General features: G+C 48.8%; 1 protein-coding gene across 1 annotated transcript; it reads left to right on the forward strand.

Annotated features, from left to right (window-relative positions):
• The first annotated feature begins 19,405 nt into the window (after window positions 1-19,405).
• Window positions 19,406-56,963, forward strand: LOC111761949 (anthrax toxin receptor-like). Its single transcript, XM_058299543.1, has 13 exons — window positions 19,406-19,596; window positions 38,755-38,826; window positions 39,528-39,599; window positions 40,781-40,862; window positions 40,969-41,002; window positions 50,256-50,335; window positions 50,413-50,481; window positions 50,796-50,876; window positions 51,560-51,620; window positions 52,956-53,054; window positions 54,647-54,716; window positions 55,604-55,682; window positions 56,757-56,963. Exons 1-13 carry the CDS (start codon window positions 19,406-19,408, stop codon window positions 56,961-56,963), a joined length of 1,197 nt encoding a protein of 398 aa, XP_058155526.1.
• Window positions 56,964-71,357: the final 14,394 nt, after the last annotated feature.

A 71,357-nucleotide genomic window follows, 5' to 3' on the forward strand; every position in this document is an offset into this window, starting at 1 on the left:
CTGAGCAGAACTGAGGGCGTGGCTCACTTCACAGAACAGAGGAGGGAAAACACATACCTGGAAAAATGAAATCACATCTCAATAAGTTATCTTCCAGCATGACCGGCTAAATTAAGATGTTGAAAGTTGCCACAATGAGCCAATGAGGCTAGAATAAGACATTTTGATTTCAGATGAATTTTAGTGATCCATTTTAGCCAAGAACTGGCTTTCTTTCCATCTTTATGTGGGAGAGAAATAAAACACCACGAGGCCAGGATTCCAGATTTTGACTACTTGCCAATTCCAGAACCTTCGGGCCGGGGTTCTGACCACTAGACGACTATCCCACAGGTTGGTGAAGGTGCGAGGAGCCCCCTGCTTGGGGGTGGGCCCTTGGCGCCTGTGCCGTGTCCTGGGAGAAGGGGCAGCGGCTGGCTCCCGGCACCGGCAGATGGCAGGCTGGGGGAGGCTGGACATGAGGCCTTTAGGGAGAGGCGGCTGTGGACTGCTGGGGGAGGGCATGGACCCCAACTCTGTTCTGCCCCAGCCTTCAGCAGGTCCGGCTGCACTGGGGGCTTCTGAGGTCACGCAGAGCACCCTGCTCCCCCGGGCGCAGGAGACCCAGCTTAGGGGTGAGGCATCAGCAAGGCCCTTCCCAGGGCGCCCGGGACCTCCCAGGCCTTGGAAATGGCGGCGCCCCCGGGGGCGGCAGGCCCCCTGCAGGCTGCTTCTCCAGGAGGGGAGGTGATGGGTGATTCGTGTAATTTTGGTTCAGTTTTTAGGATGCAGGCTGGAGGGCCTAAAGACCATGCAGCAAGATGCGAAATCCCTAGAGGAACCCTTTCCTTGAAAACCTCCTTCTCCGATGGATGTTTGAGCTGCCGCAGCTCTGAGCAGAGAGGACTGGAAATGCCCAGACAGGGGTAGGGCAGGTAGGAGGAGCAGGGATGAGGCGATGCTAGCCTTCTGCTCCTCACGTTTCACCCGGCAGGCCGCCGCGGGCCTCGCCCCGCTGCCCCGGCTGCCTGGAGGAGGCGCTGCCTTCAGGGCCGTGGCCAGGGGCTCCCACCAGGGCAGCCCAGGCGGGGGGCGCGTGGGCGGTGCAGCCCAGGAGGGGGGCGCGCGGGCGGGGCAGATTTCCACCAGGAGCTTGCGGGGCCGCGCGCCTCCCCTCGGCCACTCCGCTCGGGCCTGAGGCCGCATGGGCAGCGGGGACCTCACCACAGCTGACCGGGCCGCCCTGGGCCCGGGCCCGCGGGAGGTGGCCGCAGGGGTGCACCCAGCAGGAGGGGAGCAGGGATGGGGGCCCGCGGGCTCCTCCCGCAGTGCACCCGGGCGAGGTGGGGGGCAGGTGCCGGGGCCTCAAGGCCTTTCTGGGTGCTGCGCTCCCCAGCTCTCCAGGCCCCTTGCCTCGGGGCCGGGCTGAGCCCCCAGGCCCTGAAGGTGAGGTGCTCTGGCCTTCTCTCCTCACACTGTCCAGCAGAGAAGTGGCCTGTTCCTCATGGAGACTCCCTGGACACGGCTCAGCGCCCATCCCCAGCCACAGCCCTACCGCACCCGGCTCCTGGGTGGTCGTCACCATCTGGTCACCCTGCCCCTGCCCGCAGTGTCCTGGTGCAGCGCCCAGCTCTCCTGTCCCACCTGCCCCTGGGTCCTCTCTGCAGCCCCCCTGATCCTCCCCTTCCCTGGGGATGGCCTCTGGGGGAAAGTCCCTCATTCCCCAGACCCCTCCTCCTTCCTGCGGTCCCAGGATGGACCCCCGAGGGCCCTGCCCAGACAGCCAGCCAAGGCCCTGCCAGGGTGAGGCCCGAGCACTCGGGGCCTTTCCAGTCCCTTTGTCTTCCTGTGCTCCCACCAATGCCCCAGCAGGGCCTCCTGGGACCCCTGTCCCTGCCCACCTGGACAGGGAGGCCTCAGGCTCCTGCAGTCCCCCTGAGCCTCACTCCCCACAGCCCCCCAGAGGGCCAGGCAAACCCCCCTCATCTTCGCCCTTCCTGGGAACTGGGCCCTGCCTTCCCTCAGGCTGTCTGAGCTGAGCCATCCCCTGTCCTGTGTGCCCAGCAGGGGTTAGGGATGGAAGGGGACACGCCCAGGACAGTGTCCACCCCTGAGGACTGGGAGAAGGTGGGGCTGACAATGTGGAGAGAGGAATGGGGTGCCTGAGGATAGGGAAGAGCTGAGAAGTCAGGAGGGGACAGAGGCCAGGGAGGAGGTGTGAGGTCAGGAGGTGTCAGGCATGATTCAGCAGGGGTCAAAAAGGGCTCAGGGAGGGGCCAGATGGAGCTGGGGGCTTCCCCAAGCACGTGGCCTCTGAGCCTGGGAGCACGTGGGTGTTTGGCAGGTGGAGAAGGTTGGTGAGAAGCATGGCAAATGCAGCGCAGTGTGGGCGGTGGCTGTGATTGAATCCAGCATGTCAAAAGGGTGGGGTACTCCAGGGGAGGGCAGCCTGGGCAGTGGGGACACCCTGGGGGTCTGCAACCCCCCAGGACTGCATATGACCCAACAGTAATAGAATGTGAGCCACGTATGCAAGCTGCTACAGCATTTAAGTTTTCTATTATTAAAAGTAACAGATACTACTTTTAATAATGTTTTATTTAACCCACTGTGTCCAAAATATGTTCCCTTCAAAATGCAGTCTTAGTTTCCTACGCTGCTCAAAGCAAATTTCAAGAAGTGGCTCATAGTTTGAACAATGGGATTTTTTGCTTCATGGTTTTGAAGCCAAGATGATGTCCAACCCAAGGCTCATCAGGGCGAAGCTTTCTTCCCCAAGACCAGCTGCCCGTGATCCTTGGCACCTCTGTCACATGGCAAGGCACATGGTGGCACCCATCTCTTCTGGGTTTCATTGATTTCAGCTTCTTGCTCCCTCTCTGAACTCCAGTAATAGGATTAAGGACTATCCTGAGGAAGCTGGGCCACACCTCAACTGCAGTAGCCTCATCAAAGAGCCCTATTACACTGGGTCCACACCCACGGGGTCAGATTTAAGAACATGTTTACTGGTGTACAGACAGCTGCAAACCACCACACAGTCAATATAAAAGTGAATGGGGTGTTTATATTGTTTTGTTCATACCAAACCTTCCTACCCAGTGTATTCTTCACACTCACAGTTCAGTTTGGGCCAGCCATGTGCTCAGGAGCCACACGTGGCTCGAGGCTCCCATATTGGATGGCTCAGGTGTAGGACCCCATACTCAAGAGACCTGAGTCTATTTGTAATTCCTGTTTTGAATATCTCTCTGAATCAAAAACTAATCTCATCCTCATTTTATCTGCATTTTGCAATATTATTGAACTTATCTCCTGAAAGTGACATCTAAATGCTTATGGAACCATAAATGACAGGGAATGGAGAGCATGCATGTGGTTCTGGTCATAGGCATACCCAGTGTGTCCCTCCAGCCTCCTCTTACTGATGGGAGCATGGGTTCCTTAATTGTGCATGCTGGCAAGGGAAAGTCCAGGGTTCATACATCAGTCTACTCAGCCAGACCCTCCCACAGGGCAACAATGGCCCCATCTACTAGAAAGAAGGACACTATGCTCTAAAAAGAGACATAACCTACTCAGTGAAGGAAGAGAAGTTTAAAAGCATTGCAGCTCAAGAATTAGGTGTATATTTAAAAATTGGTCTGATTACCTGTTTTTAATACCACCTCTGGTATTTCTGAGGAAATATTCTGTTAAACAAAGCATGACAATTCTAGATCCTTTGAAAGCATGCATATCACCCCCCAATATTATGATAAATTGGTTAATGATTTAAAAGGCAGTTTAACTCTTCAATCCAAAAAAATAAGTCTCCCAAACCAAGTTCCTCATATATAACTATGATTTCTTCTGACATTCTTTGCTCTAGAGTGAAAAAATTCTTTTTTAAAACACACTACGATGCTCCTCTATAATATCATATTTTTGTTCACTTCTGCATGATTTATCAACTCCCAAATTCTTTTGAATATCAACTGTAGAGTCAGATCCATGAAATATGCCAAATTATTAAAGATAATAATAAACTTTTAAAAAAGTAATTATTTATAAGAACCCAAAACTTGAGGTGGTGACATCAGCAAAATGGAATAAGATGTTTCTGGTGAATGGCTCTTCTTAGAATAGTGGAAACCTGGCAGACTCTGTCAGAAACAACTTTCCCAGAATTCTGGAAATTGACTGGCAATAGACAACTTTTCACTAAACAATGAATCAGGAAAAAGAAAACCTAAAATTGGTTGGAAAGCTGCAGAACACCTTCACTTGTGAGCCCCTTCCCAGCTGTTGGCTTGGCCCAGCGTCTGAGGCTTGATGGTTTGGCAGCCTGCATATCTTGAAGTGCTGGTCCCTGATGCCTGGTCTCTCACCCAAACACACACATTATATGTCTTTGTACATCAGCTCCAATCTGCTTCTTCGAAGACTGACTTAAAGCACGTGTTTGTTTTGCCTAACATGGAATTTGCCAAGGATGGAGAAACAGTGCAGAAAGGAGGAGCAGAGCAGGGGAACGGAGCTGAGATGACTGCAGTGCCTGGGGTGAAAGACTGTAATTGATACAAACAGCACAACCCAGGGCCCAAAGAGGAGAACCAGAGAAGAGAAACTCCTTTTGTAGAGAGAAAACAGTTGCACATACTGAAAAATTCTTGAAAGGTCCCAAACATGCCAGGGCAAGATGCATGCTTAGAAACCCTGAGAAGAATCTAACTTTTCACCATAAGATGATCTGTAGATTCAGTATAAACTGGGCTGGATATTGAAGAAGAATCTCAACACACAGCCAATATACCCTAAAATCTGGTAGAATTCCAGAGTCAAGAGGCCAAAGGAATTAAAAGCCCAGACTTTGACAAAAGATCATAAAGCATACAAAGAAACAGAAGAGATGGTCCATTGAGAGGAACAAAGTAAAACAACAGAAGAAGCACAGATACTGGACAAGTAATCAGGGATTAAGTCAACTGTCACAAATAAGTTCAATGAGCTAAAGGAAATTATGGACATAGAACTAAAGGAAATTGCAAAGGTGATGCATGACCAAAAGGGGCAATTAGAACATTTTAAAGAGAGAGAACAGAAAGTCTAGAGTTGAAAAGTACAATAAGCAGAAATATAAAATATACTAGATTTGAACAGGTAGAAGGAAGATTTGGTGATCTTGAAAATAAGCTAGTTGAAATTATTCAGTCTGAAGAGGAGAAAGAAAACAGAATTTAAAAAGTGAGTAGAGCCAAAGAGATCTGAAGGAAATCATGAATTGTACCAACATATTTGCTATGGGAATTCCATTAGAAGAGAAAAGGAAAGGGGCAGAAGGAACATTTGAAGAAATAATGACTGAAGCAGTTTGGTATTGTTTATGAATTCCAAAATAGATATTTGACTGTGTTTGTAAACTGTTCTGTTCTTCTAGCTGTATTAGATTGTATTAAATTCAGGGGTTTCACTTTTACTTGAGTAAACTATGATTGGCACAGAAGAGAGTTTGAATTTTGATGCTGGAGCCCTAGTAAGTAAATACATGGAGAAGAAGAGCACAGAGAAAAAGTATGCAGAGGAAGAGAGACAGCTCTTTAGACATGGCAGAGGCCCCAGGAAGAGAGATGAGCCTCTATAGCTGACCTTGTGAAAAGAACTGAGCAGCTGAACCCAGAAAGAATCAGCCCTGAGGAGAGAGACATTTATCCCAACCTACAGCTGAGATTGGAAGAAGCTGGGACCACGGAGCCTGAAGAGGATGAAGGAAGGCTGAACCCTCATAGACATCACCTGCCATATTGCTTCAGCATGCGGCCAGTTGCTTTGGTTGGAAAGTACTTCTCATGGTACCTTGAGTTGGGCACTTTAGGGCTTGGTAACTTAAAGCTTCTTCCCCAAATAAATACCCTTTATCAAAGCTAACATAGTTCTGGTACTTTGCATCAGCACCCCTTTTGCTGACTAATACAATAACCAAAAGCTTCTCAAATTTGATGAAAGACATGAATATACACATCCAAGTGGACCAATAAATTCCAAATAGGGTAAACTTAAAGAGATCCGCACAGAGACCCATTATTATTATACTGTCCAAGGGCAAAGAGAAAGAGAAAATCCAGAAAGTAGCAAGAGAGGTGTGACTCATCACATACATGGGAATCCTCAATAAGATTTAGCACCTAATTCCCATCAGAAATGAGGGGAAAGAGCAAGCAGGATTTGAAGTGCTGAAAGAAAAAAATAAAGCCCCAAAATGTATATCCAGCTAAACTGACCTTTAAAAATGAGTCTTACTGTAAGACATTCCCAGATAAACAAAAGCTGAGGAAGTTCAAAAACTACTAAATCTGCTCTGCAAAAATCTTAAAAGGAGGTCTTCACGTTGAAAGGAAAGGTAGGCAGTAGCTTGAAGACTTAGGAATAAACGAAGTTCTCCAATAAAGGTTCTCCAGCAAAGGTAACAACATGGGTAATTATAAATGCCTGGATTACTACACTCTTGCTATGTAACTCTACGTTTTTTTCTCACATATTCTAAACTACAAAGGCATAAAAATAATCCTATTTCAGGTTACTGGAAATACATAATATAAAGAGCTAATTTGTGAAAAGAACTAAAAAGAGGGAACAGAGGGGTATAGAAGCAGAGATTGCATATGGTTTTGAAGTTTTTATCAGTTCAAACTACATTGTTATATTCTTAGGATGGTAAATATAAAACTCATAGTAACCACTAAGAAAATATTTTTTAAATATACAAAAAAGGTAATGTGAAGAGAATTTCAACACAAAAGCAGTTTCAATACAAAAGATCAACTATACACAAAAGAGGAAGCAGGGAAATGAGGGAAAAAAAAGGTATAAGATGTACAAGAAAAAAATGACAAAATGGCTTTACTACATCCTGCATTATCAGCCATTACTTTGAATGCAAATGGATTAAACTCTCCAGTCAACAAACAGAGATTAGCAGAATGGATACAAGAGCAAGATAGAACTATATGTTGTTTAGAAGAAATACACCTTAAATTTCAAAGATACAAATAAGTTGAACATAAAAGGATGAAAAAAAAATCCATGTATATAGTAACCAAGAGAGTTAGGGTGGCTATACTAAAATCAGAAAATAAACTTTGTGAAAGTTTGGGGTATGAACCCCAGGGGAAAAAGGATGTCTTAATCTTAATCTCATTCATGTGGGAGAACCCTTTTTAAGTAGTACCATTTGAAGATGTTATTTTTAGTTAAAGAATGGCCCAACTGAATCAGAAAGGGTCTTAACCCTTTTACTGGAGGCCTATTAAAAAAAAAAGGCCCCAGGGAGGAGCAGGAAGTTAGAAGTCAGTGGAACCCAGAAGAGAAAGGAGAGAAAATCACCATATGATGGCAAAGTCAAAGAACCCAGGAATTACCATCCAGCCTGGACAATACCAACCCAAGGGAGAAGCAGTCCTCTTAGTCTTTGAACCAATGGGCCAATGAATTCCTGTTGTTATGCCAACCTATTTTATGGCTTTTGTCATAACAGCCAGAAAATTAAGATGGACTCTAAATCAAAATCTGTTACAAGAGACAAAAAAGGGACACTATATATTAATAAGAGGGTCAATGCAACAAGAAGATATAACAAATATAAGCATATGAACACCTAATAATAGAGCCCCAATACATAAAGTAAACATTGGTGAAAATGAAAGGAGAAGTAGACAGTACTACATAATAGTTGGAGATATCGATGCACCACTTTCATAAGTGGATAGAACATCTAGACTGAAAATCAATAAGGTAACAGAGGACTTGAATAATACCATAAGCCAATTAGACCTATATGACATATAGAAAACAATCCACCCAATTACAGCCTAATACACATTCTACTCTGTACATGGATCATTCTCCAGGACAGAATGTATATTAGGGCATAAGACCAGTGTCAAATTTTAAAACATTGAAATCATACATAGTATCTTCTCCAACCACAGAAGAATGAAATTAGAAATCAAAAACAGAAGGAAAACTGAAAAAACTCATAAATATGTGGAAATTACACAATATATTCTTAAATAACCAATGGGTCAAAGAAAAATTTACAAGGGGAATAAGAAAATTTTTAGAGATTAATGAATGTTAAGGAAGACACAACATACCAAATCTATGGGAAGCAACAAAGGCAGTGCTTAGAATGAAGTTTATAGCTATAAACGTCAACATTTTAGAAGAGATCATCCATAAACTAACTACACATCTTGAGGAACTAGAAAAGAGTAAGGTAAACCTAAAGTTACCAGAAGGCAGGAAGTAATAAAGATCAGAGCAGAGATAGAGAATAGAAACACAATCAAGAAAATCAACACCAAAAGTTAGCTCTTTGAAAATATATATTTTTTAAATTGACAAAATCTTTAGCTGCTCTCACAAAGAAAAAAGAGAGATGATGCAAATAAATTCAGAAATGAAAGTGAGGACATTCTAATAATCTTACAGAAATTAAGAGTATAAGAGAATACTTATGAGCAATCATATGCCAATAAATCGGATAACCTAGAAGAAATAGACAAATTCTTAGAAATGTAACCTTACCTAAACTAACTACTCTTGCTTCTCTCTGGATTCAGGGTTCCTCTCTTCCTGGGGCTCAAGCTTAAGGCTTTGGCTTCAAACTCCAGCATCAAAAACCCCTAACTCTCTCCTTTGCCATGCCTTTTATCTGTGAGACCCCACCCACCAAAGGGTGGGGACTCAATGCCCTACTGGCAAGAGAGGATTACATGACTACACAATCAAGCAAACCTCTGAATCCAATATAATCTAATATGCTCAGAGGAAAAGATCAGTTTACAAACATAATCCAAAATTTCTTTTTGGAATTTATCAATAATATCAAACTGCTACAACATCTTTCCAACAAGACTACATTTTCAAAGATGCAATAAAAATGCCTTGATATAGAATACTTTTACCTTATTCCTCAAAAATGAATCAGCTTTGTTTTTCTAGGCTTCTTAATGTGTCTAAGAAAATCTTTGATATTATAAGATGAACTATTTTCACCCTGGTCCATAGTGTATACAAAAACATTAATTTCGAATGCCACAATTATTGCTAAAAAACGTGTAATGGCTCACTCAACAGTGATTATGCCACTTAATTTCTGAACGTCAGCTGCTCTGAGAAGTATATATGTATTTTAGTCATTTATAGTTAATCCCTTGTGTCAACTCTCACCCAAAGTGTTTCAAGGGCAAAGCTCGGCCTCCCTATTGTCCTCCCAGAGCCAGCGCTCCACCAGGCGCTGCCCCTCCACAGGAGGAGGGCGTGGGTGGGCTTGTCCCCATGGAAGGCTGAGCTCCTGCCAGGTGGGCGCTCTGTGCCCTTACAAAGGCAAGATGCCGAGAAGAGTTTTGATCAACGCGTTGTCTCAAACAAGCTATTTCCTGCAGCTCCCCCTGAAAACTCCAGAGATTTATGATTTGACCGTGTGTGTATTTTCCCACGACAGGCAATGAACAGATTTTTGGCTATCAAATGGCGCAAGCTTTACCCCAGCGCCCCGCACAAGCCGTGGCTGAGCATAATGGAGCGGCTGCCACGGGTGGACAGACCGACGGATGGAGGGCGGGGGAGTGAATGAAAGAACTGCAGCCGAGCTGTCAGCCTAGGAGAAAAAAAAACCAATCGCAGAATCTCGTGTGTGGAGAAGACAGGAAACAGACGATGAAGACAGACAGACAAGAAGACGTGGAGGCGGGAGGAGACGGGAAGATGGGAGTGAGCCCAGGGCCGGGCGGAGCGGGCCCCCGGGCCCCGCGCCCCTTGCCCCAGGCGGCAGGAGGGCGCTCCCCACCTGGGCTCTCCGGGCGCGGGGCCGGCGGTGCGGGCGGGCGCGCGCGTCCGTGGCCTTGACTCCGCCCCTCCCGCCCTCCCCCCCGCCGCGGCGAACTCAGCGCCGGAGCCGGGGACCGCCAGGTCCCGCCTTCCCGGGCTGCTCCGCCTCCGGGGCGGGGTCTCCGGGCGGGAAGGAACAAATGAATTAAATAAATACGAAAATATAATAGTAATAACAGAGGCAAAATTTGTTTGAAAAGTATCCTAACACAAAAATAGTCTTGTAAAATTGAAAACAGTGTTTCTCATCCTTTTTTTTCATTATAGCCCCCTCATAAGAAACATTTTTTCACTTTTTCCTAGTTAATCCCATGACGTTTTTTATGTTCTGTTTTGTTTTTAAAGACGCACCAGGGATTGAACCCTGGACTTGGTACTTGGGAAACAGGTGCTCACTACTGAGCTACACTGCTCCCTTCTCATGAAATGTTAATACCACAGATGTGCTCTTTACCTCTTTTTTTTTTTTTTAATTTTTTTATTTTTTATTGACTTTGTAATAATATTACATTAAAAATATATATGTGAGGCCCCATTCAACCCCACCCCCCCACCCCCCCTCTCCCCCCCCCAACAACACTCGTTCCCATCATCATGACACATCCATTGGATTTGGTAAGTACATCTTTGGGCACCTCTGCACCTCATATACATTGGTTCACATCATGGCCCATACTCTCCTCTATTCCATCAAGTGGGCCCTGTGAGGATTTACAATGTCCGGTGATTACCTCTGAAGCACCATCCAGGGCAGCTCCATGTCCCGAAAACGCCTCCACCTCTCATCTCTTCCTGCCTTTCCCCATACCCTTTGTCCATTATGTCCACTTTTCCCAATCCAATGCCACCTCTTCTATGTGGACATTGGATTGGTTGTGTCCATTGCACCTCTATGTCAAGAGGAGGCTCAGATTCCACCTGGATGCTGGATGCAATCCTCCCATTTTCAGTTGTAATCACTCTAGGCTCCATGGTGTGGTGGTTGTCCTTCTTCAACTCCATCTTAGCTGAGTGTGGTAAGTCCAATAAATCAGATTGTAGGTGCTGGAGTCTGTTGAGGCTCAGGATCTGGCTATCACATTGTCAGTCCAGAGATTCAAATCCCCTAAATATATCTTAAACCCCAACATTAACTGCACCTCCAGCACATTAGCATGAAAGTCTTATGAAGGGAGATCCCATCTGAGTCCAGATTCATCACACATAAACACCATTTCCAAAGAGGGGCCATCTGCCCTGGTAGTTAACCCCATCGGCCATGACCATAACTCCCATGGGTCTCTTTAGCCCTCAAAGGAACCAATATCTGGGGGTTGTATCTGCTTTATCTGTCTCTCTGACTCTGCTCAGTTGTGCATGAGGGCAAACCTTCTGCCAGCCTCCAGACTCTTTTTTAGAAACTCGTAGCCATATAAACTCATTTCTCCTTTCCATTTCCCCCTTACTTTAGGTCAAACAGCATTTTAAAGTCATGGTATTTTATGTAGACATGGATATTCTGCTGATCCGCATTGAACCTTCCGTATAAGGTCATTTTCCAGTTGCATCATCAGTTGGTAGTTGATAGTGGTCCCTCGTTGCCAGGGAGGCTCATCCCCAGGTGTCATGTCCCGCGCTGGGGGGAAGGCATTGCATTTACATGCTGAGTTTGGCTTCGAGACTGGCCACATTTGAGTAACATGAAGGCTGACAGAAGGAAATTCCCAGGCACAAAGTTGCTCTAGGCCTTGTTCTTATTTTGGGTTTATCAGCTCACAAGCATAGTCATTAGCATCTGGGGCTCACTGTTGAACCCTCACTCCCTCCCGGTCCCCACCACTGTACCTGGGAGACTGTCGCTGCTCCCCTAGGGACCACGACAGAGCACCACTGGCCAGGAACCCAGTACCCCCCCTACTGTGGTTTTTAATTGTTGCCACTATGAGTATATCCAAACATTACCATGCACCCTGGACATATGTTCTGTACGGCTCCCTGTCAGTCATATATCACCTGTCATTGGTATCCCATACCAGTATCCCTCCATTGCCATTGTTGAAACACTCTGTGATCCAGAACTCCCCGAAATTTGAAGCCCAATATAATGTCATGGTCCCTTACTAGGTAATGGCATATAGCGATGAGTTTAAAGGATAGATAAAAAACTTGGATAAAGTTAGATAAAGAACTTAGATAAAGAATGTTGACTTGAAAAAATTCCACATCCTATTTTTTTTTCTTTTTTTCCCCCCCCCTAATTATTCAGCTTTTCTTCACAGGAGTCCTAGACCACAGCAATGTATATATATAATATACAGCACTCCCACACATCCACCAGAAAACCTTTTCCCTTCCACAGTGATACTCTTACGCCCTATTCATATCATATTTACTTAAAGTGATGTACAGAGTCTGAGACATTAGCTTTCTAACAAGGTGACATCTGTGCTTACATTATGGTGCATACTTTAGGATACACAGTTCTTTACATTTTTAGTTATCCTATGTTTTACATTATGGTTTACATTATCAGTCTGTCATCTCCTATATGTTATGGTGTAATATTACATGTTTTATATCCATCTTTGTGTACTCTCGAGAAACTCCTCTCTTACCCCCCATTTACTTTGGTTCCACACATTTAACGTCCATTTTCCCTTCCACCTTGGTGCCCTCAGTGATAGCCAACCTCCGTTTCCTGAGGAGCCACTTCCAGAGATAGATGGAATAGTGTTCAGGGCCTAACTTGCTGAACTGCCCCAATGCCCTGGGAGCCACCCTTTCTCTTGTGCTCTTTACCTCTTATGTGCTGTATGTGCATCTGCGCTTCACCCGAAGAATGAAGAAGAATCCCCCCTCTCCCAAAAACTAATGTTTGCCCCTTTTGACGGATACTGTCCTTGTTGAGAATGTATACATTTAGAGAAGGCATAATTAAGCAATAATAGGAATAAGGTATAACTATAAATAGAGCAGAAATACTTTAAAAAGTCAAACATTCTGAACGACTTTACATCAACATGTGAATTAATAATCAAATTCCCAAGTACATAACCTGAGCCAGCTTTTAAAGGAAATGGAAACAATAAGGCTGGAGCTGCTAAATAAACTGCATTTATTTAGATCTAAATAATCTTCTCACAGAGAAAACACTAGGCTCAGATGATATCATACCAAATATTCACGCAGATTATGTTGGTCATGTACAAAATGTTTTCAAGGAGAAAGAAAGAAAATACACTCCTAGGTGCACTGAATGAGAATAGTACTACCAAAATATCAAGGTCAGTTAAGGATGGCACAAAAATAGATTACAGGTCAGCTTCCCTCATGCATGATTATAGATGAAAAAAATTCTAAACTATTAGCAAACTCGGTCCATCAGAATTAAGAAAAAAATCATCACAAAGCTTATTTCAAAAATTTAAAATTAGTTAACATTAAAAATGGATTAATGTAATTGTCCATATTAATAGAGTACTGGAGAAAAATATGGTCACAAAATGTGAATAACAGTATTTAGATAAAATTCAACACTCACTCATGATACGTGGCAAACTTAGAAGATCCGGGTAAAGGATTTCTGCCAAAAGCCTTCTTCAGCATTGTTGCTAGTAACATATTAGAAGCCCACTACCTGAAATCAAGCCTGCCTCTATCATAGCATCTATTCAAAAACTCATTGAGGACAAGGCAGCACACTCATTCATCTTTCCTTTCATCTTACACAGACACCCAAGCGATACATCAGGCAATTGTTACAAGTAAGAAGAGAGTATGCAAGGTGGCTGGATTTGTCATTAAATAATACAAAGTATGTCATGACAGCAATAAACAGTTGCAAAACAATAAAAAACTACTCTAACAAAAGCAGCAAAATATAGGGTATTTGGGGGAGATGCTTGAAAAATGCTAGTTAAGGCCCAATGAATGAGACGTCCAATCAATAGGCCAAAATATTAAAATATGACAATTCTGTTGGCATGAAGGATGTCGGCCAGGAGACTCCTATAAGTGTGTTAGAGTTCACCAATTCTAAAATACTGTTTCTCTAAGATACTCTTTTATTTTAAAGACCTCTACAAAGATGAAAAAACCATATGTTACACATAATGAAACTTATACCTCTTAGAATTAACTAAGGCTTTTTAAATGTTTTTTTAAATCAATTTGTATTCCCTTCCCCCCATTCCCCAGCCTCCCACAAGATGGCTCCCTCATCTGTCCGCTCATTGTCTGTCTGTCCCCTTTAACTGATGACCAAACCCAGGACCTCCCTCGTAGGAGAAGCTCACTCCCTTAAATAAGAATTTTATCGTATATCACTCTTGCACATACCAAAACTACTTTGGTTAAGGTATTTCTACATGTTTTTACATGCGCAGGTTGACATTTTTGAAGTTCTTGCAATGCAGAGTTGTCTGTGCCCCGTGTTGCGCAGTGGACTCTCCAGGCCACTGAAAGCACTGGGGAGGCAGCAGCTTTAAAACCTGGTGGAAGTGCCTGGGCGTCCTCCATGGAGAGGCGGGTCCTGTGTCCCCCCGGCTGACCCCGGCAGGCTCCTGACTTGGGCCAGCAGAATCCAGGGAAGTGACACATCTGACGGGTGAGGTGACGTCACAAAGGCCAAACCCTTTCTGCCTTGTTCCTGGAGGCAGAGCTCCTGGAGGCCTGAGCACCTCATAGGCGTCCAGTCCCCCAAAACCTCGGGGCTGGGGGGAGCCAGGTCAGCTGGCAGGCCCTGGGCGGGGTGTCCCTCACAGTCCCAGCTGAGCCCACATCCTGGCCTTCCCCACCCAGGTCCCAGCCCTGGAGGGGAGAAGCCCTGGGATGACCAGTCCCCGCCCCTCGGGTGCTGGCAGCTGCTGGGGTCTTGGTGTCTGAGCCGTGGGGTGTGGAGCTGGGAGCAGCTGTCCCGCGTGACCCTAGAACCTGTGAGCATGACCCAAGGGCTGCAGCTGCGTGTCCTGAAGGCTGGGGGTCTGTCCCTCAGCCCTGACCCCGGAGCACCCTCATTCCACATGCCTGGGGCCTCCTGCACAGCCCCCTCCTCAGCCCAGACCCTGCCACCACAGGGCGGCTTCAAGGCCAAGCCGAGTGACCTTGAGCACTCTGACCTCCCAGGCCACAGGCCTCCTCATGCCCCGTGAAGTCCCTGTCCCCCACTCCAGGGTCCTGGCTTCTGGTGACACTCTGCACTTTGTGGACCCCTGGAACCTCTGGCACCCTAAATCAACATCCTACTCTGATCGACCTTGGCTCCGGGGGCTTATTTTTAACCAACCTCCCCCCAGCATGACACCTTCTCCCAGGGGCTCCAGGCACCCTCTGCCTGCCCCTCCCCCCCAGCAGCTGGGATCCTAGGCCCTCCCTTCAACAACACGCTCGCACCCAGAGCCCCTGCACGCCGGCTTCGCACTCCCTCCCTCAGCAAACACTTCAGCCCTGGACGAACCCCATGTCCCCCCAGGAAGCCACGTGGAGGAGAAAGACCCCAAAGGACCAGTGGCCCCGCGGGGTGGCCCCACCACCGCCTCCATGAAGCCCAGCGCCACTGGCATCTGACTCCACGGTGTGGGGACGGCTGGTCCCAGGGCCCGAGGCTCCTGGTCTGATAAGGGCTGAGCGTGGAGCTCCCCTCCTCCACGCACAGGGCACTTCCCCGCCCCCACAGCCAGAGGAGGCCGTGGTCGCAGTGCTAAGCCCGTGCCCCTGTCACTGCACCCCCAGCCCAGAGCCAGCTCCAGGCACCAGTGGACTCAGAAGGACCCTGGGCTCAGGGATTCAGACACTGCACTAACCACCTGGAAATTTTTACTTTCCTCTTGAACTTGTGTTTTGTGGTGACATCTGATGGGACAAGGAGCATAAGTTGGGGCTTGGAGGCTTGGCTCTCAGGCTGGTTCCTAATTCTGCCAGACAGGGCCTGCCATCCCCAGGTCCCCAGCCCCATCTGGTCTCCCACTCATTTCTCCCACACAGTGACAGCTGCCACCATCCATCCCCAAGTGGACTGGGCATGGGGCAGGGTGACATGCTGTACTGGGCATGGGGGGCGCAGCCCCAGACCTGGCTGGCAGACCACTCTGTGTCTGCAAAGCAAGTCGGTGGGGGAGCCTCTCTCACCCCGATTCTGATGCTGAGCATATCCTGGCCACCGTGTGGGAGGGGTGGGCAGCCGCGGGCAAAGGAGAGCCTGGCTGACTTCCCTGCACCTTCCACCAGGGCACGGCACGACGGAGGGTGGAGGGAGAAGGGAAACTCAGGAGCTGGTGGGCTGCACAGGAGGTACAGTCTCAGGGCAGCAGGGCCTCTAAGGAGCCCACTCCCCCAGGGAGTATCCCCAAGCCTGAGGGAACACACATTAAGTAACAACAGAAAAAAAAAACCAAAAACACCACACCTTGACAGGCCACTCCCTTCTGCACAGGGCCCAGGAGCTAGGCTGTCAGCTCCGCCCTGGCACCAACCACAGGGCCTCGTAAGTGTCCACCGAATAAAAGAAGGACCATAGTGTCCTTTGCAACACACAGTGCAGAACCGGCCCTGCCTGCAGATGGCCTCTGGGGACACTGAGCCATACTCCAGGGGCTGCGTGCTGCACCCAGGGATGGCTGGGGATGGCCTGGGGATTAAGGCAGGGGCAAGCTGCTCCCACTCCCTTGCTGCCGCGCAGACCCAAGTGGGCTCTGCTATGCCCACTGCTCGGTCTAAAGCCAGTCCCCACGCTGCACCCCCACCCATGCCTTGTGCTGAAGGCCTGAAGGTGCCTCCTGAGGGGTCCTTGGGCAGCACTCTGTGAGGCTGTGTGCTAACCAGGCCTCTCCTGTCCACTCCCAGAAGCGCCCTTCCCAGCTCTGACCCTCAGACCTCAGCACCAGGCTCTGGGCTGAGCAGGACCCCTCCACCCCTGGAAAAGCAGGCCTGGGGCTTCTTGCCTGGAAACCTTTGTCTACGTCAGTCCTGGCCCTGAAATGCCTAGTTATGTGACCTTGGCATTGTCCTTAACATCTCTGAGCCTCAGTTTCCTCCCCTTTGAGATGGGAGTTAGAATACCTTCATATACCTGATGATTAGAAACCATATGTCCAGTCTGTGGGGGTCTCCACCTGTCACCGGGGATGGCACATGCCACCTGGAAATGTCAAGACCTGGATGATTCCAAAGAGGGAAGGACTGGGTAGCCTGGGAGTCTTCTCTCCATTTAATACCCCCACCTCCAATGCCATCTATTCCTAAGTTCTTAGGGCTTCCCTACAGGATTCCATTCAGGGGTCCCACAGGGGCCACGGGGCTCTGAAGAGGTGCCCTCCCCGACGGGACCACTGAGAGGAAGACGGTGTTCGGGTCAGGCAGGTGAGAGGCCAGGGGCAGCACTTGGGGGTCCCGGATGGGGCGGCACCAGGCCTTCCTGCTGCAACCCGCTGCATTCGCTTCCCTTTCTCTGGCTAAAGATGCGTTGGTGGCATCTGCCTCCAACAGGGCCCAAACTTCTTGGAGCCAGTGACAATAAGAACAACATCCCCAGAGCTGAGCGTGTGACTCTGTGCCTTAGAAAATCTGGGCTCCAAAGTTCAGGCCCTGCTCCCAGTTTAGATTCTTCCTCCACTGCTGACCGGAGGCATGTGCCATGGCTTTAATGAGAGAGATTGGGGGGTGGGGGTGACAACTCAGGCAGCGAAACAGTCCTGGCCTCTTCAACCCACCTTCCAATATCTCAGGGACACCCCCTGGAGATGCCAGAGGCAACCAGGACCACGGAAAAGACAGGGGCCATGTGGAAAATGAAACGGCCCCATCATCCAGGTAAGTAAAGCCCAGGCTACGTGACCCCAGAGGCAGGGAGGCCCCAAGGGGACTGGGGAGCACCACAGCCAAGCCCAAGCTTCCCCTGGCCCCTCAAGGCCCTTGCCCTCCTGGACAAGGGATGAGCCCACCCCCCGCCGCCCAGCTGCCACAGGGGCTCCTCCTGTCCCCTCTGCGTACAGGGCTCGTCAGTGGTCTGCGCCCCGGGGCTGCCCGGTGCCACGTGCAAAGCCCACCTGCAGCCCTTCTCCTCTCCCCCATGCCTTCCCGTGAGAGTGTCCATGGCTTGCTCGCATCGCCACAGCTTCTCTGTCCTCTCACCCAACACCCGCCATGTTGCATCACCCCGAGGACGGGGTCTGGCTCGCACCCCTTTCCTCCAGTCTGCTTTTCCCGGTATCCGGTCCCTGGGATGTGGCGCATAGTAGGAGCTCCTAAAGGGCTAAGTGGCAGGTGAGGCCAATGGCAGCTGGGCCTCTGGGACCCTGTGTCTTGCGGGTTTCTCATGAAGCAGGGGCCAGCTGGGGGCTGCACAAGGTGGGCAGGGGTCCGCGGAGGCCTGTGACCAGCAGCCCCTTGCAGAGGCTGTCGCCGTGGTCACACATGCCCCCGCCCCCCAAGCCTATGGGAGTGGGAGGTCTGCCAACTCTGCTGTGGGCCTGCATCTGGGGGAGCGGGAGGGGTCCTGGGAGCCCCTGTCTGTCCTGAGGGGCTCTTTCCCAGGGCACAAGGGCCATTTCTCCTGGAGAGAAAGCCCTGCTGGGGCTGGTGCAGACTGAGCCCCAGGAACGGTGGAGACCCAACCCCACCACCGCTCAGCTCCCTTCCAAGGTGTCCCTGGACAGGGCTGGGGGGCACCCAGCAGCAGCCCAGAGCCAGTGGGTAGGAGGGTCCTCAGCAGCCTCCCACGATCCCCACCCCACCCTGCCCGGTCGCCTTTCCTTCCCCAGGCCCGAGAAGGTCGCCCTTGACGCTGCCCTGAGCCCACCCTGAAATGCCCACAGCGCCTCAGCCTGCACCCTGCAAACTGCAGGCCCCAGGCCAAGAGCCGGATGATTCCTGAAGAACGCCCTCCCTCGGAGCCCGTGGCTGGCCCCGCCTCCTCCACTGCCTGCTGCAGGCCCTCGGCGCCGACCCCTCCTGCAGGGCCTCGGTTTCCCTCTGGAGCTGGTCAGGGGAGGACCGCCTCCTGCGAGCACCCTCTGGGTTCCACTTGCAGCCCCCGCAGAACTGAGAGTAACTGCGGACCACAGAGATGCCTGAGCCCAGCCTCTGCCTCCAGGCTCTGCTCCCAGACCGGGGTGGGGAGAGCGGGCGGGGGGCGAGGGGGTACCAGGTACTCACCTGCAAACACCCAGAACCCAGTAACACGCAATCAATAAAAAACGCAGCGATTTTGAGGGTCCTAGTGGCCCTCTGTGAGGGTCTGGGGGAAAAGAGGGCCTGTTTTCCCCCCACCCCCTCCCAGCCCGCAAAGATCCTGTGACTCCCCCTTGCTATTGTGAACTGCCCCGCAGAGCTGCAGGTCACAAAGTGGCCACGTCAACCTCACGGCTGTCATAATAACAGGGCCCCAGGGCGGGGGAAGGGGGTGAGCAGGCAGGTGCGGCCGGTGCCCAGAGCCAGCCACTGCCCCTCTTGGCGCGCTGCGCGGGTGCGTGGCGAGGACGTGCGGGCCTAGGCCAAAGGCGCGGGCAGGGGCCGTTCTGCATGGGCGGAGGCGGAGGCGGCGCCTGGCAGCGGCCCTGGTGCCTCCGGGGAGCCCAGTGAGATGGGGAGCCGTGCCCCCCGGGCGTCCGCGCCCGCCCTCTTCTGGCTGCTGCTGCTGCTCCTGCCGCCGCAGCTGCTGAGCTCGGGACACAGACCCCGCCGCGTTCGGGGCGGGAGGAGCGCTTTGCTCGAAACTGGAGAGCAAAAGGAAAGCTGCAATTCTGAGTTTGACCTCTACTTCATCCTGGACATGTAAGTGGGTGGCGCCGGGAGCAGGGTCCCCGGGAGCCGGGGGCGGGCGGTGGGCGGAGCAGGACCCAGCTTTGCAGCAGGTGCCCCGTGGCCCTTCTCTCGCCTGGCTCCGGGGGGTGCTGCGTGCCGTGCTTCCATCAGGCACGACCAGAGAAGGCCCTGGGAACTCCTCGGTTCTGGAGGCAGAAGGATGCTCCAGGCTTTTGTGTCCAAACACTTTTCCTTTTCAGTGGAACAAAGCCACCGTCGTGTTTCTGGAAGGCGTCCGTCCCTCCATCAGGTGGACTGGTCCTTGTCCTACTTCGCCTTAAGCAGGCAGCAAGGGCAGGTGATGGCTAGGAGCTCCCTCCTCACTCACCAGTTGGTAGAAGCTCCCAGTGGAGGCTGTTTTGTTTTGGGCTTTGCAGGTCCCAAAGAAGCTGCCCTGTGGCTTCTTGGGGCATTTTAAGTGTCACTAGTGCTTGGAAAGTCTTCTGCTTTGCTTCTTCTGGTGGCTTTGCTTCCTTCTTCAGTCACTTTCAGGAGCAGCTGGCGTGTCTGCTTGTGGCCTTGACCCCTGGGCTGTGGCTCACGTGCCTCCTGGCCACTGTGGAGTTGTCCATGACTGCACTGTTGGACAAAGAAGGAAAGGGAGGTGCAGGGTCAGCCTTGGAGAGATTGTCTTGCTTCTACCTTAAGTTCCTCCTGTTGGGTTGACTGTGAACATTGCGTTCATTGACTAGTAACAGAAGTGCAAGCAATGGTAATTCTGCTGGAGCACTTACAGTTTCACCACCCTGGAATGGAGAGGAGCAAAGGGGGGTGTCCATCCAAGTCTGGGTAGGAGGGGTGAGGCCCCAGGGGTGAGTGAGGGACCCAGGAGCAAGTGATGGAGGCAGATCTTGGAAGAGAATCCCTTCCTCTGCCCAGTGGGGGGACTTCTGACACACCCTGGACCGGTCTCGCCTGGTTGATGGCCCCTTGGAGAGTGGATCAGGGTTGGAGGACAGCTGGGTCTGGAGGGGATGACAGCCTCTCTAGTTCAGTCTTTCCGGAAAGGGCAGTGAGGCCAGAGGGCCCCCGCTGCTGGGCAGCCATCCCACTGCTCTTCCAGGCTCTGCTGTTTGGCCCAGTGGGGGCACAGCCCAGCCTGGGATGGAGGAGGAGCTTGGCACCGGTGGGGTGTGAAATCACATTAACTGAGCACTTACTACATGCTAAGCAACGTACTGGACACTTTAGTCCCCGACAACTGAGGGAGTGCGTTCAATTGCCCTCTTTTAGGATGAACAACTGAGGCTTGGAGGGGCTAAGTGGGTTGGTCGAGGCCAGCTAAACCTAGTTTGCAATAATTCATCAGAAAGTGGAGGATCTTCTCCTATCCTGTCTCCCAAGAAGATGGGGGACTAGAAAGGAGTAAGAATGGATGGCTGAGCGACATTGTCCCCACCGCCCTCTCCACACATGACTACTTTGTTCTTTTGGGCTTTTTTTTTTTTTTAATTCTTATTCATTCTACATCCACTGAACAACCCCCACCCCTTCCCATCCCCTGGTATCCTCCAATCTGCTTTCTCTCTCTACGAATTTGCTATTTGAGGTTTCTCATGTCAGTGTCGTCATATACACTTGTTCTTATGTTCCCTGCTTCTGCCACTCAGTCTAATATGAGTTTTCAAGGTTCATCCATGTTGCAGCAGGTCTCAGAGTGCCATTCTTATTTATGGCTGAAGAATGTTCCATTGTGTGTATGTACCACATTTTGTTTATAAATTCATATGTTGATGGATGCTTGAGTTGTTTCCACCTTTTAGATATTGTGCTGCTGTGAGCAGTTATACAGGGGTCTGGAGGAGGCCCTGTTTTCATTTTTTAAAAAATTAAATACCGAGGTGTGGAATTGATAGACTGCATGGTCCTTCTATATTTAAGTTGTTGGGGAACCACCACACTGCTTTCCACAGTGGCTATACCCTTTTAATTTCCATCAACAGTGTACTAGAGTCTAATTCCTCCATAGCCTCTCCAACACTTATTTTCCTTAGTAAAAAAATAGCCATCCTTGTTAGTATGAAGTTTTTCTTCTGGTTTTAATTTATATTTCCTACATTGCTTATAATTTTCTTTCCTTGTGATGTTTTTATCAGGCTTTGCTATCAGGGTCATGCTGTCTTCATAGAATGAATTAGGAAGTTTCCCCTCCTCTTGAATTTTTTGGAAGAGTTATAGAAGAATTGATATTAATTCTTCAAATATTTGGCAGAATTCACCAGTAATGCCATCTGCTGGTGGACTTTTCCTTGGAGGAAATTTTTTGATTATTGACTTAGTGTCTGTATTTGTCATAGATTTGTTGAGGTTTTTATTTCTTCTTGGGTCAGTTTAGGTCATTTGTGAGTTTGCAGGAATTTTTCCAAATCTAAATTATATTATTTGTTGGTGTACAATGGTTCATAGCATTCCCTTATAATCCTTTTTATTTCTGTAAGTTCAGTAGTGATAAGACCATTTTTGTTATTTGTTCCTTTTCTCTTTTTTTATTTGTTAGCCTAGTTCACCAACTTTTAATTTTGTTGATTCCCTCAGATGTTTTTCTTTTCTCTCCAATCTAATCTTAATTATTGCTTTCCTTCTGCTAACTTCAGAGTTAATTCGCTATCTTTGCAGTTCTTAAAGATGTGGAGTCAATTTGTTGATGTGCGATCTTTTTCTTTTTTATATAAGGCATTCATAGCTATAGATTTTCCTCTGAGGATTACCTTCATTGTATCATGTAAGTTTTGGCATGTTGGGTTTTTGTTTTCAATCATTCTGAGAATTTATAAGAGAGAGTCTATGTTAGGACACAAGAAAGCCTCAATACATTTCAAAAGATTGAAATCAGACTAATACTAGGTAAATTCTCTCTGAACAATGCAATGAAGCTAGCTCAAAATCAATTAACAGAAGGAAAATCGAACAATTTACAAAATATGTGAAAAAAGCAATGTTGAGCATCCAATAGTTTAAAGATGATTCAAAAGTTAAATTAAAAAACTCTCAATATGAATGAAAACATAAACCCAATATGCCAAAACTTACGTGATACAATGAAGGCAATCCTAAGAGGAAAATTTGTAGCTATGAGTGCCCATGTGCACTTGAGAAAGATGTGTGTTTTGCTGTTGTTGAGTGAAGTGTTCTACATATGCTTGTTAGATGGAGGTGGTTTATGGAGTTGAGTCCTCTATTTCCATGGTGATATTCTGCCTCAATCTTCTACTCAGTACTGTAAGTGGTTATTGAAATTTCCTACTATTATTCTAGAGGTATCTATCTCTCTCCTTAATTCTGTCAATGTTTGCTTCATGTATTTGGGGGCCCTGTTAGGAGCATATATGTTTATAATTGTTACATCTTCTTATCGAATTGATGCTTTTATCAATAAATAATGTCCTTATTTCTCTCTTATAAAAGTTTTTTGAGTTAATGTTTATTTTATCTTATTTTAGTATAGCTACCTTGGCTCTCTCTGGTTATAATTTGTAATTTGTAGGTTATTTTTTCCCCCTTCTTTTCACTTTCAACCTATATGGTTCTTTAGATCTAAAATGTGTCTCTTGGTGCGCGCGCCCCCACGCGCCAAGCGACACTTACGTCCACCTGCCTCCCCACAGGGCTCCGAGGAGGGGCGTCTTTCGCGCCCGCTGCGCCGCGCAGGCGCGCCCCGCCGCGCGCGTCCCGTCTCCTGGCGACCGCCTCTCTCCACTTTTTCCTTGTCCGCTGTGCCTTAACAGAGCGCGCATGCGCACGGCAGTCCCTCGTCGCGCCTTCCCTCGGCTCTGAAACGCCTGCAGCGCGGTGCGCCCCTGTCCTCCGCGGTCGCGCGCGGTTCTGGACTCGCCTTTAGTCAGGCGGTTCCTCCCCGGCGCTGCTCGTTGGCGCTCGGAGGTTGGCGCGCTCTCCTGCGTTTGGGGGGAGCCCCCCAAGTCTCTGGGTCAGAGCCAGCCTGTCCTGATGAAATAGACACTAGTGTTTTACAGCAGTTCTCGGATGGTCTTGATAGGGTATAAGCCTAGGCATTTCAAAAGAAAACTCACACTTTGAAGAGACACAATTCCTTGTATTTCCAGCAATCACGTTGAAGAAACGTTTCTCCTACCTACAAAAGTACCTGAAAGCCACGTTGATATTTGTTCACCTGTCCCAATGGGATTTTCTCTTAGTAAATCTGCCCTCAGGTATCTGCTATGCGGATCGATTCAAAAGTGGACGATCACTTCATGCGAGGAACTGAGGAAAGCAGGTTGGAACCAGTGACTCGGTTATTTCAAAACACCAAGAAGATAAGATTAGAAGACACAAACCAAGGAGACTTTACAAGGAGTAAAGAGACTGGCATGGGATCTCTTTCAGCAAAAGCTTGGAGTTCAATGACATATGTTAAAGAAAGTGATGGAATAGAAATGACATGTGGAATGAACTTATCTGAACACATTACAAAGAAGCCAAAATTGCTTTTGATTAAGAGAGGCTATTGAATGAAAACTCAACCTCATTAGGAAAACTTAATCAAATGATGGAAAACTACTGCTTACATTTCACTATGTATGAATCAATTTAGCTTTTTTTTTTTTTTGAGGCTGCATATTCATAAGACAGTTGCTTTAGGGAGAACGAGCCTTCCAAAATTCAAAACATATTTCTCTGTTATATTCTCTCCTTCTAAAAACCGGTGTTTACTAACAATATTTAAATGGCACCAAAACATACAATGTACTTATAATGCATTTCTTTAACAACTGATAGAAAAAACAGTTCCTAGACAGTTTGATAGCAGTATTTCACACTATTTCTGGGGTACCAGTTTTGCATATTTCCAGTTTGGGAGTTTGCACTAGGGCACTCTAACTGCATTTTTGCATTTCTGTTCTGCAAAAGATCAGTGCAGATAAATTTGTAAATGACTGGTAAATTACGTTATCTTCATAAGCATCTTGTATTTTAAATCTTCCTTTAAAAATGTTTTTTCCCCACATTGAATCCATTTGAGTTAGAAAATAATTGTCCCCAGGTATAATAGTTTATCCTTCAGTTGCTATCATTTTATAACACCAATAATTGCTATCCTTATTAAAATATCTAATAGTGTGAAATAGCAGTATTATCTCCAGCAATGTTAGATGAAATTAAAACTATTTAGGACAAAATAAAAAATAAAAAATAAATAAAATGTGTCTCTTGTAAACAGCATACACTTGGATCTTGCTTATTGATTCATTTTGCAAATCTGCCTATCTATCGGAGTATTTAATACATTAACACAAGGTAATAACTGAAAAGACAAGACTTACTTTGGACATTTTGCTCTTTGCTTTTTGCATATCATATACCTTTTATATCCTGCCTTTCCTCCATTATTTCCATCCTTTTCATTTTTAAGTTCTATTGCAATGAGCCATTTGGAATGACCTCTCATAAACCTTTCTGTAGCTATTTTTCGTATTTTTGCCTTTGGTTGCCATGGGGATTGTATCTGATATCCTAAGTTTATTACAATTTAGTTTGTATTGATATCAACTTAACTTCAATAGCTAGATATACTCTGTTCCTATATACTCCACTTCCCTCTTTCCATTTGATGTTATTTTGTGAGAATTATGTTTTTAAACAGTATCCTCAATGTATAATGTATTATCCTAAATATTTGTGGTTGTTTTATGCACTTGGGTTTAAGCTATATAAAAAATAAAAGACATTATTTCAAATGAAAAAAGTGGAAAATAATATTAGCGTTTACATTAACTCACGTAGGTATCTATAATGGAGGCCTTTATTTCTTTTTATAGCTTGCAATTAATGTCTTATATTCCCTCCCCTCAATATGTAAGACTCCTTTTAACATTTATTAAAAGGCAGGTCTATTGGTAATGGACTCCCTCAGATGTGATTTATCTGAGATATCTTCATTTCTCCCTGATTTTTGAAAGACTGTTTTTCTATTTATCATATTATTGGTTGGCAATATTTTTCTTTTAGCACTTTGAATATGTCATCCCACTAACTACTGGTTTCCATGGTTTCTAAGAAGAAGCCACAACTTAATCTCACTAAGGATCCCTTGTGCATGCTCTATCACTTCTTTCTTGCTATTTTTTTAATTATCTTTTTTTAAAAGATACATAGATCACACAAAATATTACATTAAAAAATATAAGAGGTTCCCATATACCCCAATCCCCCACCCCCATCCCTACTCCTCCCACATCAACAACCTCTTTCATCAGTGTGGCACATTCATTGCATTTGATGGATACATTTTGGAACACTGCTACACATAATGGATTATAGTTTACATTGTAGTTTACTGTCTCTCCCAGTCCATTCAGTGGGTTATGGCAGAATATATCATTTCCTACATCTGTCTGTGCAATATCATTCAGGGCAACTCGAAGTCCTGAAAATGCCCCTGTATCACACCTCTTCTTCCATCTCCCTGCCCTCAGCAACTCCTGTGGCCACTGTCTCCACATCAATGATACAGTTTCTTCCATTGCTAGAGTCACAATAATTCTATAGTAGAATACCAGTAAGTCCACTCTAATCCATATTTTATTCCTCCATCCTGAGGACCCTGGGATGGCAATGTCCACTCCACCTCTCAATCAAGAGGGGGCTTAGGTAGTACATGGCTGATGGATGGGATTCTCCTGCTTGCAGTTGTATACTCTCTCGGTTCTCTGGTGTGGTGGTTGACCATACTCACCTCCCTGTTAGCTGACCTGGTTAGTCCAATGAATGAGAAAGTAGGTTTTGCCACTCTGCTGAGGCTCAGGGCCCAGCTGGCACATGAACCATCCAGAGATTCAAGTCTCCTGAGCATACACCAACCCCAGGGCCAACCACAAGTTCAGTAAAAGTGACAGAAGAGGCATGTGTAGAGAGGTCACATCTGAGTCCAACTCCATCACACTCTGGAGCACAAATTCCAAAGTACGGCCCACTGGCAAGGCACTGGACTCAAGCCATCTGCCACAATCGTAGGATCTGGGTGTCTCAGTAGCCCTCAGGAGCACCACTACTTGGGATTGTATCTACTTTAGCTGTCACTGAGATCCTGCTGAGATGTTCATAAAACAACCCCTCTAAAGTCCTCCTGACTCATTTTGAAGTCTCTTAGCCATATAAACACAATCTGAAGGAGTGCTGAGTTCCCATTCCAGGGAACTCTGTCCCACTCCCCAATGGAGAAGCAGCAATCTCTTGCTATTTTTAATATACTCTTTTTGTCTTTGGGCTTTGATGATTTCACTCTAATGTGTCTTGGTGTATATCTCTTCGAGTTTTTCCTGTTTGGAGATCATTGAGCTTCTTAGACTTGTATATTCGTATCTCTCATCAGATATGGGGAGCTGTCAGTCATTTCTCTAATCTTTTCCCCCATTCTCACACTCTTCTCTCTCTGGGACTCCAATGATGAGTCTATTTTCTCCATTGACGTGTCCCACAGGTTGCTCAGGCTCTTTTCATTTTTTCTTTCATCTTTATGCTCTTCAGACAGGATAATTTCAGTTGTCTTATCTTCAAGTTTACTGATCCTTTCTTCTGCATGCATCAATTGGCTGTTGAAGCACTGTCTTGAATTGTTCAATTGAATTAATGTACTTTTATGCTTCAGAATTTCTATTTGGTGCCTCTTTAGAGTTACTATCTCATTATTGAAATGATCACTTTGTTCATATATTGTTTCCCTGAAATCCTTTCATTCTTTCTTGATGATTTCCTTTACTTCATTGATCTGTTTAACTGAGTTATCTATAATCTTTGATTAGTATTTCCAGTAACTGGACTTCCTCTGTTATATTTTTTGTTGAATTCTCTTTTCCTGTGACTGGGTCATACTTTCCTGTCTCCTTGTTTTTTAATTTTTCTTGATAACTGGACATTCTGAGTATTATATTGTGGTCATTCTAGAAACCTAGTTCTTCCACTCCTCAGTCTGCCAGACCAAGAAAAAGAAAAGAAAAGGAGGGGAAAAAAGGAATGGAAAGAGAGAAAAAGAAAAAGAAAAAGAAAAAAAACTACAAAGAAACAAAACAACCCTGTGATGGTTAGGCTAATGTGTCAAGTCGGCTACGTAATGGTGCCCAGTTGTTTGGTCAAGCAAGCACTGGGCTAATTGTAATACAAAGACATTTCATCGACCTTGATCATCAGTAGTTCATTGCATAGATAGATGATTACTACTACAATCAATAAAGGAGATTGAGGTCAGCAATGAGTGATGTCTTATCCAATCAGTTGAAGGCCTTAAAAGGGAAGTGATTTCAGCATTCAGAGAGAGCATTCCCAGCTCTACTTTGGACAGCCACCATCTCCTGGGAACTCACAAGGAGCTTCATTGGAGTCCCTGATTTGCAGCCTGCCCTGCAGAATTTGGGCTTTTGAATCCCCACGGTCATGTGAGAGAATTTTATAAAATTTCATACACTATTTACAGATATCTCCTGTCCATTCTATTTCCCTAGAGAACACTGACTAATACAGCTTGGTGCCAGGAGTGGTTCTTGAGGAACAGAATCTTAAAAATGGGATTTCTAAAGTAGTTCTGGGAGTTTTGCAATTGGCTCTCTACTCTGATTGGATTCAAGGACAATAATGACTCCCTTTCCAATAATCAAGAGGCCACTGACAGTCCATGGCAAGAGTTGGCAATAGAGATATACAAAATATCACCACTGGATTCAGCTATTTCCATGCTTAGAAGAGGCAAGGATCTGGATGAGAGTGTTTTCAACACCGTAACAGAGTTTTGTGGAGTCAAAAGGTACAATGATGTTGGTTGGTCATTCCTAAATACTCTGTATACAGTTACAGAAAAAAAAAAAAAGGAATGATTAAAGCTTCAAATTTGCAACATGATTTGAAAGTTTCTATGCTCTGAAAGAAAACCTTATTTCATGCAGCCACAGACTTGAGATCTCTGAAAACCAGACCCAGAGTCTCATCGTACAAGTGCTGAGTTACAATGGAAACTAAATCTCAACCTCGCAGGGTGTCTGAGGGCAATGATTGGAAAAGAGTGGAATCCTGAGGATTGAGTTGGAGACATATGGGTTGATAATTATGGTAACAGTGGGGACACTGAAACCCTAAATTCTGCTGAGACTTTGCCAGATATATCTGTAATGGTCTGCCCTGTGAAGACCACTAAGTGTCAAGCTTGTATTAGACAGCCTCTAGCCTGTCCCAGGAAGTCCAGACCTCTTCCCAGCCCTGAGGCAAACCAACCAAATTCCAGCCTGCACTACCCAACCTCCACCCTGCCCTGAAGAGTCTGCCATCCAACCCCTGCCTGAAGAAATTAATCCTGTATCACCAGACAAAAATGAAAATGAATGTCCTGAAGTCAACAGCTTGCAAGACATTTCTAATCCTTCTTCTTATCCCCCCCACCACACCTCTTCTCTTCAAGACCTATTAAAAGACTAAAATCAAAACAAGTCTCCAAAGGCAAAGTACAAAGTGTGACCCATGAGGAAGTACACTATACTCTAAAAGAACTACCTGAGTTTTCCAATTCATATAGACAGAAATCGGGGGAATATGTGTGGGAATGGATATTAAGGATATGGGATAATGGTAGAATGAATATAAAGTTGGATCAGGCTGAATATATTGATATGGGTCCACTAAGCAGAAATTCTGGATTCAATACTGTAGCTTGAGGGGTTCGGAGGGGATCCAACAGTTTATTTGGGTGGTTGGATGAAACATGGACCAAAAGATGGCCTAGGATGTCTAAGGTCAAGATGTCTGATTTACCCTGGTATACTGTAGAAGAGAGAATTCAGAGGCTTCGAGAGATTGGAATGCTAGAATGGATTACCATTTAAGACCTGTCCACCCAGGAAAGTCCAGGACACACCTTTAACCAGGACTGTGAGGAATAAATTTGTAAGAATAATTCATCTTCCCTGAAGAACTCTGTGGCTGCTTTTCTCTTTAACCCAGATATTACTGTGGGAATTGCTGTCATGGAACTAGCATCCTTCGACATTATGGGGATGATTGGATCTCTGCCTGGTGAAAGCCAAGAATCAGCAGTTAATCACCAAAGGCAAGATGGGTGTGTCTACCACAATGAAAGGCAGACTCAAAGCAGCAATCAAAAGAGTCTGAGTCACATAGAGCTGTGGTGTTGGCTAATAGAACATGAAGTATACCTAGAAGTGAAACACATGGGCAGTCTACAAAATTCCTACTTGATCTGTATAAGCAGAAGAGTTCTAGGCCGAGTGAACAAAACCTTAACTTGAACTGCAGATGCAGAGAATCATGGCCCCTAAATCAATTCCCAGACTTTACAGACACAGAGTCCCTTGAGTGAGGAAAAGACCAGGTGCCCTTGGGGAAGGTACACTGGATCTCTGACTTGTGGAATAAGGGCTATTATGATAGAAAAGGCCAAGTGGAATCCACTAGAACTGTCCCTATCTAGCAAAACAGTAAATCAAAAAGCAACACCAGATTCCTGGAGGGATTATAGAGATTGGTGCCACCAGCAAGTATCTGAAGGATTCAGGGGTGGTGATTTCCACCACCTCACCATTCAACACTCCTATTTGGCCTGTGAAGAAAACAGATGGATCTTGGAGGATAACAGTAGATTACCATAAACTTAACCAGGTGGTGACTCCAATTGCAGCCACTGTCCCAGATATGATATCATTGTTTGAGCAAATCAACACATCACCTGGAATCTGATATGCAGCTATTGATCTGGCAAATGCTTTTTTCTCAATTGTCATTAGTAAGGACCACCAGAAACAGTCTCCTTGCAGCTGTCAAGGTCACTAATATACCTTCACTGTCCTGCTCAGGGGTATATCAACTCTCTAGCCCTATGTCATAATATTGTACGTGCGGACCTTGATCATCTCTCCCTCCCACAAGACATCACACTGGTCTATTATATTAATGATATCATGTTGATTGGATCTACTGAGCAGGAAGTAGCAATGAGTCTAGACTTATTGGTAAAGCACTAGCGTGACAGAGGATAGGAGATAAATCCAACAAAAATACAGGGCCCTCCATCTTGGTGAAATTTCTAGGTGTTCAGTGGCGTGGGGCTTGTCAAGATATCCCTTCTAAAGTGAAGGATAAGCTGCTGCATCTTGCCCCTCCTATGACCAAAAAAGAGGCACAATGCTTATTTGATCACTTTTGGATTTTGGAGACAACACATTCCTCTCACCCATTTACCAAGTGGCCAGAAAGGCTGCTAGTTCTGAGTAGGAACCAGAATAAGAGGAGCCTCTGTGACAGGTCCAGGCTGCTGTGCAAGCTGCATGGCCACTTGGGCCATAAGATCCAGCACATCCAATGGTGCTAGAAGTGACAGTGGCAAATATACATGCTGTCTGGAGCCTTTGGCAGGCCCCTATAAGAGAATCACCATGCATCCACTTAGGATTTTGGAGTTACAGATAACTACTTTCCTTTTCAGAAACAACTTTTGGCCTGCTACTGGACTTTAGTAGAGGCTGAATGCTGAATCATAGGCCACCAAGTTTCCATGAGAACTGATTTGCCTATCATGAGCTGGATATTGTCTGATGCATCAAACCATAAAGTTAGACATACACAACAGCACTCCATCATAAAGTGGAAGTAGTATATACAAGATAGGGCTCTAGCAGTTCCTGAAGACACAAGTAAGTTATATGAGGAAGTGGCCCAAATGCCCACAGTCACTCTTTCCATGTTACCTTCTCTTTCTCAGCCCACAACAGTGGATTCTTGGGGAGTTCCTTACAATCAGTTGACTGAGGAAGAGAAAACTCAGGCCTGGTTTACAGATGATTCTGCACAATAGGCAGGTGCCACCCAAAAAGCTGCAGTACTGCAGTCCCTTTCTGAGATGTCCCTGAAGGACCACAGTGAGGGTAAATCTTCCCAGTGGGCAGAACTTGGAGCAGTGCACCTGGTTGTTCATTTTGCTTGGAAGAAGAAATGACTGAAGGTGACTTTATACACTGATTCATGGACTGTTGCCAATGGTTTGGCTGGATAGTCAGAAATTTGAAAGGAATATGATTGGAAAATTGGTGACAAAGAGATCTGGAGAAGAGGTTTGTAGATTGATCTTTCTGAATAGGCAAAAAAAAAACAAAAACAAAAACAAACCAACATGAAAATATTTGTGTCCCATATGAATGCTTAACAGAGGGTGTCTTCAGCAAAGGAAGATTTTAATAATCAAGTGGTTAAAATTACCTGATCTGTGCCTAGCACCCAGCCTCTTTCCCCAGCCACTTTTGTCATTGCCCAATGGACTCATGAACAAGGTGGCCATGGTGGTAGGGATGGAGGTTATGTATGGGCTCAACTACATGGACTTCCTCTCACCAAGGCTGACTTGGCTACAGCCACTGCCGAGTGCTCAATCTGCCAGCAGCAGAGACCCACACTCAGCCCCTGATATGGCACTATTCCCTGAGGAGATAGGCCTGCTACCTGGTGGCAAGTTGATTATATTGGAGCCCTTCCATCATGGAAGGAGCAGTGATTTGTTCTAACTGGAATAGATACATACTCCAGATATGGCTTTGCTTTCCCTGAACATAATGCTTCCCAAACTACCATCCATGGATTTACTGAATGTCTTATCCACTGTCATGGCATCCCATACAGCATTGCTTCTGATCAAGGAACCCACTTTGCAGCAAATGATGTGGGGGGAATGGACACGTGCTCATGGGATTCACTGGTTTTACCATGGTCCCCATGATCCTGCAGCAGCTGAATTGATAGAACAGTGGAATGACCTTTTGAAGACTCAATCACAGCATCAACTAGGTGGCAATACCTTGCAGGGCTGGGGCAATGTTCTCCAGGAGGCTGTTTATTCTCTGATCACTTTATGGTGCTGTTTCTCCCACAGCCAGGATTCATGGGTCGGGGAATCAAGTGGTGACAGTGGGAGTGGCACTGCCCACTATTAATCCTAGTGATGCACTAGGAAAATTTTTTTGCTTCCTGTCCCTGCAACCTTAATCTTTGCTGGTCTACAGGTCTTAGTTCCAAAAGGAGGAGCGCTTCCACCAGGGAACACAATAATATTTCCACTTAACTGAAAGTTGAGACTGCCACCTAGCCACTTTGGGTTCCTCTGAATCAACAGGCAAAGACGGGAATTACTGTACTGGCTGGGTTGGTTGATCCTGACTATCAAGGGGAAACAGGACTGCACCTAAATAATGGAGGCAGGGTAGACTGCCTGGAAGGGCCTTTAGCATGTCTCTTAGTACTACCATACACTGTGATTAAAGTCAATGGAAAACTGCAACAACGCAATCCAAGCAGGGCTAAAATAGTTCAGAACCTTCAGGAATAAAAGTTCGGGTGATCCCATCAGGAAAAGAACCACAGCCAGTTGAAGTGCTTGCTGAGGGTGAAGGGAACATGGAATGGGTAGTGGAAGAAGGTAGTGAGAAATATGAACTTCAACCATGTGGCCAATTACAGAAATGAGGACTATAATGGTCATGAATCTTTCTTCCTTGTTCTGTTATGAATATGATTGTATATGTACATAAAATGAATATGTAAAAGGTTCTCTTTCCTGACCTTTTCCCTCATCATTTGGCATAAGTTATGTTAGTTTCTTGTTATAATATTTAAGGATGTCAAGTTTAAGAGTGAATATTACCCAAGGACTTGCACCTTATTCTGGAGGGAATTAGTATGTTTCTGGTTGTACACAGGGCAATTGAATATTGTTGGTGGAACTATATATGTCTGCCATTGTTTTTATTTAGAGACTTAAGTATGGTTTAAGGTAATGTGTTTGGCTGCCAGGTTAACAAGTGGTGGACTGTGATGGTTAGGCTAATGTGTCAACTCAGCCAGGTAATGATGCCCAGTTGTTTGGTCAAGCAAGCACTGGGCTAATTGTAGTACAATGACATTTCATGGACTCTAATGATCAATAACGTGATTGCATAGATGGCTGATTACATCTACAATCAATAAAGGAGATTGCTGTCAGCCATGAGTAACAATCTTCCCCAGACAGTGGAAGGTCTTAAAAGGGGAAATGATTTAAGTATTCAGAGAGAGAATTCCCAGCTCTACTTTGGACAGCCACCATCTCCTGGGAACTCATCAAGGAGTTTCATTGGAGCCCCTGGTTTTAACCTGCCCTGCAGAATTTGGACTTCTGCATTCTCACAGTTGCATGGGAGAATTTTATAAAATCTCTTTCTATTTACATGTCTCTCCTGTCAGTTCTGTTTTCCTACAGACCACTGACTAATACAAGCCCCCCTCCTAATTAATCTACTCCTTCTCCAAGTCTCTCAGTAGATACCAGTAGGAAACTGGAACCTGCTGTTGCATGAGCTGAAACTAAGCTAATCTGCTTGTTCTTCAGGAATCCACAAGACAAAGAAACAAAAAAGAGAAAGGAACCAATATAAAATAAAGGGGCCCTGTCTCTGTTCATCTCAGTAGATGCTGTTGGAAGACCAGAATCACTACCGGAGAGAGGGCTGAAAATGAGGCTAGCAAGTCCCTTGGAGATACACCAGACCAAGAAACAGAGAGAGAGAGAAAATGAGAGAGAGGAGAGAGGAGAGAGGAGAGAGGAGAGAGAGAGAAGTAACCAGCCAAAAGAAAAGGAAGGAGAAAAAAGTGCACTGGCTCTTTATGACCTGATAGATGCTGGTGAGAGGTTAGAAGCTGGTTCTTTTAAGGTGACAAAAACCAAACCTGGCATATGTGCTGGTCTCTCAAGGATCCCTAGATCAACCTCAAGCACAAACCCGAGCTGTGGAGGATGAGGTTTCCTCTGCCCACTATGGCCACAGCCAGCTGCTCCTGGAATCCTGGCTTTGTTTTTATAGACACCACCATTTCTGCTAGCAGTGTGTCCGCTGAGGAATGGAGGCTGGTTGGAACTTGCATTTATAAAAGCTGAACTCAGAGTAGGCTTTCCCTTCATCTTTAACACCTGTGGTTATTCTAAGTGTCCAATCTGGTTCCAGGGTTACCATCTAGTTAATTCTATTCTCTTTTTCAAGCTTACTCATTTTACTGGTGGAGAGAGAAATCAGTAAACTATTCTACTTTTTTGCCCCTAATGACTCATCCTTGACTTCTTAAGGGGGGAGAGGCAGCATAAGATTCCCTAGCTACCCTTGGAAGGCAGAGGAAGAGGAGAAGCAACTCAAGTCCCTTGTGCCCCAAGATCAGGCCTCAGGATTGAGGCTGCTCTACAGGCCCCCCCCCCCCCATTGTTAGTCCTCTTATTTGCCATTCCAGCTGACCAGGACAGACTGCTACTGAATTCTGCAAATGGAGGGCATGCTGAGGTTGGCCAAGAACAGCCCTTGCATAGGGATATCACAAGCCCCAAGCTTGTTTGTAGCCAAAGAGGGTCAGAGGAGGCTTATGCAGACCACGGTAGACTCCTTAGCCCATGGGCCCTGTGCTCATCCAGGTGGACATGAAAGATGGGATGCCAACTGGATGAAGAAGTGCTTGGAGGGCAATCATCCTCCTTTTTGTGGCTGCCTGGATGAGCATGTGGCCAGGGGTGCTATCCACTACTCCAGGAAAGAGGGATTATGACCACTTAGAAGGCAGCCCCAGCACTGGAGATGGAGAGACCTGGCTGACTGGCCCCATGGCATTCAGCAAGTTGCTTCATCTCTCTGCATCACAGAGTCCCCATCAGTAAATACCTGCCTTGCCAGATTGTTCCAAGGATGAAGGTGGTTTGTAGGTAGTTTACCTAGCATGGTGACTGATGCAATATTGGAGGGTGAATATGGAGCAAACTGCCAGGGAGGCAGAGACACAGACTTTGGGAAACGGGAGGGTCCCCTGAACCAGCCATGACTCCTGGGCTCAGTCTTCCTCCCACATGCCACCAGGAGGCAGGATGTGGGGTTTAGAGTGCCCCTGCTGGAAATTGGACCTGGACTCAGGTCAGGCACACCCAAAGTGCTCTGGGACCTTTTGCCCATGGATTACACAAGTCAGTTCATTTGTTAATTCCTTGACTCACAAATTATTGCTGAACATCTCTTTCAATATAATTCAGTATAACATCTCATCAGTCAATAACTGATTTAGGTAGCAAGGAGAAGGCAGTGTCAAAACCAGAAAAAGTCCCTGTCCTCATCGAGCTTTAATTTTATTGGGAGAAAATAGAAATAAATATATACTAAATACATGAGAAAAATAAACAGTGTGCTAGAGGAAGATATGAGGGGAAAACCAGGAAGACATGGGGGGGGGGGAATGCATTCTCAACCAAGAGCTGAGGTGTTCCTCAAGTGCCTAGTGATCTTTGTCTACCCATTGTCATCTAAGAATGTGGCATTAAAATAAGATTGTGGCTCTGTGTGCCAGGAGCCCTTCATAATTTGTGTATTCCATGCTGGACTTTCTCAGGACTTTGGGTTTCCTGTGATACATTCTATGGGCAATGAGTACTTGCTTTCTTCACTGTTCTAGAGCCTAGACACTCCTTCCAAATCATCTCAAACTGGAAACTAGACAAGGTGTGGTGAGCTGTAGACTACTGCTTCTCATATACTTTTTCTAATTATTCTTCTTTAGGAGGTCCTTTTCACACAGGGCAAAAAGAGAAGAGGAATAAAGAGAAGTTAAGTGAACAGTGTTAACATTAGCTAGGAAAAGGAATGGTGTTATACATGGTACTAGGGACTGCCAAGGGTAAAATCTATGTTGTGGGTGGGTTTTCAGAAACTAGTTCTTTGCTATTTCTCAGATACTGGGGTAAGATCCAGAGTGTTTGTGCCTCCTGCAACGGGCAGGACAGGTGCTTTGTGACTGGAGATGGGTTCTTATCCAGGAAGTATAGCAAATGAACTGACCTGCCTGAGCCACACCTTTCTCATCTGCAAAATGAGAGTATTGCTTGGATCCTGGGGTTGGTTTGGAATTGGAAATTGTGCATGTAAAGTGCCTGGGACATAAGCACTAGTGACATTAGTGGCAGTCCTGATAGAATTAGAATAATATGTCCTTAGTTTCCTCATTGACTGCTGGCAGTTTTAGATACAGCCTAGAGGAGGCAGTAAAGAGGGTGGGGAGGAGACAGTTGCTCTTGGGTGTATGGCAACACATATAAACAGGACATTGAGAATTGTTTTAGTTTCCTCATTGCCAAATCAAATACCATACAATAGGTTGGCTTAAACAATGAATGTTTATTGGCTAATGATTTTGGGGCTGAGAGAAGTCCAAGTCAAGATGATGCTTTCTTCCCAAAGGCTGGTGTTTTGGGACTGGCTGCTTATATCTTAGATCCTGAGCTCCTCTGTCATGATGCAATGCACATGGCAGCCTCTCCTGTCTCCTGCTTCTCTTCTAGGCTCTGTTGACTTCCACCTTCTGGCTGCTCCCTTTATGGCTTTTTCTCTGTGCCCTTACCTATAAAGTCTTCAGTAATAAGATTAGGACCTATACTGGACCACATCCTACCTGAAGCAACCTCATCAAAAGGCACTGTTTGCAAGGGTTCAAACCCAGAGGAACAGATTTAGTTTAAGGAGATTTCAATCTCTGGACTGGCTATGTGCCAGCTGGGCCCTGAGCCTCAGCAGAGTTGCAGCTCCTACCCTCTGGTTTGTTGGACTTGCACAGGTCAGCTAACAGGGAGGGGAAGATGGTCAACCACCACACCAGGGAACTGAGAGTGCCTACAACTCTGAGCAGGAGAATCACATCCATCACCACTGTGGGATCTATGCCCCCCTCGATATAGAGGTGGAGTGAACATCACCATCCCAGGGTCCACAGGATGGAGGAATAAAATATGGATTAGAGAGAACTTACTGGTATTCTACTATAGAATTACTGTGACTAGTAATAGAAGAAACTGTAGCATTGATCTGAAGAAAGTGGCCACGGTATTTACTGAGGACAGGGAGAGGGAAGAGGAGATGAGATGTGGGGGCATTTTGGGGACTTGGAGTTGTCCTAAGTGATATCTCAGGGACAGATGCTGGACATTATATATACTGCCATAACCCAAGGAATGTTTTTATGGGACACATAGCGCCAAACCACCAGAAGGGTGCATGTGTTCATGGGTATGGTGTTTGCTGGAGGAGAGAGGAGGGGCCTCCAGATGGTTGGGCCCTCTGATGGGTGGCTTAGGAGAGACTTGAGCAGTCACAGATCCAGAGAGAGAGCCCAGAGGGGCACAGGAAGCCTGGGACCACCCCATCTCCATGGCACTATGCAGGTCGACAGATTTGTGGGCTTGCAAAGACCTTGAACCCTGAATAGAAACACAGATGTGAGCAGCTTCCTACCTGGCCAAAAACTTCCTTCAACCTCCTCACTCTCCTTCCAGGCAGTGAATATAACCTGGAGAAGCTTCTCCATTTGCTCAGTGGGAGAAAGAGTCTGAAAGTGGGGGCAGGAGTGGCCTGTGGCTTTGCCTGCTGGGCAGCACCTGAGGCAGCAAGGCAGTTGTCTGGGTCTCCTCCTGCTCACCCCCTGGCATTGACAGCTGGAGAACTTCTGTGCCAGGAGTGCCTGCACTGTGCAGGTGGCTAAGAAAGAAGGGAGAGAAGAAGGTCCAATCTGCCCCCCTCCCTTCTGCAACAAGGGTTCCAGAGTGAATGTCTTCTGTAAGGGGGAGGTCGGGGAGAGTCTGAAACCCAAGAATGTGAGTGTCCAGGGCAGCACGTCCGCATCAACCGTGCCGTGACCTGCTGAGCTGGGCTGTGTCCTCCAAGGGACTTTGGATGGGACTGATGCAAAAAAGCAGACACTGGGAATGGCCATTGCCAAGTAGGGGTGGACCCAGGAGAGGAGGACCTTCAGAATCCACTGGGGCTTTGCTGGCCAATCCATCGCCCCCATTCCTGGGCCTCTCGGCCCCACCTAGGGTCCACCCCTCCTTTGGCCTGGGACTGACTTGGGGAAGGCCCAGGTCCAAGAAGCTCCGCTGACCTGGACAAATGGACCAGGGGTCACCCCCTGCCCTGCTCACCAGATGCGCCTTGGTGCCTGAGGGCCGCTGCTCTCCAAGGCTGTGCCAGGGAGGGAAGAGAGTGTTAGAGAAGCTGCTGGACTTGGGGGACACATAGACACTCTGCTTGCCCAACCAGTGCACCTCGTCCCCTGACCTTGCCTTTTTGTTTTCAGGTCGGGCAGTGTGAACAACAACTGGCTGGACATTTACTACTGGGTGGAAGATTTAGTGAAAAAGTTCCAGAAGTACGGCTTCTCCGAGCTGCGGGCCCCTTGGGCTGTGGGAGCTCGGCCCCGGCCAGGCAGAGCACACATCCCTTGGAGCCTCCAGGGGCCTGCACATCCCTCGGGTGGGAGCCCCGAGCCCAGGGCTCTGAACCAGAGCAGAGGACAGATGGACAGATGCAGATGCCAGTGGATGTCCCCTGTGGTGGCCAAGGGGTGGTGCCAAGGGCGGGGGAGCTCAGTAAATCCATCCACAGCCAGGACAGGGAGGTGGTCACCAGCTCCCCAGAGGGGCTGATTGGTGGAGGAGGGAGGAGGGGAGATGGGGGAGGGGAAGGAGGGACAGAGCTGCAAGAATATCACAGTAGAAGGGAGACGCCTTAGGGACGTGAGTGCAGGTCTTGATGTCACTTTCAAGTGTGTGCAGGTGTGTGCAGGTGTGTGCAGGTGTGTGCAGGTGTGCACAGGTGTGTGCAGTTGTGCGCATGCATCTTCTGGGGTGTTGGGCTCTAGGGGTGGGCAGAATGCCATCCTGGCACCTGCTCTTGCGTGAAGCCTCCAAGTCCTTCACTGAATGAAGCTGTGGGCACTGCCTGGTGGGGAGTGGGCCCAGACGTGAGACGCGGTGGGGAGGGGGCAGCTGGCTGGGGGCCTGGCCTGGCTGCCTGGGTGTGCAGCTTCCAGCTGTGAGCCACCTCTCACGAGTGGGCACTTCCTCACAGCCCAAAGCTGAGGATATCCTTCATCTTGTACTCCGATCACGGCACTACCCTCTTGCCACTCACAGCAGACAGGTAAGTGGCACCTTGCCTTCTCCAGGCAGAGGCAGGAAGAGTGGGGCTGGCGGAGCACCTGGTGGGCTGCAGGGCTCAGGGCCCTTGGGGATGCCAGTGCCTGGAGCCCCAGCTGGGCTGAGTGGGGAGCCAAAAGACTGGGGATCATGTGGGCCTGGGGGTGGCGTGCAGAGAGCCGTGCTGGGAGGCTGGCACTGCCTCTCTGGGGAGAGGGGTTGTGTGTGTATAACAGGAATGGGGGGCTGGGGAGTGCAGGAGATGTGAGCGTACAGGGGGGACACGTCCAGGGAGCCCCGAGTCCTCAAGCAGCAGCCCTGGGGGCGCGTGGCCTGCAGCAGAGCTGGGGCAGCCTGGACTGATGCTCCCACAGGACTGAGGAGGGGTGGGGCAGAGGGGTGGGGTGGGGCCTGAAGGGTCCCTGGGCCTGGGAGCAGAGGGAGCCCGACCCCTTTGGGGGGTGTGGGGAGCGTGTGGCCACGGGCACCAGGTGCAGGGTCCTGGAGGATCTGCTGTGGGGGCAGAGGCCAGAGCACCGGGGCTGAGCAGCCCCCGCTAGGCTGTCAGGACAGTGAGATGGGGAGGGGGAGGGGGTCCTAGGGGAAGAGGCACCTGCAGGAGGAGGGGCTTGCCCAGAGAGGCGGAGCCTGCACACCAGCCTCCAGGGGTCCCAGCCCCACCTCCTAGACTGGGTGGGCCTGTGAGGCCGCCCCCACTGCCCCCCCACCACAGCCCACGCTCCTCCCAGCTTTCAGCCTCTCTCCCCCAGCAGCCCAGGAACCCTCTCTGGCCTGTTGGCTACTTCCTCTAGCGCCTACACAGGCAGCTCGTGGGGCTGAGCCCCCCAGGGGGTTGCGGAATGGGAGGGGGAGGGCGGCCTAGAAGCAGGATGAGCTTTCCCAAACTAAACCTCCCATGGGCCGCCTGCCGGGGTCCCACAGGAGTTCGTGAAAACACCAGTCCCTCATGAGGCTGACTTGCAGCTGCACGTGCAGGGACGGTCAAAGGCAAGACCCCCTGGGACTGGGGGCCGTGGGCCAGGGACAAGCTCTGAGCAAGCCAGGTTGAGCCCATGGGGACAGCGGGGCCCTGTCTGCGTGAGATGCACCGTGTCCTTGCACGTCCACGCAGAGCGACTGTGGGAGGCCACGCCCACCTCCACTGCCTTTTCTGTTTTGTTTCAGGAAAAAAATCCAGGAAGGTCTTAAGGAACTTAAAGCTGTAGTACCTGTAGGAGCTACGTACATGGATAAAGGATTTGAAATGGTACAGACTGCTAGAGCTCAGAGAATTTTTCCAGATTGATTAAGTTTTCGGACTATTCCTTGGATCATCTAATGCCTCTCTCCCAATGTTCCTTCATTTATTGCAGGCAAATGACCAAATTGCAAAAGCCACCGCTGGAGGTAAGCCCCCTCCTGCCCTTCGTGGTCTCAGGGGTCAAGGGCAAGGCCAGGCTTGGGCATCAGCGCATTCCAGGTCCTGATCCCTCCCCCACGTTCTAGCTCTGAGCTGAAGGAAGTTCCTCACGGTCTCCGAGTTACAGATTCCTCCTCTGGACAAGGAGGCTAAGTTACTACCCATTTTGCCTTTATAAGAACTAAGGTGCCTGCCTGCACCTTTGGTCTTGAGAGGCTGCAGGTGCATCCAGGTGAGGCCACTTCCCTCTCTGACCTGCATTTGGGAAAAGAAAAGGAAGCAGCCAATGTTCCCGCACAGACGTAGGGTTTGGTTTACAGAACGTCTTCTCGATTGCCACCCTTTGCTGCCCACTGTGGCCTCTGAGCTGCACTGTGGCTTTCGGCTCTTCTTCCTTCCACCCTGTGCCTCCCTCCCTGATGGTGCTGGGTGCTGTCCTCAGACCAGGACTGACGTCCTTCCAGGTGTTACTGGATTTTATTTAGGTTCTTTGACTATGCTGCAGAAACAAATTTCAAGAACATGTCAGGGGAGTTAGGCTAGTAATTTATTCAGGTAGGGAGGAAGGAGAAGTGGGAGATAAATAACAGATTAGGGGTTCCAGGTAGAGAGGAAGGGGCTGAAAAGTGATAAAGAGAGCTAATTTACAAGCTACACTTCCCCATTATAGATTATAAATGCCCAGGTTTACTTGTGTGGCCACATGGCAGAGGGAAAATGGTGAGATCAGTGCCCAGAGGGCAGGAACAGGTCCAGGGGCAAGAGGAGAGTAGAGAGTGAGAACATGCATTCAGGCCCCATGCCTGGCTTTTTGAACTATTAATTATTCTGCCCCTTTGCTAATGGCAGGGGAGGGGTTCCAGCTGTTTGCTCTTTTGACTGATTACCTTGCCCATCAATTACTCCGTGAGCGCCCAATGACAAAGTCCTTGGAGAATATCCGGGGCTTCTCCTGCCTTCCAGAAGAAGTCTTTGTTCTGAGAGGCAGAATCTTGGGGAGGGTCCTCCAGCAGCCGTCTTGGGGGTTACTGATGTCCACGTGGGCTTCTTGCCAGGTTCCAGACCCATCTATTGATTCCCTATCTTACGAGCCTGCTTCATACCCCCCTCAGTGAGTTTATACTGTCAATCTTAAAGGGGTGCTGAAGGGAGATGATCATTTTTCTGTAGCTACATTCTACTGGTTAGGGGCAGTAGGCTCTACCTGACAAGTGTAAAACTCCCTTGCTCTTCTATCTCAGTTGGAGGAAGATGGATCTGGCATCCTGTATGAAGCTGGATGAAATCCTCATATGGCTAACAAGATATTGATTCTGGAAGAAATAAACTTAATTAGAATTTTTAGAATATATGGTCCTACTGAGAGAACACTGGACCACAGAAGTAGAAAAGGCCAGGTGTCTGTAAAGGCTGCACTTCTCTGACAGCAGTGGGTTTTATTTTGCAGCTTTTGAATACTGTTTAGGACTGTTTTAGAGTAATTAACATAGAGATGACTTTCTTCCTTAAGGAAAGGACATACTATTCCCGTGCTGTAGTTAGCATGTCAAGTGCCCTGCGATTTTGCATCACCACAGCAGCAAGAGTCTGCTTGCTGTTTTGGAGCTTCTAAGGCACAGCTGGTTTCATTTATGATGTTAGGTAGCTCTAGGGAGTAACTAAAACAGATAATGGGGTTTGGTATAGATTGCCAACCCCAGTTTTCAATGGAGGTGGTTATGCCTAAAGCAGCCAAGAGGGAGATGAGAAGAGACATTGCCTTTTTCAAATGAAAACAGACAAGGGTTTTCTTAAGGTGATGGGTTAGAGACCCAGATGATACTTAGCTTTGTCTCTTGAAGAGGTATTTTAGGCCATCCAATGGCTGGCACTCGTATGACCCGTCAGGTGCTTCTGGTGAGTCAGTACATCCTTGGACCCCTGGCTTCAATCGGGATAAGTGTACCCAGCTGGCAATGCCTTTAACTTTAACAGTGGTGGGAGTGATTAAAACCACAAGCTAAGGTCCTCTCCAGTTAGGCTTTAATTGAGAGTGAGGCCTGTTTTCTTGCCAGGTTTTGATCAGAACCTGGTCTCCAGGTTTACTTTGGGTAAAGATAATTCATGGGTAGGAAGAATTTTGTTTCCAAGCTCCTGGATGACTTTTGATTTTTCCCTAGGTTGATAAAATATTTTGTGAGCTCTTGAATTTCTGGATCTAGTACCAGGTCCTGGGTAAGGAAAGGCTGCCCATAGACCATCTCAGAGGGGCTCAGCTGAAGTGGGTCTTTGGGAGCTAAACATAGCCTTAGGAAGGCCATGAGCAGACTGGTGACCCAAGGTGATGCAGCTTCCTGGCAGAGTTTAGCTAGAATCTGTTTTAAGGTGCAGTTAACTCTGCCTTCCCTGAGTATTGGGGCCTCCAGGAACCACGGAGATGATATTTAATTCTGAGGGCAGCTGATAGGCTTTGGGTTAGTTTACTAGTAAAGCCCATTATCACTTTGGAGGGACTTAGGAAGTCCAAACCTGGAACTATTTCCTTATGAGAGCTTTAGGCACCTCATTTGCTGTTTCTCTTCTAGTGGGAAAAGCTTCCACCCACCCAGTAAAAATATCTACCACTACTAAGAGGTACTTAAGCCCTGCAAGATGGCATGTGGGAGAAGTCTATCTGCCAGTCCTCTCCAGGGTATGATCCCTGCACCTGGACAGGGAGGTTTAAGGGGGGAGGATGGTGAAGCCTCCCATTGTCTGAGTTATTAACTGCACACAGGGAGCAACTCCCGGTAACTTCTTTGACTGTCTTCACCAGGCCCTGTCCTTCGAAAACCTGTTTGGCTAAGCTGGTTAGGGCTTCCCTCCCCAGACGAGTGGCTTGGTGAAGTCCATGAAGGACTTTCCACTGCACTGCTCCTGGCAGGTAGACTTGAGTATCCTTACCAAGCCACCCATCAGCCTCCAGGGTGAAGCCCAGGCTAGCTGCCCTGGACAGTGCATTACTGTTATTTCTTGAGGTAACACTATGGCTTCCAATAAATCTAGGATTTCTTGCCTGTGCTTAATAGGTGACCCACTGTTAGTAAGCAAGCTTCATTCTCACCATATAGTAGAGTGAGCATGAAGGACAAGGAAAGCATACTTAGAGTCTGTAAATATTAGCCTGTTTCCCAGCTACTAGCTTTAAACTTTGGGTAAGGGCAATCAACTCTACTTTCTGGGCTAAATTTCCAGGGGGGAGAGATTTGGCTTCTATGGTTTCAAATTGAGAAACCGCTGCATAGCCTGCCCTTTTAATTCCTTCTTTAATAAAACTGCTTCCATCTGTGAACCATTCAATGTCTGGGTTCACAAGAGGCGCATCTTTTAAATCTGGCCTGCTTGCGTAGTTTTGGTTAAGAGTTTCAAGGCAGGAGTGGAGAAGGGGCCCCTCAGGATCTGACTTTGGCCGTCTACTGGTAGTAGGGTGGCTGGGTTGAGAGTCTGATCTGTTCTTATCTGCACCTTAGGGGTCTCTAGTAATCGAGCCTGGTATTTAATTAACCAAGTACCTGTAAGCCACTTGTGGCTCCTGGTCTCAAACATGTCCTTCACCTGGTGTGGGGTGAAGACTGTGAGAGGTTGTCCCTAAGTTAGTTTGGTGGCTTTCTTAATTAAAAGGGCTGTTGCCCCCATTGCTCTTAGACAAGGTGGCCATCCCTGTGCTGTACTGTCCAGCAGTTTGGAGAAATAAACTACTGGTGGAGAAATTCCACCCAGTTTCTGGACTAACACTCCTAGACCCATCCCCTTCTCAGTTATGTATAGAAAGAAAGGCTTCCTTAGGTTAGGAATTCTAGGGCTGGAGGGCCAATTAAGGCTTGTGTTAGGACACGGAAGGCAGCTTCCTGGCTTGTTCCCCACCCTCAGTGTTGGTTATCAGCCTCTGTAATAGCACTGTGAGTGGCTGGGCTATCTCCCCAAACTTAGGTGTCCCCAGTCTACAGTAGCCAGCCGTTCTAGGAAAGTCCTCAGCTGCTTCTTTGCTTGAGGTGGGGGAGTAGTAGTGATGGCTTGAACTCTTTCTGGGGAGAGAGACCTTTCCCCTGGGGCAAGGAGGAATCCTAAATAGGAGACTTTCTGCTGAGAGATGTGTGCCTTGGATGCTGACCTCCTATAGCCTCTATCAGCTAGGAAATGAAGGACCGAAAAGGTGTTGACATCGGAAACTTCCTTCATTGGACTGCAAAGCAATAGGTCATCCACGTATTGTAAAAGGACACTGCGGCCAGTGGAGATCAGCTAGGTCCTGAGCTAAGCATTCTCAAAAATATGGGGGCTGTCTTGGAACCCTTGAGGCAACACAGGCCATGTAAGCTGGCCTGGGGGCCTAGAGTTGGACTCCTGCCATTCAAAGGCAGAAAGGAATTGGGAGTCCAGGGGGAGAGGAATGCAGAAAAAGGCATCTTTCAAGTCTAGATAAACCAAGACTAGTCTTGTCTAGTCTTGGTTTAAATAGCACTGTACAGCGGCTGGGCTACTGTACACCAGTCGCAGTTTCTGGGACCTGATTTAGTAGAGTGTAATGGTTGGGTACAACTGGATGAATGGGTATTACAAAGCTATTGACTGTTCGGCTTTTTCACAGGAAGAATCAGCATGTTGCTGGGAGATTGGCAGGGAATTACTAGGCCATTCCCCAAGAACAATTTAACCGTGGGCTGGAGGCCTTTAACAGCCTCCTCCTTGAGGGGGTACTGCTTTCTATGAGGGTATGGCTGGTTAGTATCATAAGAAATGGAAACTAGGGGAACTGGAAGAACCCTTCTGGGTATCCCAGTTTCCCAGACAATAGAATTTACTCTTGATTGCCTGGGGAATAACTGCTGATGAGACACCTGATTTTGATGAGGGAACCCTGGCTAAACACAGTTCCACATTCTTCCTTTGAGCCCTGGGCTGTAGGCACCTTAGAGGTTCCATTGATCCCTCCTAGTTGAATGCAGGGTCCCAGGGTACAAAGCAAATCCTGCCCCAGTAAGGGGTTGGGACATTTAGGGACAATTAAAAATTGATGGCTTATGATTAGGTTTCCTATTTGGCAGAGAAGAGGCTCAGTGAAAGATCTCATTTTAGTTTTACTGTCAACACCCACTACCGCATAGGTTCTGGGGGAGGGAGGTTTGGAGTGACAGGTCAGAACTGAATAGGTGGCTCCTGTATCAATTAAAAAATTAATTTCTTTTCCTGCCATGTCGAAGGTCACCTGGGGCTCCTCTAGTTCGACGTTCCATGGAGTCATCCAAGGAGCTGCTCTTTGCCCTGGGCCCCCTCAGTCCTCCATGTGGGGAGGGGGGCTGGTGCCACTAGGCCCCGGGCTGGGCTCCACCTCCCCTTCAGGATTCGGTGCTCTCCTGAGTCCAATGCCTGTTTTCCCAGACTGGGGCAGGGACTGGGGGCTCCTTACGTAGTTCAGGGCAGCTTTTCTTCCAGTGTCTTCCACAGTTGAAGCAGGATCTCAACAGTCTGGAGCCTGAGCTGGGGTGACCCTGGGATGGTCGGCTGCTCTTTATGGTAACTGCAAGTAGCTGAGCCTCCTGCCTGTCCCTCTTTGCCCTCAATTCCTCAAAAGTCTGGTCACAGTTGTCAAAGATGGAAAATGCTACTTTTAAAAGAGAATTCATTTAGGTCCCAGGACCTAGAGCTAGCTTTTCGAGTTTCCTTTTCATATCTGGAGTTGCCTAGCTGATAAAATAGGTTTCCAATACAACCTGTCCCTCCAGTGAGTCTGTATTAACTTGGGTATACTTTCTCCTAGCTTCTAGTAGTCTCCCTTGAATCAGGGCAGAATTTTCCTTTTCCATCTGGGTTATTTCCTGCAGGTTATTATAATTAACAGACTTGACAATGTACTTTTTCATTCCCTCTAGTAGGCATGCTATTGCATGGTCTCTTCCTTATGTCTGCTTGCCTTCTTTGGTAGTTCCAGGTAGGATCAGCCTCTGGAACTGCCACAACCCCTCTAGCTTATTGCTGGGGCTGCTGGGCAGCCTTCCCATTGGCATGCCCCTGGGCTGCTTCCCAAATTCAGCAGTTTTTTGCAGGGACATAGCACAAGACTAGGATGACATGTGTGTCTCCTCACGCCAGCTCAAAATTTAGGGTTAACTTCTGGAATTCCTTGGTAAACTTATCTGGGTCTTCTGAAAATCACCCCAACTGTTCCTTACACTGAGTTAAATCTGTCATAGAGAAGGGAGTATGGACTCTAATTGTTTCTGCTTCCCTTATTGTGTAGAGGCCGTTTTTGCATCCCCTATTAAGGTGGAAAGATGCTCCACTTCTAGTGACTCCCACTGGGGTAGCTATAGGCACATGAGGCATGGAAGCAGGGGCTGGAGGGGGGAACTGAGGAGGGGATCATCTAAGATAATCACCTCCTTTTCAGGGAGTGGTTTCACTTTCTGAGCATAACATAACTTACAAGATCCACTTCACCTCATGTCCTGATATAGAGCCATAAAAAGCTGAACCTATGAAACCTCTGACTGCTTTCTTTCCTTCTCACACAGGAGGTCTGTCTGCAAAATATGGTCATAATATAGGGCACCATTTACAGGCCAATTCTGGCCACCTTCCAGGCTATACTGTGGCCATGCAGTGTAGCAAAAGAAGATCAGTTTTTCCTTCCACCCTTCAGTTGGTAGGGTTGTCCAGTTCTCGAGAATACCCCCCACTGGGGAGTCTGCTGGTATGCTTGCAGCTGCACCCATTATTCTAGGAAGAATGAAGAAGCACCTTTTAGTCGACGGTTCTGGCATCCCAGAGTCCTAGTCTGACTAAAATGTTCACCACTCCACATAATTTGGAGCTGAAGCTCTGTCTCAGTGTCTCGAGAATTTCAATTTTCAGAGCCTGCCTGGCCCACAAGCATCCTTGTGGGCGACCTAGGTCCTGGGTGATATTTTATTCCAGATATCAAATCAATGCACCCAAGCTGAGTTGGTGGGAGACTGAGCAGCAGCCCCAAATCAAAGCACCTGAGATATCTGTCTCAGGGGATATTTGACTGCTCTCTGAATGGATGGGCCCAAGGAATGGGGGCCCTTCAGTTTCCTGCTCTGGTTCTCAGCACCCCGACTTTCCAGGGCCCAAGACCCACTGCACTCGACATGCCCAAGCCTTCAAAAGTCTTGGGGGACATGCAGAGTTACTTCCCACCACCCGGGGAATCAGGGGCTCTGATGCCAGACATTTCTGGGGCCACCTGGACTTGGAAGACAGATCAAATAGATCAGATGTCCTCCAAGCCCAAGAGAGCTTCCTCCTCCTCTCCTTTCAGAAGCTCAAGGCTGTCCTAGTTCTATGACTTTACTGTCTGATAGTTTCCCAGTTAAACCAGCCATCAAAAGGCCATTAAGTGATTGATGATCAATTGCTCTAGCTAACAGGCTTTGGGGCCCTGGGGCAATAGCTTCCTGGCTAGACAAAGGCACTTTCCATTTTTACTGTTTTTAAAACATTCCAAAGCATTCTAACACAAACCTGTAAAGAGAAATTCATTAGCAAGAAGTAGAAAGGTAAAACACCGGTAAAGGTTAGATCAGGGGCATCCTGGCCTGTGGTCCCCAGGGAAGGGAACAGCATCTGTCTTGGCTCAGCCCACTGCCTTCCCACTTCATGCCCCAGGTAACTGGGTGTGGCCAGATAGGAATGCCGTTGGCAAAGTTGTGGATGCACTGGGAGGGGCAAGCCCCCTGCTCCGCCACTGCCATGCACCTCCTAGGGGACAGGGTAGGAGAAGGCAAATGCAGGCAGGCCTGAGGACAAAGACTCTGGCTGCTAAAAGGGCTTGAAAAAGAAGTTTCACAGGGCCCAGTGCTCTGCCGGGAACCTCCGTCTTGGCAGGGCCATGATTTAAGCCACTGCCCTATGACACAGCCATCCTGGCTGGGGTCAGGCGGCACAAGCCTGTGTGCGTGGCAGTGACAGAGCCCCAGTCTCTTCCCTCCAGGGATTACATCCTGTGGGGGCTCATAGGCAAACCTGTTTAAAATGGGGAGCCCAAGGAAAGCATTAAGCAGGCTGTAGGCCATAGCTTCACTCACCAATAAACTCTAGGACCAGCTCTGCCAAATATGTTAATGGATTTTATCTAGGTTCTTCAACTATGCTGCAGAAATAAATTTCAAGAGCATGTCGGGTGAGTTAGGCCAGTAATTTATTCAGGTAGGGAGGGAAGAGAAATAGGAGAAAATAACAGATTAGGGGGCCCAGGTACAGAGGAAGGGGCTGAAAAGTGATAACGAGAGCTAATTTACAAGCTACACTTCCCCATTATAGATTATAAATGCCCAGGTTTACTTGTGTGGCCACGTGGCAGAGGACAAACGGTGAAAGCGGTGCACAGAGGGCAGGAATGGGTCCAGAGGCAACAGAGTGGAGAGAGCGAGCACCTCAGGCCCCCCACCTGGCTTTTTGAACTATTAATTATTCTGCCCCTTTGCTAATGGCAGGGGAGGGGTCCCAGCTATTTGCTCTTTTGATTGATTACCCCACCCATTATTTCCCCAAGAGGGCCCAATGATAAAGTCCTTGGGGAATATCCGGGGCTTCTCCTGGCTTCCAGAAGAAGTCTTTGTTCTGAAAGGCAGAATCCTGGGGAGGGTCCTCCAGCAGCCATCTTGGGGGCTATTGATGTGGACTCTCTGCCAGGTTCCAGATATTCCTTATCTTACTAGTCTGCTTCACAGGCTTCATAAGTGGGATGCACTGGGGTTTGCAGAGCCCTTAGCTGGGCACATGGTCCCCCGTCAAGGGCCTTGGCCAGGGGCCCTGGTGCCCAGGACACTGGCAGGAGCCCCCAGGCCTGATGGTTCATGGTCCCCTTGCCCCAAACCTGCAGCCCACCCTTTATGGTAGGTCAGCCTGCAGCTCTCTTTGCTGTTCTGGAGTCTTCCACCTCTCAGGTGTATGAACTGGGTTTCCCTTCCTAGCACAGGTGGTACCATCAGGTGGGGGACGGTGGGGCAGCCAGGTGCCTGGGGAACCAGGTGGGTGCTGGGCTCAGGCCCTTCTCCCTCTGGGGTCTGCTGCAAAGCATGCAGAGTAGGGTGGTGGCACATGTGCCTCCCGGTGAGCTGCCCACACCTTGCCTATGAGGACTTGGTGTGGGGCCCTGGGCTGTGTCCTGCACGGGCAACCCTGAGGTTCTGCCACCTGCAGCCCCCTGGTGCACCCCAGGTGCCGTTCCCATCTGGCCCCTCTTTGCTTGTCCCTCAGGTAAGAAGGTTTCCAGCATGATCATAGCCTTCACTGATGGGACGCTAGAGCCAGTCGTGTTTTCAAACACTAAGTCTGAAGTGAGTTCAAGCCACAGTCATGTGCATTTTGCTCCACATCTTTGGGTGAATTGTACTTAACACCTTCTCTCTCTCAGGCTCGAAAGGCTCGGCATATGGGGGCGACTATTTATGCTGTGGGTGTAAAAGACTTTTTGCAATCGCAGGTAATCAGAACTGGAACGCAGGGGCTGCTCTTGAGCCTGGGTGGGGGAAGGTGTCAGAGGCTGCTTTCCCAGGCTAGCCCAGGGATGGTTTCCTAACCCCCTCCAATTACTCGGGGCCACCCCTGCCCACTGCAGAGGATGGGAACGGTGGGCTTGGGCACACCCCAGCTGAGGGTGGACGGGCCCATCCCCCCCATGAGTTCTGCTGCAGACGAAAGGATCTAGTCCAAGGGTAATGGGCAGTCTGCTGCCTGTGGACCCCACCGCCCCCTCAGTCCCCTGGCTGTGGGTCCCTGTCACTCTCCTCCTCATAGCTGGAAGGGTTTGCAGACACCAAGGAGCATGCGTTTGGGGTGCTTGGAGGTTTCAAGGCTCTGCAGAGCATCACTGACAAGGTGAGTGGGAGCTGGACACGAGGATGGGTGCGCATGAGCGGCTGTGGGAGCTGGACACAAGGAGGGGTGGGCGTGAGTGGCTGTGGGAGCTGGACACGAGGAGGGGTGGGCGTGAGCGGCTGTGGGAGCTGGACACGAGGAGGGGTGGGCGTGAGCGGCTGTGGGAGCTGGACACGAGGAGGGGTGGGCGTGAGCGGCTGTGGGAGCTGGACACGAGGAGGGGTGGGCGTGAGCGGCTGTGGGAGCTGGACACGAGGAGGGGTGGGCGTGAGCGGCTGTGGGAGCTGGACACGAGGAGGGGTGGGCGTGAGCGGCTGTGGGAGCTGGACACGAGGAGGGGTGGGCGTGAGCGGCTGTGGGAGCTGGACACGAGGAGGGGTGGGCGTGAGCGGCTGTGGGAGCTGGACACGAGGAGGGGTGGGCGTGAGTGGCTGTGGGAGCTGGACACGAGGAGGGGTGGGCGTGAGCGGCTGTGGGAGCTGGACACGAGGAGGGGTGGGCGTGAGCGGCTGTGGGAGCTGGACACGAGGAGGGGTGGGCGTGAGCGGCTGTGGGAGCTGGACACGAGGAGGGGTGGGCGTGAGCGGCTGTGGGAGCTGGACACGAGGAGGGGTGGGCGTGAGTGGCTGTGCTAGAGGAGGGGCCACTCTCAGCCTGCCCCTCCGCCCCGCTCTGTGTTCTAGCTGGGGGAGAAGAGCTGTATTGAGCTCAAGTCTCTGGATCCTGTTGTTGCCTGCGTGGGAGGTAAGAGCTGAGGAGTCACCGCTGTGGTCACAGGTGTGTGTGTGGAAATGCCTGTGTGTGGGTGAAAGGGCATGTGTGCCCGTGGTGTGCACACGTGAGTGCTTGTGTGCATTTCTGCATGTTTCTGTGTGCCTGCGTGTACAATAATGTGGTGATGTGGGCATATGTGTTCTGTGGATTGTGTGCATGTTCACATGTGTCTGCTTGTATTTTTGTATTTAGTGTATACGTGTGAGTGTGTGTGTATGGGCATGCATGTGTGTGCATGCAAGTGTAAGTGTATGCACCAGGGTGAATGTGTGCATACGTGTGTGCCCGTGCATGTGTGTATTTTTGAGAATGTGCATGTGAGAGTGGATGTTTGTGGATGTGTGTGCATGGCATGTGGTCTTGTATGCATGTGGTTATGTGCATGTGTGTGTCTATGTGTGGACATTTATGTGTTTATGCTTTCTATGTGTTTGTATGTTTGAATTTGTATGCATGCATTGTGTGTGTGGTGTGTGAGTGTGTTTGAAGTATGCAGGAAGGTTCACTTCCCTGGAGCCCCTCAAGCTCGGGGCTGGAATTAGTGGGCCTGGGTCAGGAGGCAGTGCCGTGTGGAGGAATGGGTTTCAGGCAGACAGACCTGCGTGGAACAGCGACGGCCTGGGGACCCCCTGCCCTCCCTACGGCTGCTGTAATGTTTGCCAGGGGCGAGGCCCCAGACGGCCCCTCTGTGTCAGCCCTTCTGACATGCATGCTGAGACCAGCATGGGCTGGGGGTGGTCCCTGGTGGCCAGGGAGAGGCAGGGGCTGGCGTAGCTGCCTCAGGGCTCTGCACCCAGAGGTAGGATGGGACTGCCCCTGTCACGAGGGCTTCTCGGGAGCAGGGTCCTGGGGGCTTCCCCGCCACCCTGGGTACCAAGAGGATAGGGTGAAGGAGCAGCCCCTGTGTGTACAGAAGGCCCACGGCTCCAGGCCTGGGGGCCCCGCTCAGGCAGCCTGGGTGCCTCGGGCCCACCTGGGCCAAGCTCTGGTCTCACCTGTACCTGAGGGGTGACTCTGCCCACTGCCAGCACCCCATGGGTTTAGGGAGTCCCGTGGGATTTCGGGGTCAGAAGCCCCTAACTTGCCACTGGGGTTGGGTGATGGTGGAAGGAGCCTGAGGACACAGGGCCAGCCCAAGCCCCTCCCAGTGGAAGATGCACCTGCACGGGGTGGTTCCCACAGTGCCGGCCTTCCCTGAGCAGCCTTGGATGTCTGTTTTGGGGAAAGCCCACCTTGAGTGGTAAGATTAGAAGGAACTCAGCCCTGCACTCTTCCTCACAAGCCTATGTCATGTTGTCCTTGCAGGAGAATATCGAGTGGTGGTTCGGGGAAGTGGCCTTCAGAACACAAGGGACAAAAGCTCAGTTATTTGCAGATTTAAGTTCGCTGACAATAGCATTTGGGGTAAATATCTGCCTCGGTTCATTGGAGTGAAAGGACCCCACACAACGCTGTGTCGCCTCTCAGCCAACCTTTCCCCGCCCTCGCCGACTGTGCACTGGGGTTAGAGGCAGCGTGGGCAAGCAGGGGGCGGGCCAGGCCGGTGGGGGGCTGGGGGCCGGGCCCCTTCCCACCCTGACTGGAAACAGGGCCCGGGCACCTGGAGCAGGGCTGAGCTCCGCCTCGCAGGGCGCCCTTCCCAGGGCCAAGGATGGAGGCCGCAGGTGGCTCTGAGGGCATGGGCAGCCAGCCTGGGCCCTGTGCCCTGCCTGGTCCACTGGCCCCTGCAGGGAAGGTGGCTCATCCTGAGCTGAGATGAGGAGCCCTGGCCAGGCCTGGGCTCCAGAGTCCGAGGCCCAGGCCCCAGGGCCTTGGCTCCTGAGCCTGTTTTCTTTCCTGTAACACGAGCGTGCTGGTCACAAGATCTCGTAAGAAGAGTGGGAGGTGCCCTTGAGGGCATAATAATTGTGTGAAAATGTAAGAAGCAGCCTATTACTTGGAGGCACTGAGGTGCCAGGCACGTGGCCGTGGGTGAGCGGCCTGAGGAAGCAGAGGGCCCGGCAGGCGGCCCCCTCGGACACAAATCCCGGACATCGCTCAATTCATCTGCAAAAATTCTAATTTCTCTAAAAGAGAACTTGTTCCTGTAAAAGTTAGGGCAGGCCACACGTCCTAAGTAGATGTCCCTTCACCTCTAATTTCCGTGCCTTCCCAGTTTTTTGTTGTCACAGCACTTTGCACTCTCTGACATTTATTTCATTTGTAATTTCACTTTGTTGGATCGTCTGTTTCTCTACCCAGGCCCTAGAATGTTCCTCCCTTGACAGCTCTCTGCCCACCTTGTTTCTGTTAAATACCATCTTAGTTTGCCAGAGGGCTGCTGACGCAAAGTACCAGAAATGGGTTGGCTTTTGAAATGGGAAATTTAGTACAATAAAACTTCCAGTTCTGAGGCCATAAAACATCTACATCAAGGCACATTCTGAGATGCTTTCTCACCAAAGTCAGCCGCTGGTGAGCCCGGCGCCCTGCCACGTGGCAAAGATGACGGCCATCCCTGCTGAGGTCCCCGCCCTCCCTTCTGGGCTCACCATCTCCTCAGCCTCGAGCTGCTCGGTGGGCCCAGCCCCCTGGGGGCTTCGCTGCCAGCGGCCCTCAAGTCCTCTCTCACGTGGCCGCATCAAAATGGCAGAACTCCCTTTTCCTGTGTGTCTCTGTTTGTGTCTCTGTTTATATAAGACCCAGAAAGAGGGCGGAGGCCCAACCTGAGTCAGGCCTCACTCACGTGATGCACTTGAAAGGGTCTCACACCCACAGGAATGGATTATTTCAAGGCATAATATTTTAAGGGGTTTCACCAAACGAAAACTCACAAATACCACAGCTGCCCAGCATCTTGGGAAAGGCCAGGGATCCCCAAGTGTCTCTAAGGAAATGAAGGCTGAGAGAGAGGACAATTGTCTGTCAACGTGAGCGCAGCTTGCTGAGGGCCACAGGAGGTGGTGGCTGGATGAGCTGGCAAGTGCACTCACCTGCTCATGGGATTTGCCTTTTAGATGAAACAGCAATCACTGTGGAAGAGAAATTCATAACTTGCCCAGGAGTAGAACTGGAGGAACCTGGAGAGTAAGTGCCCGGTCTGGGGACCCTCGTGGCAGGAGACCAGATGGGCAGTGGTTTAGGGGTCCTGGGTGAGGACACCCTCGGCCGGGGCACCCGGGGAGCCCTCTGTACCTACCCTGATGGGTGGTCCTGGGGGTGGGCAGGGATCCACATGGCCTGGCTCCGCTGAGGATGGCAGGAGGTGGAGGGTGCCTGCCTTAGTTTCCCCATGCTGTGACATCTCCCAAGCCATGGGTTTTCTTGACAAGAGGGGTTTCTTGGCTGCCAGTGTTGGGGCTGGAAGCTGGCTCCCTCCAGGGTGGGCAGCACTCTGGTGCTGGCAGCTGGCAATCCTGGGGTCCCGTGGCTCCCCCACCACACGGCCACGTGCTCTCCTCTCTCTGCTGGGTTCCCAAGGACTTCCAATGTCTTCTCCTCCAAGTGGCTTTCCCTTGAAAGCCCCCAGTCACAGCACTAAGGGCAGTCTCATTCCCCTGACTGCAGCATAGCGACATCCTCAGAAGGTCCTTTGATGATGGGTTACACCCCAGGACTGGGTGCAGGTCATGAACATGGTTTTTTCTGGGGCACACGCTTCAGCCCATCCAGTTCCAAAGGGCTCCTGCCACTCGCTGGAGCTGAGCCCACATGCCCTGTCCACACCAAGGAGCCGAGGGAGCCCCCATGTGGCCGTGGCTCACGTGGCACATGGCCGCATGGTGGGCAGATGATGCCGGGCTCCTGGGGCTGGCCGTGTCCCTCGGGGCCTCCAAGCCAGGCCGACCTCGTGCTCTGGGGAAGGAGAGCTTGTCCACTACCCCGTTGCCTTGCTGGCAAAGTCACTGCACCCAGGAGAGCTGGGGGCCATGGGGAGACCTGCTTGTCACCGACCCACCCCCTCTGTGCTTTAGGAAGGTCTTCGTTGAAATCAGCCTCAACAAAGGGAATAACTTCTTTGCCAACAACCTTAGCTTCACCAGTGTCCTGTGCGTGAGTACTGGGGGGGGGCACCCCCGTCAAGGGGCCTGTCAGCCCAGCCCTGATGCAGACACACTGGGGGGCAGCTGGCAGCCAGGGTGAATGGGTGGGGCAGGGGTCCACCAGGACCAGAGTCCAGGCCTGCAGCACCTCTGGCCATGTGGGACCCAGGGCCCACAGGGTCCAGGCAATGGAGTGGGGGACCCTCTGCTGAGGCCCCTCCCAGCAGGGGAGCTGTGGGGGCCTGACCCCTCCCAGGCCTTGTGGCACTGCCCACTGCCATCGCATCCTCGGCTGCCCCTCTGCCCGCTGCCCCTGAGCCCTACAGGAAGCTCGTCCCCTGTTGTGGACGGGACAGCTTGGCGGGACGGAGGGGTGGATGGGGGTCGGCCCTTGGGAGGCTCGTGGGCCTGAAGGAGCCCCCGCCAGGGCAGCCGCCCACAGCTCCAGGCAGGTGGACATCCCGTCCCCGGGCAGCAGGCCTCGGGCGGTGGAGAGCGAGAGGCTGGGGCAGAGGGCCCCGGCGGAGGACGGTGCTGGCTGCAGGCGTGTGTCAGGGAGCAGCCCCGAGGACACGGCCAGCTGCTGACAATGCTCACGCCTCCCCTTGCCCGACGCCCTCAGACCCCGGCCCAGTGTGGGCTTTCTGGGAAGTCTCCCTGCACCTCCCAGGCACCCGCCAGGCAGGATGGGCCCTTCCCTCCACCAGGGTGTGGAGAGCTGGGAGGGGCTCAGGAGATGGGGGGCCTGGCCTCTGGGCGGCCGGCCCCCGGCCATCTGGGTGCGGTGTCCTCTGTGTCCCCACAGCCCCATCCTTGTCAGCCGAGGCCTCCTCTTGGGGTTGGGTCCTTCAGCCTGGAAGCTTCCAGGCTATCTTGGCAGGCCTCGGAGGCAGGGGCTCGGGGCACGGTCGCAGGCAGTGACCACGGTCCTGGTCCCTGCCAGGGCCCTCCGGGGATTTGGGCCTGGACTCCTGACCCCCCTGGGGTCCCTCGAGATGGGGGCCTGAGGGGAAAGGGCAGTGGACACGAGGGTCCAGGGGCAGGAGCTGGGAGGGGGCCATGCAAGGCTGTGGTCCTTCCACAGGGAGAGCACCCTACCACCCCCGTTCGCAACACTCCACGCCAGGCCCAAACTAAACCACACCCCAAAAAGACCACCACCACCACCACCACGACCACGACGACGACCACGGAGACGACCACGGAGACGACCACGGAGACGACCACCAGCATCCCCGCCAAGCCCCCAAAATTCCCCCGCTCCCCGTGGTGGTCGGCGTGTTGTCGCTGACAGGCCCACTGCTGCTGTGCTGCCTCTGCTACATCTGCTGGCCCGTGAGCACCCGCCCCCTTGGCCCACCCGGCGGCACCCTCCTGGGGGCAGGTCCCAGCACCTCCCAAGACTGACCACGGCTCAGGCTCCACCCCCCCCAGAGCCTAGCGGCGCCCTGGCCTCCTGCCCCGCCTGCCACGGGGTGCTCACAGGGAGGCTGCACACGCTGGGCCAGGCTGCTCTGGTGCCCACAGCCCTTCTAGAGGTGACCAGAGGCCAGCGTGCAGCAGGGCAGCAGGAGGACAGAGACGAGTGCTCCTGGGTCAGGAAGGAGGGAACTTCAAGGGGCTGGATGACCGTCCCGAGTGCTGCAGGGAGGAGGAGGAGAAAGTGGGGGTGGCATGGGGGGCAGAGAAGGAGCAGGCGGGTCCCTGCCCAGGGAGCGCTCGAGGGAAAGCCAGTGGGGACCATCCCGCAAAGGGCTCTCGTCTAGGGGTGGCCTCAGCCTGCCTGGCCTGCCCCAGCCCTCCAGGGAGGGGTGGTGTCCCTGTGACAAAGGAGGAAACTGAGGCTCAGAGGCAGCTGTGCTGGCCACAGCCCCGCAGGCATCAGTCTGTGCCCCGCGGCTCTGAGCAGGGTCCCCACCTCTCCCAGGGGCTGAGGCTGAGCGCAAACTGCACCTTCCAGCACAGGTTATATCTTTTTTTTAATATTTATTTTTAAAGAAGCTTTATTTTACATAAATGCTACATAAAAAATATATACATAAGGGATTCCCATCAACCTCACCGTCTCCCCCTCCCACACTTTCCCACATCAATAACAACCTTCCTTAGTGTGGCACATTTGCTAAAATTGATGAACACGTATTGAGGCATTGCTACTAACCATGGACTCTAGTTTACATTACAGTTGACACTCTGGCCTGCACAGTTTCGTAGGTTATGGCAAAATCCATAATGCCCTGTACCCATCATTGCCCTGTCCTGGAGGACAACTCCAATGTCCTGAAATTCCCCTCACCTCTTCTTCCCTCCCCCTCCCCCAGAACCTCTGGTGGCCACTGCCTTTATATCAATGATAGAAGTTCTTCCATTGCTAGAATAATGTCTATAATAGAATAGTAATAAGTCTACTTTAGTCCAGTGTTCATTCCGCAGTCTTGAGGATTTGACGATGGTGATGCAGTTTCTGATTGAGAGGGGCCCTGTTTCCCAGGCGGTAGGTGGATGTTACTCTCTTGCTTGCAGTTGCAGACACTCTCTGTTCCTTGGGATGGGCGTTGTCAATCATCATCTCCTTGTTAGTTGTGCTGGATGAGTCCAATGAACTGGAGAGTAGGTGCTGTAACTCTGCTGAGATTCAGGACCCAACTGGCACATGGATGGACCAAAGATTTTAAGTCTCTGGAACATACATTTAATAAGTAGAGTGCTAATGATATTTCAAATAAAAGGGGCAGAAGAGCCTTGTTTAGGGAAACTATACAAGAGTCTAAGTCTGTTACACTGAGGAGCATAGATTCCAGAGTAAGGCCAGCTGAGAGAATGCCTAACTCCTGAGCTGCTCTGTGCTGCTTTTGGTGTTTGGGTGTCTCTAGCTCTTAGGAGCCCTGCTGTTTGAGGCATTGTTTACCGTGGCAGTCAATGGGATCCTGCTGAGCCTGCTGAGATGCACAGAAGTGTAACCTCTGGAATGACCTTCTGATTCACTTCAAAATCTCTAAGCCATAAAAGCTCATTTGTATTGAATATTTCCCCCTTTTGGTCAAGGTCTTTATCTGCATGCGTTGTTGGTTGGTGTTGGTAATAATCCCTTGGTGCCAGGGGGGCTCATCCACAGGCATCATGTCCCATGCAGGGAAAAGGATAGTGTGTTTATATGCTGAGTTTGGCTTTCAGAGAGGCCACATTTCAGCAACAAGGAAGTATTCAGGAGGTAACTCTTAGGCAATGTATAACACTAGGCTAAGTTTCAAATTCACAAGGAAAGGTCTGTAAGTACTGTCGTCAATATCGAGGGCCTAGCATCATGGTCTCTCCTCCTTCACTAGGCACTACCCTTGTACTTGGGAGATTCTTGCCATGCTGTTAGAGAATGAAGCAGCACTCCCCAGGATGGGAATTCAATATTCTTTGGTTATTGCGTGGGTCTTCAACCATCCAGACAGTGAACGCTTGAACATATTCATATGCCTTTGAGGCATGCCCCAGGTGGACCTCTTCCCACATTTCTGTAACCTAAAGCTTCTTTGAAAATAAAGTGGAAAAAATAAGACCCTGGGGGATTATACAGGAGAAATTATTACTGTACATATAAGACAACAGACCTTACAGTGATGAAAGACACAATGTCTAAAAAATTTTTATACTATTTTTATTTTTAAAGTTTTTTTTTGTATGTTACTTGTTATTTTAAATGCTAGTATTATTTCTTTTTCTTATTAATCTTATTTGGCTATGTCTTTTTAACATTCTAGTGTAAAAAGAAGCCACCGGCCCATGTAGGGTAAGTCCTAAGTGCGTCCTGACTTCCTGTGAGCTCATCTGCCATGCACCGAGCCTCCTGCAGCCCATGGAGGGGTCCACTCCCACCCCAGGAGCTCCACTGCCTGTGCCAAGAGCCTGCAGAGCAGGAGGAGGGGGATGCAGGGGTGGGGGGACGGGGACTGCTAGGGAAGCCAGGCGTCCCCCTTCCCGGGCTCACCAAAGGAGCAGTGTGGGCAGCCTGTGGGGGGTCTGCCACAGACCCTCCTGAGACAAGTGGGACACTTGGCCCCTGCTGGCTGGCAGGATGGCACTTACCCAGGACTCAGGGAAGCTTCTGGAAAAGGAGCCTCATGTTGCAAGGACCCAGCTCTGGGATCTGCCATGCCCTTTTCTTAATCATGGTCTCCTGGTGGGCAGAGGGGCCTGGCCGGGTCAGCCCTTGGGGCCTGCAGGGCTGAGGGTGGGTGAGGGAGCTTATCTGGCACAGAGCTGTGAGGGACGCCCACCCGGGGGAGCCCAGGGCTGGGTTCAGGGCAGCAGCCGTGGGACCAGGTGGGCCTGGGGCAGTTGCGCTTTCAAAGCTGGAGCCCAGTGGCTGAGGGGCATCCTCTGCCCATGCGTGGACTCCTGGCTGGCCCAGCATGTGGTGTCTTCATTTACCAGGGCTGCTCTGACAAATGCCATGCACCGGGTGGCTTGAACCGGGAGGTCACTGTCTCTGGTCTGGAGGCCAGAAGTCCAGCTTTCTCCCGGGTCCGCAGGTTTCTGGTGCCAGTCACTGTGGCCCTCGGGGTCCTTGGCTGGCCTTGTGCCTTGGCCACACGGTGCTGTCCTTGGTCCCCTCTGTCCTCTGCCTTCAGGCTCCTCCCAAGTCACGTTTCCTCCTTCATGAGGCTCCTGGAGTGGACAGAGCTCCCACTTCTCTGTGGCCACCCATCCAGTAGTGATGTCCTGGGCATGTCCTGTTACAGATGGCTCCCCCCACAGAGCACAGCTGCAGGCATGAACCCCTCTCTTCTGGGGCCCTTGGTCCAGGCCCCACATGGGGCACAGCCTCAAGGAGGCTCTGCCAATGAGGGCATCAGAGGAGTGAGGGGACAGGGGAGCTTTGCAGCACTTTGGGGATGAGCCAGATGCCATCTTGTTTGCCCCAGAGGATGCTCCCTGGGAGCGCGGGTGCTGCTGATGGAATCCGGGGTCCCTCACTTGATTGTTCCTTATTCACCCCACAAACAGTGGCTGAGTGGCAGCATTAGCCCCCCTGGTTGTGCCGCCCTGGAGCAGATGCTTTCTCTTCCTACAGACAGTGTGCTGCAGCCCGCCATGGCCCATGGTGATGCCCGCCCGCTGTGACTGCCTGGGCACTGGGTGTCTGAGCCAAATGGAGGTGAGGAGGGCCCCCATCATGCTGAGCTTGAGGTGCAGAGGTCCAAGCAGAAGTCTCCACTTGTGGGGTGGCGAGGGTCCTGGGCATCTGGCTTTCTCCCTAGGTGCCAGGGGCCAGGGTGGGCACAAAGCAAAGGGCCCCATGCCCCCAGGGGCTGCAAGGCTGCCCCACTGCCCCTCCCCACCCTCTACCTTGGGAGTGCAGGCCTCCCTGCCCCTCCTTGGGCTGCTGCCCAGTGCCCTGTGCCCCCATAATGCTCCCCTCAGGGACCTTTCCTGGCTCCTGGTGTAGCTCCTCCAACCTGTGAACTTTTCCCCTAAACGAACCACTGACACCCCCACACCAAAAGAGCGTCTTGTTCCAGATTCTGACGTTGTGACCACAGTGACCACCACCCCAGCAGGCACGCAGGCTGCCAGGCTCCTGCTCCCAAGCTCTGCATGTTCTTGGGGTTCAGCTGGGGTGCCTGACCCTCTCTGGCAGTGTCACCCCACCATGCCATGTCCTCATGCCATGTCCCCTTTGCAGGGCAAACTGGACCTCCTGTGTGCTCTTGCTAGGGAGAACTGCAGCTCTGTGCAACTGATGCGGCCCTCTTTGGGGAGCATGGTGAGCAGGCAGGGGTGCTGCCCCCGTGGCGGGTGGTCACCCACAGTGCCTTTCCCTTGTGACAGTTGCCCACAGACGGAGTCCCCAGCCCTGGGAAGTGGTGGTCAGGAGCACATAGGCCCCAGGGGACTGAACGTGGCCACCAACATGCTCTTTGCCTTGTGGTCTCTAGTTTTATTTTTTCTTTAATTAAAGCCATTCTCAGGATGTGTGGTGATATCTCATTCTGGTTTGGATTTGCACTTCCCTAATGGTTGGTGATGTTGACATCTTTTCATGTGCTTATTTGCCAACTGTGTATCTTCTTTGGAGAAATGTCCATTCAAATTATTTGCCCATTTTTCAGTTGAGTGGTTTAACTTTTTGTTGATAAGTTGTAGGATTCATTTATTTATTCTCGATATCAAACCCTTACCAGATACATGGTTTCCAAATGTTTTCTCCAGTTATGTAGATGGTCTTTTCACTTTCTTGATAATACCCTTTGATGAACAAACGTTTATAATTTTGATGAAATCCAATTTAACTGTTTTTCCTTTTGTTGCTCATGGTGGTGGTATAATGTCTAAGAATCCATTGTGTAACTTATTGTCTATCCTACAGTATGAGCCATATGCACTTGAGAAGAATGTGTATTATGCTGTTGTTGGATGAAGTATTTGTATATACATCAGGTTTGGTTGGTTTATAGTATTGTTTAAGTCTTTCTTTCCTTATTGATCTTCAGTCTAGAAGTTCTATTCATTATGGAAAGTGGTGCATTGAAGTCTCCTACTATAAATGTAGAACTATCTACTTTTCCATTCAATCTCTCAATATTTACTTCATATATTCTGCAGTGCTGCTATTAGGTGCATATATGCATTCTCAATAAATTGACCCTTTTGTCAATATGTAGTGTACTTCTTTGTCCCTTATAATAGTTTTTTTACTTTGTCTATTTTATTAGGTATTAGCATCTTAGTATAATATATGAGTATATTAATATTGTATATAAGTATACCCATACTGGATCCCTTTTGATAATCCTACTTGTGTCTGAATTTAAGGAGAGTCTCTTCTTAACAACATAAAATTGGACCATGCTATTTTATCCACTCTGCCAATCTCTGCCTTTTGACTGGAGAGTTTAACCCATTCACATTTAAAGTGACTACTGGTAACACAGGCCCTTCTGCCAGTTTATTTGGATTTTGCAATTCTTATTCCTTTTTTGTTCCTCAATTCTCCCATCATTGCCTTCTTTTGTATTATTTTTTCCTTTCATTGTGAACCACTTTGAACACTTTCTCATTTATTTCTGCATGCCTTCTTCTGATATACATTGTGGTTACCATGGAGTACACATTTCAATACCTTAACAAATGTGTACCATAGGGTATGCATTTAGCCTCTTAACAAAAGTGGTTACCATGGGGTACAAATTTAACATCTTCAATCTTTAACAATCTTGTTTGATTTATTACCAGCTTAATTTCAACAACATTTACAAACTATGTTCCATAGCCTTCTGCCCCCCATTCTTTATGTGTTCTTGTCACAGATTAAATCTTTATACATTTTAAAGGTTGGGTGTCCCAACCCATGGGTGTATCATTACTTTTATGCATTTGAATTTTAGATCCCATAAGAAGTGAAAACTGAGTTACAAATGGAAAGTACTGGTGTTTATAATTAACCATGCTGTTACCTTTATCAGAGATCCTTATTCTTTTATGCAGCTTTGTTCTACCATCTACTTACCTTTTGCTTTTAATCTGAAGAACTCCCTTTAGCATTGCTTATAGTCCAAGTTTAATGATGATGAACTCCCTATGCTTATGCCTTTATTTATCTTGGAATTTCTTAATCTCTCCCTCATTTTTGAAATACAGTTACTCAAGATAAAAGTTCTTGGTTGGCACTTATTTTCTGTCAGCATATTCAATATGTCATCTGTACTAGTCAGCCAAAGGGGTGCTGATGCAAAATACCAGAAATTGGTTGGTTTTTTAAAGGGTATTTATTTGGGGTAGGGGCTTACAGATACCAGGCCATAAAGCATAAGTTACTTCCCTCACCAAAGTCTATTTGGAGCAGGATGGCTGCCAACGTCTGTGAGGGTTCAGGCTTTTTGGGTTCCTACGTTCCTGGGGCTTGCTTTTCTCTGCATTCAAGGTTCCTATCTTCCTGGGACTGACTTCTCTTTCCTCTGTGAGCTTACTTCCTGGGACTCCAGCTTAAGCCTTCAGCATCAAACTCCAACATCAAAACTCCAACATCAGAAGACCTCCAACTCTGTCCTTTGCAATGCCTTTTATCTGTGAGTCCCCACCCACCAGGGGTGGGGGCTCAATGCCCTACTGGCACAAGAAGATTAGCTAATTACTTAATTGAGTAAGCCTCTGAATCCAATATAATCTAATATGCCCAGAGGAAAAGATAAGTTTACAAATATAATCCAATTTCTTTTTGGAATTTGTCAATAATATCAAACTGCTACACCATCCCCCTGCTTTCTTGCCTCAGTGGTTTCTGATGAGAAATTGGAACTTCTTCTTATTGAAGCTCCCTTGAAGATGATGTGTTGTTGTCTCCTGTAATTTTCAGGATTCTCTGTTTGTCTTTGGCATTAGATAGTTTGATTATAATGTGGTGGTTGCGGATCTCTTTGAGTTTATCTTATTCATAGTTCATTATAATTCTTGGATATGTATATTCATTTCTTTACTTAAATTTGGGTAGTTTGCATGCTTTATTTCTTCAAATAGTCTCTCAGTTTCTTTCACTCTGTCTTCTTCTAGGAACCCCATAATGCATATATTGGTAAACTTGATGTCCCACAAGTCTCCTGGTCTCTCTGTTCACTTTTCTTCATTCTTTTTCCTTTCTGCCCCTCAGCCTAAATAATTTCAATCATCTTCTCTTCAGGTTCACAGATATTTTCTTCTGCCAGCTCCAATCTGCTATTGAACCATACAAGGAATTTTAAATTACATTATTGTGGTCTTTAATTCCACTATTTCTGTTGGGTTCCCTTTTATAATTTCTCTTTATTGAAATTCTCATTTTTTTCACATATAATTTTCCTAATGTCCTTTAGTTCCTTATACATGTTTTCCATTCTCTCCTTGAGCATATTCAAGATCATTTTCTAAAAGAGTTTTTATGTTGAAAGTCTGGTTTTATTTGTTGATGGTTTCTGATGTTTTATCTTGTTCCTATGACTGGGCCATCAATTCCTGCCTCTTTATATGCCTTGCAGTCTTTACTTGCACACTGGATGTTTTAATAGTTTAAGGTGTTACCTCTGGAATTTAGTCCCCGGGCTTTCTGGGGCCCTGGAAGGAAGTCAGGCCTCACCCTCACTCCCAAGGCGCCCAGTCCATGGAGGAGCAGCAGCCAAGGTCAGAGACCAGAGCACCTAAGACTCCCTGGGGAGGGCAGGGGAGCCTCTATAGAGGGGGTGACAGCCAAACCCTCCAAGTGGGAGTAGAGGCTGGATGCCAGCACTCCAGGGAGAGAAAAAGCATATAGGACCCTACAGGTCCAGGTGGGGCCTGAGCCCAGCCCACGGGGCCAAGGAAACTGCAGCCTCTGGACCCAAATCAAATGACTTCTCCATGACCTCCTGTCTCCTCTCTGCCCTACAGGGGAGGTGCTTCGCCTTCACCCCAATGAGGGCCTGGAGGGTGCCGGTGATCTCTGACCCAAGACTGCGCCTTTCTCCCAACTGTGAGAGTGTCCCCTTCCCCGTGTGCCCGGGGTGCTGCCATTCCCCCGGTGCATATTCCCAGTCCTCCCGGATGCTGCCGCTGGTCTCGCCCTGTTCCCGGGCACAGGCTGCCTGCCCTCCACGAGCCCTGCCTGCAAAGCCCTAAGGCGAAAGCACCAAAGGGCCAGGATTGTTGACTTGCTGAGGTGGACACATAGTTTTGGTTTTACAGTAAAAAAGATGTTGGCATTTGTTGCTGATGATTAAAAGAGTTTATTACATGGTGAGTTTCTGTCCTCTCTGAGATGCATGTACGCTCCACCTGCTAGAATAACGCATCCTGGGGCCCCGTGGGGATGGACATGGATTGTGCCTTTCACAGCACCTCGTCTTCATCCATCTGCCAAATTCCACTCCATGAAAAAGCCCAAAGAGCCTGTTTCATGTGAATCCAGTCCTAACTTCATGCAAAGAGAAGCCTTTGAATTTCTCATCTCCTTTCTCCATGTCCCTGGTCTCCCACTTTGGAGTCCCACATTCTGAACATGTCATAGAAGGTGGTGAGGAGCCCCCAGGGTCACTAGCTGGAAGCACGACTTCTCGGTCCAGGTGCCCCGAATTGTGCCCAAGCCCAGAAGGATTCCACTGAACCATGTCCTCTCCACTAGAGAAGAAAAACAACTCCCCATCTGGTTCCATCTGCCCCTGCTGGAGAATCCACACCCAAGAAGGATGAGTTTTAGTGAGCAGCATCCTCCCACCAGGCGTAGCCCACTGTCTCTCTGTGCCTGTGAAATCACCAGGCCCACAGGCCCCCGGATCCTGGTGTGGGGTCCCTGAGCACCTCAGGAGGGTCTGCAAAGGCAGCTGTGACTGAGGGTGCCCAGGCATCCTCTATTATATTATTTTTTCATTTAAAAAATTTATTGAAATATATCATTCATACATGAACAAACATAAATAATAGGTATGTAGTAAAAGTTGTACACTTACAACACATCATACTGGGCTCCCATACGTCACCCCACCACTAATACCTTGCATTGTTGTGAAACATAACAAACTATAAAAGACCATCATCAAAGAATTACTCCTAACTACAATCCGTATCTTACATTTGGTGTATTTTTCCCCAACCCACCTTATTATGTTTTTTATTCATAAACCTTACAATTTATCTAAAGTGTAAAATCCATTGGTATAATCAAGAATTGGGTATTCATCATTTCTATCAATTTTAGAGCATTTTCATTATTTAAAAAAAAGCAAACCACTGTCATACCTATATATTAGCAATTCTGATGACAAATTCTCTTATGTGCTCTCACCATTTCTATTCATTTCCAAACATTTCCAAACTACTTTTTACTGATTCTGCTCAGATTAAACCCAGCTTTCCATTCCCTAACTACACTCTCTTCTCTGGCAACATATTCTAGTTAGCCATTCTTCATGTATTTATTTTTTTAAAGACTCATTTATTTATTTATTTGTCTCCCCTTCCCCCCCACCCTGGTTGTTCTCTGTGTCTATTTGCTGCATCTTCTTTGTCCGCTTCTGTTGTCAGCAGCACAGGAATCTGTTTCTTTTTGTAGCTTCATCTTGCTGTGTCAGCTCTCCGTGTTTGTGGCACCATTCCTGGGCAGGCTGCACTTTCTTTTGCCCTGGGCGGCTCTTCTTAAGGGACGCGCTCCTTGTGCATGGGGCTTCCCTATACTGGGGACACCCCTGCGTGGCAGGGCACTCCTTGCACGCATCAGCACTGTGCATGGGCCAGCTCCACATGGGTCAAGGAGGCCTGGGGTTTGAACCGCAGACCTCCCATGTGGTAGACGGATGCCCTAACCACTGGGCCAAGTCCACTTCCCAGCCAGTCTTTATTGATCTTACTAGTTAGGAAACTAAACTCTCCACCTCAGTCCTGTCTTCTTGAAACTTTCAATTGAGTAAGGCAAGAACAGGTTTTGGTGTTTAATCAATACTGATTGAAAGAAATAACCATAATTTCTCCCATGTTTAAAAAAATTTTTTTCTGGAGGGGCCCATTTCTGTGTATGCAGGTTGTGTGTGCAGGCTTACCCTGGGACAAATAACCCTTGACTTTCAAAGCCTTCCTGTCTGGCGTTGCTGCTGCTTGAGGGAACCCCCTCTCCCCCTCCTGCCCCTCGCCCTCCTGTGCAGCTGAGTCCCCCGTCTGTCCAGCCAGCTCCCAGGATTCCCCACTCGCCTCCCAGGCTGTCTGTGTGCCAGCAAATCCTCTCCCAAGCTGGTGGTAAGAAGGTTGCTCCTGTGACAAAATGCCGCATAAAGCGAGGCCGAGCAATGGGCCAACTCAGAGCCAGGAGCGAGGGAGAGGGGCTTAAAGCCCTGGGGAGGGGCTCAGCAGTCAGTTTAGGCCCCATTTGGAGACTCAATCCCAGATCAACTGTGCAAGAGGCTTCCCCACACCGCGCTTCCTGGCTTTCTCTGCAGGACATGGAGCCTGACTCAGTCAATTCTTTTTTCTGTTTTCTTTTTATTTGTTTCACAAAGACTAAGAGCTTCTGGTTCTATAAATAAGAGAATGCTAACGAGGAGGAACAGGACATTGCACTGCTGGCCGTTGGAGACACTCATTCCGAGGACCTGGCTAGCATGTCCTCCACCCCAGGTGCAGGAGGGGCCACAGGGTCCTGACGTCATATGGGTAGGAGGGAGCTACACCCCTGAGTGTGGTGACCCGCTGGCTGGAGGCCCCAGCAGGCCACGTGCCAGGTGATCCAGCAGCCCTGCCACTGCAGGGGAGGGTGTGGCAGGACCCTCTGGACTTTGACACCAGCCTGGGGAGGGGGAGCCCCCATGGTGAGAGGGGGGCTTCAGGAGCTTGGAAGGCTGCAATCTTTTTTTTTTTCAAAATTAATATAGTTTTTTATTATTATTTTTAAATGTTACATTAAAAAATGTAAGAGTTTCCCATATGCTCCCGCACCCCACTCCTCCCACATCAACAACCTCTTTAATCATCGTGGCACAATCATCGCACTTGGTGAATATATTTTGGAGCACTGCTGCCCTGCATGGATAATGGTTTACGTTGTAGTCACACTCTCCCCCACCCATTCAGCGGGTTACGGCAGGATATATAATGTCTGGCATCCATCCCTGCAATGTTGTTCAGGACAACTCCAAGTCCCGAAAATGGCCCGCCTCACTATTGCCTAACATGGAAGCTTCGAGGGACCCACGAAACCTGCACAACTCTCCACAGGCCACTTCCAGATGCCCCCAGCCTGCGGTGTCCCTCAGTGCCTCTATCCAAGGGGCGTTTCCATGGAAACATCAAAGCTGCGCTGCCCACAGCACAGGCCTGACCTGCCTCAGGCTGTGCAGAGGCAGCGGCCCCAGAGCAGAGGACAGGGCTGAGGGGGTGGGGCTGGGGGCGGGGCCTGGGTTTGAGCCGAGGGGGCGGGGCCTGGGGGTCTAGCACTGTGTGGGACGGGGCCGCGGCGGGCCGCCAGGCCCAGGGCTCCAGAAGCTGGAAAGCCTTGGGAACCAGCAGCATTTCCTCCTGCAGGCTCCTGCCCTCAGGGTGCTACCCGCACCCCCCACAGACCCTGCACGGAGGACAGAGGGGCTCCCAGGCAGCTGCCCGGCTTCCCTACTCGTCAGAGTCCCTCCTGGTGACCCACTGGTCGGTCATGTGACTCCAACAGAGCTGCTGTCAGGGCCCAGACAGGGGGAGGGGCAGTTAGGGGGGAGCCCCGGGGCTGTCAGCGCCCCCAGAGTTGTCTCCACATGTTGGGGAGCCTCTGCCTCTGTCCTCACGGGAGGTCTTGGCATCAGGAAACTGAGAAGGGACGAGGCTGGAGAGGTTGGGGTGCAGGGCCCTGCCCTGGGTGGGCCAGCCAGACCCTGTCTCAGATGCAGCTGAGCCAGGGGTGCAGGGCCTTCCTGCCTCAGCACCAGGCACCCAGGTGGGGCTGGGGGTCGCTTAAATATCACATCAAATTTACTTAACTTATGATTGAAGCAGTTCTATCAATTTCTGACATAACACTTTCTGGCATGTTTGAAACAAAGTAGTCCCCGAAATATACCACTCTATGAATATCAGAAAATAGGGCACTCTCAAATACCAGGCACATTAAATTCTGAGCCTACTTAAGATTGGTTTATATTGAGAGGAAAAAAATGTGTCTGCTTTCAGGAGGAAAAATGGCTTCATTCAAACAAATTATCCAAAATTTCCTCCTGGTGATGGTGCAGCTATCAAAATAAACATCATCACACTTGGCACATGTGCAATAGAATGAAGTTAGAGATGCCAGTCAAGGTCTTAGTTTTCCTTCTCTGCAAAAAAACACGATCAAATGCATTTATGTTTCTAAGCTGCCAAATTTCAAATCACTGGTATCTTTTTATACCAAACATATATATTCAACTCCCACCCCAGTGCAGAGAATACCATAAATATTTTATGTATAATATATCAGTAATAGGTCACTTATTTAAAAATAGAAAATATTAATTAACAGAAATCCATCACCATCTCATATGTCCTGTCCTTCCAAAGCAAAATAAATATTTCACAAAGCCATGAGTGTTTCATGCAATGTACGTATACATTGTACTTGGGAAATTATGTTTATGCTAGTGTTCCAATATATTTGTTTATAGATGTGCATTATTGCCATTTGCATGTGAATAATGGTCAACCATTTTCTATTTGAGTCCCTTTGCTTGGAGGGCAGCATTCAGCCCTGTTTAAATTATATGCACTTTTTAAGATATGGGAAAGCTAAGCTGTAAGACAAAACTCTCACTGTTGGTTTTCCTTCCTGGAAAATGGTGCATAAAGCCTTGTTTAAGTGAGTGATACTACTGAAAATAGAATACATCCCTCTGAGCCTCTCCCATGACCAATCAAGATTGAGTCAAATCTGAAACGTGAATCTAGAAGAATAATGCAAACGTCCAGCTTCAATTTACAAATTGAAATGTACAAAGCCCAATCTTTGCAGATCAAAGGTAATAGAGACATTCTGACAGTAAATTGTGTGGCTGTCCCTGAATCCTGTGACCCATGAGGTAAGACAGTTTGTGAGCAAAGTGGCAAGGCACAGGAACACAAATCGCACTCTGTAGGAGGAAGAAAACTAAGAGGAAGTTTCTTTTTTTGAATTTAATTTACATCTATTTTCTCTAGATTTACATTTTCACATTTGTCACATCACAGATTAAAAACATAGGCACACAAGTTTGACCCATTCATTTTACAGATCTGGAGGAAAACCGGGATCAGAAGATCCTTACTGGCAAGTTATAATACATGTGGCACAGCTTGTAAGTCAAATGCCCCACTGTGTCTGGGGTCAAGCAAACAGTGTCATAGATGACATTATAATGTGTGGGAGTAACAGTCCCATGTTTCACAGGCTGACTCACAATAAAGAAACCATACCTGGAATTATAGGACACATGAGAATCAGCTCATTGTAGAAGAAAAGCACGTAGTGAGTGGAGGCTCTGAAAACATTTAGTCTGTTACTCAACAGAAACGCATTCCCCAAGCAGAAAGTGTTTCCTTAAGTGACAGTCTGTTGAACAGATAAACAATGACACGACTCCATAAAGGACATTTAAATCATTGGGATGGTACTGTCAGGTGCTTTAGACTAATAAGGTATACACAGATGTCTAGACAGAAAAATAAAATTAGCACATTTGCTATTACCTACATATTATGTCTCAACAACATACATTTCAAAAATTTATATTTATATTGTGTGTGTGTATATATATATGTTGTATGTTGTATATGTCAAAAGAACTTTTATTTACTCTAGTTTAAAGATTTATGCACATTGTTGGAAGATCTTATTATCCAGAATTACATAATAAAGTGTTCCTAGTCCATTCCGTTGCCTGTTGAGTAATTCCCCATCATATACAGGCTTCAAAATTCATTATCCATTCTCTTGTTGATAGTTTCCTCCTAATTTTTTTTCCAGATTAAAGACATGAGGAAGATTCTAATGGGTGCTTTCTTGGGCACAAAACGCAAGTCTTTCTCTAAAGTATATAGCCAGATTGGAGCTTAGGTTGAGCACCTACAAATTCAGAATTGCTCTCTTTCTGGTGAACTGTTAGTTTCACTTATTTCTTTATATCAATATATCCAAGGCCAGAATTTTGGGTTAATATTCTGGTGTATTTTTCTATCCCTTTTTCCCCCCAATTTTATCATACTTTTA

The sequence above is a fragment of the Dasypus novemcinctus genome, chromosome 6, assembly GCF_030445035.2.
Source record: "Dasypus novemcinctus isolate mDasNov1 chromosome 6, mDasNov1.1.hap2, whole genome shotgun sequence".
NCBI classification, from domain to species: Eukaryota; Metazoa; Chordata; class Mammalia; order Cingulata; family Dasypodidae; genus Dasypus; species Dasypus novemcinctus.

What these genes read in the sequence shown, in the direction of transcription:
- LOC111761949 (XM_058299543.1), top strand. Translation starts at nt 19,406, where the DNA reads ATGGGGAGCCGTGCCCCCCGGGCGTCCGCGCCCGCCCTCTTCTGGCTG. An exon ending in CTCTACTTCATCCTGGACAT is followed by an intron (nt 19,597 to 38,754) that starts GTAAGTGGGTGG and finishes TTTTGTTTTCAG; the next exon opens with GTCGGGCAGTGTGAACAACA. An exon ending in GCTTCACCAGTGTCCTGTGC is followed by an intron (nt 55,683 to 56,756) that starts GTGAGTACTGGG and finishes GTCCTTCCACAG; the next exon opens with GGAGAGCACCCTACCACCCC.